Raw genomic sequence first — 66079 nt, 5'->3', positions numbered from 1 at the left:
TATAGATATAAAGTATTTAGAGCAAGTATATAAGCTATAGAAGGTATTCTACTATAGGACCAACAAACGGAATAACTATAAAGAGTAGATGCTATAATATAACACTATATATCTTAATACTATGCTTTAAAACAAACTTAAGCTATAGGCGTCAACTAATATAATTGATATAGTAGACCTAATAAGCGTAATACAGATAATATAACTAGGCCCTATAGTTAATGTATATGTACATCGCTTATATATATAGAACTTTAATAACTATATAACTTAGATACTTTAAGGCTAGAGAATTAATATATCTATTTAGCGTATAGTTAAGGAGGTATAGTGCCGGATAGAGATTACTGACCTTATATCTAAACTAGCCCCCTTTATAAGGGAATACCGTAAGTAGATTAATGAAATCTGGTAAATAAACTAGGACGTTAACTAACTAGAGGCCGATAATAATTGGGTATTAAAGATGCCCTTAAGTATCTATTATAGCGTTATATGCTATATTTACTTTAGGAAGAATGCTACTAATACTAATAAGCTTAATAAGGTATTAATTTAATATACCCCGTTATAGGCTAATATTAGAGCCCCCCGCTATAATGCTGTAATAGTATAAGAATATAAGCGGGTAAATAATAGCCTCTATAGCAATAAAGTAGGGAGGTTTTGTTTACTACTTACAATCTAAGATACTAGGCGATTAGATAGTAAGGGCAAATACCTAAAATACGCTAGTGTATTAGTAGAGACCCTTTAAGTTTATAATAGTAGTAAGATTAACGCAAGAACTAAAATACTTAGAGTATAAAGTATAAAGCTATCTAACAGTAGGATGAAACGTACGCTAGATGCCCTCTAAATATATAATATTAACCATATCACGAGGCCTATCTTACTTATACTAACGGATATTAACGTTATAGACTATTTCTTTATAAATAACTATAGCAATTAGGATATATATAATACTATATATAATAAAGATTTTAAGCGAATAAATAGGGTATAGGTTAATATATATATAAGGAAATAGGCTTATACTAGGCGGTAAAGAAATATAACTTAGCTAAAATAGTGGTAAGTTATAACTAGCGGCGCTAGATTGTAATAAAGGGGTAGATTGCCGCGACTATAATAAACTAGAATATAATACTACTATATATCGCCCTCTACGCGCTAGCTACCCTTTATATCCTATATACCGTACTATCTACCTTAAAAGTAGGCAAATATCGCGAGGAACTAGGCTTTTATATGGTATAGAAAAAATATTATATAAAGTAGGACCCTATGCTATAGTAAGGCAATCTAATCGCCCTGTTATAAAGCCTAATAAACAGTTAGGCCGCCCTCCTAACTTATTATTATAAGTTTATTAAAGCTCCTTTTTATATACTTAGTAAAAAATGCCTAATTTATATTATAAAAGTTAACCGAGTTATTATTTAAAGTATATTAGGTATAAGACTTTAGACTATTTAGTATCTTTTAGGGAAGTAAAGTGTATATAAAAGCTAAATAGTTCTACTAAACTAATATACTTATTCTTTACCTATTTTGTAAAAAAGTAAATAAAGATGTTATAAGTTAAGTAGTAGCTCCTAAGATAATCTAAATCTTAAAGGGGATAATATCGGGCTCTATACCATAACTGTCTCTATTAAAAGGCAAGGCTATTATTAATGTGCTATAGTACAACCTATTATTATTAATTTTAATAACGTTATCCTAACGGATAGTTTTATTCTTATTAGATAAAAGCCTATAAACCCTAAGCGACCGTAAGATATCTAAAACCTACACTTAAAAGAAATATATATATTACTTAAATAAACAACCGCTATAGGATAACTTTAGATAATATATAAAGCAGCTACTTAGCCTAGTTAATATAATAATATACAGTATTACTTAGATATGTCTTATTATATAAGTAATAATAGGCTCTATACCTAAAGAGCTCTATCTCTTTTTTTAGCTAGAAATAAATATAAGCGGTTTAAACACACTAATAAAGCAGACGTAAAAAGAGGCGATTACTATTATAGACCGTTATAAAAACCCAATAAATAGAGTATTAAGTATATTACTGGGGCCAGCGGCACGCAAGGTTCGCGGTCCTTAGATTTAGTAGCACTATACTAACCAATTTTCCAGCTATACGGCTAGCTTAGCGTATTTTGGTATTATATAATAAATATAGTACGCGATACTATTACCGGGAGCTATAACTGCCTTAAGCTAAATATTAAGGCCGTAGTAGAGGAAGTAGCGGAACTACTTAAGGATAACTACTTTACGCTCGGTGGCCCGGTTAGTACTCTACCTTTTACTATACCTAACTAACTAAGGCTAGGATAGAGAGATAAGATTTAGGGCGCTAATTATCGCACGTTATATTAAGCGTGTATTCTTTAATACTAGGCTAAGGTCACTCGCCCTTAATAAGAATAATACTAACCTCTTCTTACCTATTACAGCTAATACGATATAGCTTATATACGTAGTAATTTAATATACTCTTAAGGACTATAGAAGCGGAATATAAGTTTAAAGCTAACGCTATAATTATAGGTAAATCTATAGGAAGCCTCTTATTATACTTACTAAAGCGTATTATAAATAGTTGGGAGCGACTATAGAATACTTAGAAGAGCTACTAACCTAAACGTAATAAAAGGCTATATAGGCTACTTCTATAATAAGTTAATAAGATATAGAATATAATTAGAGATAAGATACTATAGACTTAGCAGGCAATTAGTAATCTATTTAAAAATACTATAGAAGATCTAGAGGAACTAGATCCTAAGTATAATAACAGGTTTACTTAATAACCGTATACTGTAAGTGTAAATATATAATATTATATTAATCGCATTATAACATTATATTATAATACTCGCTGTATACTATAGTACTTTACCGCCGTTTCCTATATTATAATATTACGCTATTTTAATTGTTATATATAGGCTAATAAAGATAATATAATAGGATAATAGTAGCTTAGCGCATTTATTATAAAGAATAAACCCTAAAATTATATATAAGGTCTCCTTCTCGCAGTATACTAATAAGACGATTTTAATGCTATATAACTATAACATTAACGCTATTTAAGCGCGCCTTAAATAAATTTAAGGTAATAATAAATAGGAAATAGGAATTAATTACCGTATCTTATAGTGTACTTTCGCCGGCAAGTCTAAGGTTATAGATATTATAGATAGTGCTATACTAGAGGATATAAAGGCCCGCCTATAAAGTGGAGATAGATTAGTAATACTGGAATTTGCTAATAAAGAGGATAAGAGTAAAGAAGGCAGCGGAATAGATAGGGAAAATAACGGCAATAAAGAGGATAAGAGTAGAGAAGGCAGTAGGATAGACGGGGAAAATAATAGTAAGAATAACGGTAAGAATAAAGACGATTAGGGGTTTAATAGTACGGTACTACTATTACGGCGGGACTTATATAAATATTAAACTTAAAATAGTAGGTTAACTAAAGGGCGTTATTAGGCGTATTAAGGTTATATTATATTACTATTAGGTTAAAATATATTCTTTATATAGTATATACTAGGTATATAGAATAAGTAGAGAATACTAACTACGTAAAATAAGTAAAGGGTACTAACTGCGTAGAATAAGTAAAGGGTACTAACTGTATAAACTAAGTAAAGTATACTAATTATATAGAACGGGTAAATACTATTAACCGCGTAGACTAAGTAAATACTATTAAGTGCGTGGGAAGAGCAACGCTTATTTATTACTTAAAGTAAGTAAGATATATAGAATATATAAGGGGGGTATTATATATTAATTACGCATTAAGTATAGAGAGAGCTTAATAGAATAAAGGCACTACTTACTTAGGTGGCTGTAAATGCGCAATTAGCTATATCGCGTTATTAGATATGGCAGTATACTATACCGCGTTATTAGATACGGCAGTATGCTTATACCGCGTTACTAGATATGGCAGTATACTATACCACGTTATTAGATGCGGCAGAATGCTGCACTATATTATTAGATGCGGCAGAATACTACACCGCGTTATTAGATACGGCAGAATACTACACCACGTTATTAGATGCGGTAGTATACTTGCACCGCGTTACTGGATACGGCAGTATACTGCACTGCGTTATTAGATGCGGCAGTATGCCGCACCTGAGTCGATACCATACGCTACACGTTGCAGTGCGCGGATTGCGCATTTGGCCGCTAAATGCCGCCAAATGCTGCGAAAATGCTGGTAAATTTTTTCCTGACGTACGTGGGTTGCGTAGGCTCTGCGTAGGCTATACGTAGGCTGCGCGTTAAAAACACCAAATGCGTTAACGACGTCAGCGGCGTCGACTGTAGCTATTTGGCGCCTAATTGACCTATTTGGTAGTATTTGATTTCACTTAACGAGTAGTTTAAATCTTAGCCTGCGGATATTTTCCTAATAAAGGTATGGCCGTTAACCAAGATAGTTATAATATAATTAGAGCAAAATATATTAATCTACTGTGCTAGTAGTATACCTCTTACTATAAGCCTCTGTAGTAGCCTCTCTTTATATACTTTATTATATATATCTTTTATATTAAAGCTAATAAAGCTAAGCACCTTTTTAGACCTCTATATATTATAAATATATTTTTGCAGTAGTAGTGGCACCTATTTAGTAGAGCGCTTCTTCCTTACCATAAAGTAATTTATAGGCAGTAGTCTAAAGGTCTTTACTGTATATAATATTCTCTTAGTAACTACAAACTCTAGCACCTTGCCTAATATAGAAAGTAGAGAGATAGGCCTCTATATTCTTACCTTTATATAGTCTCCTTTATTTAGCTTTTTAAGTAGTATAATCTTAGCACCTCTTTATTAGTTAGGAAGGTTGCCCTTATTTAATAAGGTCTAAAAGAGGAGTAGGACCCTATCTTTTATTACCAGCTACATCTACCTCTATACTATTACTAGTAGGCTATTATCCCCTAGTGCTTTCTATAGCTTTACTGTAAATATCTTCTATTCTACCTCTTCTATTATAAGATGCGGTATTAGTGTTAATATTTATTAAGGCCATAGGCCCTTGTCCTTTATTCCTGCTAGTAATAGGGAAAAGAATATAGTTAACAGCTCTACTACTTACTTATCTTTTCCTTCTATAGTAAATCTATTTATCCTTACTAATAGTGGTATTTTATTAAATACTAAGTTGCTGCTTAGGTTAAGGTATTTTACTACTTACTAAATATTTGCATTATTAGCTAGGAAGTTATTCCAGCATATTCTTTTCTATTTCTATATTATATTGTGGTGTTTCTTTAAGGCCTCCTTTACTTATTACTCTAGTTCTAGTAATATCTGGCCTACTTAGCGTTAGTTCTTTACCCAGTTCCTTTAGTAAATATATACTTAGCAGAGCTTTATAAGGTTTGTTATCTACTACCTTTTTATATATAGTAAAGGTCTAGCCTTTAGAGCTAATATATAGACTGCCTCTAGCACTATATCTATAAGCTAGTCTGTTTACTACTACACTTTACCACTTACTAGAATAATATAAAGGGTAGTAGTAATCTTATTCCTAATTCTATTCTATAGTATATTCTTAAAGAGCATTCTCTATTCTATAGCATATTTAGGGACCATAATATTAAATATTATCTTAATTGCCCCAAAATTATATCCATATGCTATATACTTTATCATTATAGATACTAACTTGTCTAATACTAGGATTAGATTAATTATTATCTTATAGTTGCTATTTTGCTATATTTTTGTACCCCTAAGCAGTAGGCTATAGGGGAAGGAATCTCCTATAAAGTTAATAATTAGGTTAGCTTCTCTCTATCTTACCGGCAAGATGTTATTTTCTCCCTATAACTAGTTATACTGGTTAAAGTCTTCTATAAGTATTATATTAGTTTATATACCTATTTTATTCCATATTTTCTAGATTAGTTAATATAGTTTACTAGTTATATCCTATAGTGGCTTTATATTCTTTTCCTTAATATATACTAATACTACTAGTACTAATTAGTTAGGAAGACGCAGCACTACCATAGTAAGGTCTACTAATTATACTAGCACCTATTTAGCCTTAATATCTTTTTTATTCTATAGTATGCTCTATATCGCCCACCTCTCTTTATACTAGACCATAGGTATTACCTTAGTCCAATTTAAGTGTCCTATGGGGACTATTACAACTATATTATCTATTTTCTATATATCTGGCTCTAATATTGCTAGCACTCTAAAGTCTTTTAGTTGTTTATTATTTATTAAGCTTTGTTGTACTATACTTTATTTTTAAATATTTAGTTAAAGTATCTAAAGTGTTTTATATATAATAGGTAGAATAAAGTACTTAATACTTTTTACTAAATAATTTATATAGTCCTTTATATAGTATATATTTTAGGATCTATCCTTAGCAGTTATTATAATAATATCCTTCTTAAGTATATTTAGTATATTCTTATAGTCTTATATATATAAATACTTTATATCCTAATGTTTAATACTAGTAGCATTACATTAGGCCCCTTTTAGGTTTATAGGTTCTAATATAGGTTAATTCCCCTATAATATAAAAGTATTAGTCCTGTAGTAATTATGCTACCTTACTACTTTTAGTAATATATACTACTATTAATCTATATATTTTTCCTATGTCTTTTTTACTAAGCCATCCTATTTAGGCTATATATATATATATATAATTCTCTTTTCCTAGTATCTTTACTACTTTATCTTAAATATTTCCTTCTTAGTTAAGAACTGCTATTTAGTTAGTATTATTAATTTTTACTAGGTAGAGCTAGTTTTATAGTACCTAAATATTAAATACTAAGGTTTTTTAAGCCGCTTCTTTTATATATTAAAGCTTAGCTTTATTTCTATAAGTTATTTTAATATATATATAGTTTCTAGGATCTTTAATTACTGCTATACAGCGCTAGCTCTTGTGGCCTTCTATTATATATATACTATTTTTAACTGCTTACCTAATTACCCCCAGTTATACTTAATTTTTATTTTTCTCTTTAACTCTAGATATATTAACTATATAGTATAATATATTAGTAATAGTTAATAGTATAATATTCCTTAAAGGGAAGGACATTAGGTTACTTAGTTAACTGCTTAGCAGTATATAGGCAATATCTATATATAATAGAGCTGCGCTTAGTAATGCTTAAATATTAAATAAATAGGTCTAGATTACCTCTATCTTTTCTATAACCTTTACTCTAAGCGCGTTAATCTACTCTATAAATATTTTAGTAATAACTTTTATTTAGTTTATTTATGCCTTTTTCTACTTCTCTAATTCCCCTAATAGTAATATAACTAGGTTAGTTAGCACTTTAATTTATATATTTATTATTATATTTATCTTCTTAGTTATTAATTAGTTTTCTATAGTGGCTATTATTACTAGCTACTCTGCTCTCTTTTTAGCTATTATATAGTTTCTTATTAACACTATTTAATCCTTAGGGCATAGTTTTTTCCCTATACGCTTTAATCGTGGTATACTAGGGGTTACTGCTACCACATGAACCGTATCTTCTGTATTGCTCTCATAACTATCGTTTTCAAGGGCCTTGGTTGTCTTGGCGCGTCCCCAACGCGATTAACGCGTCGAGCCTCCTTCCGCCTCTGCCGTCTCCATTCTTTTCTCAACTTGGGTACTGCGTGTTAGGGGGTATTATTTAAAGATAAGGTTGAAAATCCCGAGCCCCTGAAAGTGTAATGGCTGGTTGCCTCACAGGTCGGAACGTTTCGATAAGAAGCTGAGAGCTACTCTACTACAGTCGTTTAAGAAATATCGGTACACCCATTTCAAAAAGATCGGTAAAAATCGCCAAGCCGCACGACGCGCATCGCCCCCTCCATCAAAACAATACACCCCCTTATAGCCCCACCAATATAGCTCTATATTTATATAATTTAGGGCTGTTTTGGTAGAGTTATAGGGGGTGCTTATTTCTAGGAATGGAGGGGTCGCGCAGAGCCTCAATTTAAGTTTTACAGCCACCCCCTATAACCCCACTAATACAGCTCTATATTTAATAAATAAAGACCCATTTTATAGCCCTCTATTTATAAAATATAGAGCTATATTGGTGGGGCTATAGGGGGTGTACTGCTGTTTTGGAGATACTAGTAAAAATTGCCAAGCCGCAGTAGCGTATTACCCTCTTATTAAAACAATCCACCCCATATAATTCCACCAATATTGATCCGATTTGTATATATATAGGTCCATTTTATAGGCCTATTCTAGGGCTATAAAATGGGTCTTTATTTATTAAATATAGAGCTATATTAGTAGGGTTATAGGGGGTGGCTGTAAAACTTGAATTAAGGCTCTACGCGACCCCTCCATTCCTAGAAATAAGCACCCCCTATAACTCTACCAAAACAGCCCTAAATTATATAAATATAGAGCTATATTGGTGGGGCTATAAGGGGGTATATTGTTTTGATGGAGGGGGCGATGCGCGTCGTGCGGCTTGGCGATTTTTACCGATCTTTTTGAAATGGGTGTACTATCGTTTACAAAAGATCGGGAACTCGCTTAAGGACAAAAGAGCCGCATCGCCCCCCACTAAAATTTGTATAAGGGGTAATTCTTTTAATTTTAACTACTAATAATACGTTAACCACCTATTATAAGCGCCTAAATAGTGAAGCTGGCGCGTTACCTAGTTAAGTCAATTATATAGAAATCTTAGTGTTGCATCTTATATCGCCCTAATAGTAGCAGCTACCTACTTAATTATTAGGCTGTACTTTAAAGCCTTCTAAATAAAAGTGGGCTTAATCTATACCTACTTTTGCTATCTTACAGCCGCCTAAAAAGAAGGTAAAGAGGAAGGTAAAGAAGAGGTAGAAGATAATACTAGTACTATCGCTATCACCATTACCATCGCCGTCGCCGTCGCTGTCGCTATTACTATCGCCGCCACTAGCAACGCCCGTAGAGCCTATGTCTATAGATAAGGTTAATAAGGACGAGGATAAGAATACTAAGGAGCTTATAAAGGTAGAAGATAAGGATATAAGCTTGTCGCCGCCGCCGTTATTACCGCCGCCGCCGCCTATACGCTTTATAAGTGTTTAAAAGGCAATTACAGGTAATAGAAAGGAGTCTCTTCTTAGTATAAAGTTAGTAGTATTTAATACTAAAAATATATACTACTTTAAGCTGGAGTAATAGTAGAATAAGACTGTATTAAATCTACTACTATAAAAGTTTAAGATTACTTACCTTTAAGCTATTACCTCCTATAAGAAGGCGCGGTAAGCTAACTACTGCCCTTAAGATATTTAGTTGCCTATAAATCTATATTAAGCTCTTATAATAAATAAGGAGTAGTATAAGCACTAGCCGTTAAAGTCTCTCTTCTTAAACTTTACCTTATATTTAGTTAAGGAGAAGGAGCTAGAGTCTTAGGCTCCTTCTACTATAACTCTAAGTTAGTAAGTTATTAAAAGGCCTATAGGTAGAAGAATAGCTATATAAGTTTAAATTACTAACTTACCTAATATAATTACTGCTAAGGAGGCTTCTAGTAATATAATGCCAGTAATTATAGATTAGTGGCCTTATATAAATATCTATTACTATAATAAAGGTAAGACGTAGTAGTAGAATAAGCTATTACCTAACTCGCCCAGTATTATAATTAACCATTATCCTGTAAATATAGTAGACTTTTAGTAGTAGAATAAAGAGCTTCTCTCTAGCGCCTCTACCGTTAAGCAGCCATCGTAAAATATTATAATGGTCTTAGCTAGTAGTAAAGAGAGGAGTAAGAAGATCTAAAAGGAGCTAGTAGTAAAGAAGGAAGATTCTATACTAAAATATATTAAGCAGCTAGTAGCAATATTAGTTGTAGATTAGGTCAATTCTATAGCCTAAAATCCTTACCTCTGTTAATATTTTACGTTATCTTTAAATATTAAAGCACCCTAAAACGTAAGCCCTATTTAGTTAGAAATATATCTAGTTAAGCTACTTAGCTAGTTCTTTAACTAGCTAGCTAATAAGTTAAAGTTTAGTAGTAAGAGGCAGAGGGCTACTTTAAAGCCTATTAAGGATAAGCTAGTAGAGGAAGAATGGAATATTAACTTACTAAAGTTAGAAAAGCTAGGTAAAGGTATAATATTAAATTAATAGGAGAGATATAGCTTTAAGATTAGTACGCTAGTTAAAATTAGGCCTTTAATCTTAAAGTTTAAGCAATTAAGATAGTATTTATCTATTACTCTATAATATATCCTGCCTCTTAGAAGTAAGCTCCTATATATATACTATATACTTAACTAACAGCAAAATATAAGAAGTTCTTAAAGCTCTTAAAGTCCTTAATTAGCTACTAGTTTCTTCTAATCTAAGCCTTAATAGGATTATAATCTAGTAAGTATAGTGGTAGGAATTTTAGTAAGATATTATGTTACTTATAAAGCTCTTAAAGCCGTATTAATTTATAAATTGCTATATTATTAAGAATAAGGACTAATTATAGCCCTAGATATAGCGTATAATAAGGTAGTACCTACTCCTCTATAAAGGCTTTAAATATTACAGATATAATAGAGCCTTAAAAGATAAGGTAGCTAAGGTATCCGTTAACTACTAATACTAGTAGAATACTCTACCTCTCTAACCTCTTAAGTACGCGTACTATACTATATATAGTCCCTTTTAGTAACTAGCCGTACTTCCTATTACTAGCCCTTTTATTTACTACTAACTTATTAAGAAATATAAGCTATTCTACTACCTAGCTCTTCTATATACTAATCTAAGCATTATAAAGAAGAGCGCTCCTTTAAGCCGCCTAAGCCGTAACCACCTTTTATAACTAAGAAGCTCTCTTAAGAGTACGGCAGACAGTTATAATAGAGACTTAGATATTAAATTCGTTAAATAGGAAAGTCTATATCTTATCTAGATACGCTATTAGCTAATCTTTAAAGAAGTCAAGAAGGCGCTATATAAGTAGTTAGTAAAAAGCTTAATACTACGGCTGTATACATTACAATTTCTTAGTAAGGTAGTAGGGCTTTCGGTCGACCTTAAACTATAATAAAAGGCGTATACAGTTTACCCTAAATATTAAGGTTTAATTATATCTTATAAATCGTCTTCTTGCCCACTTTTACAGCCTCCGCAATAGAAGTCTCCGCTAGGCCGTGTACGCTGCCAAGGCATATGTGGTCCAACCCCACCAAATCGGGTTTAAAATTAAGGTTATTTACAACCATACAAATGGTTAAATTGATTAAAATTTTGGTGTATAGGGCTTTAAAGATTGCTAAATCAGCTTATATCTATGGAGGTGCCTATTAAAAGTCTTTGCCGCCCCGGCTTACCGCCAAGGCAGAAAAACAATATTCTGCCGGCAGAATTCTGCTACGTCATCAAGCGTTTTACCAAGGTTGTTTTTAGCAGCTTAATTCCGTAGCTTTTAAGTTCTTTTTAATATTCTAAATAGCTACCAAAAGATCTACCGCTAAACGTTCCGTAGGTGGCTACGATTTAGCTATAAGGGCTTAAATTGTGGCTCTTAGAGCTTACGGAATTTTAGCTGCCGAAATTATAAAGATAACCTAAATTTCTAAACGAACTATACGAGATATATATCGCCGCGTAATCGATTGAGGCTTTAACCCAAAATCTTCTCCTCCTCTCATCCTTAATACCTACGTAGACGACGCTTTTCGCCCTAGCCGTCCATCTAAACAGACTAAAGATACTAAGAACGCAATACTAAAGAAGGTCCGCCGTGATAAATATAGTAGAGAGAAGACATGCAATTATATTACTGTAAAGGTTAGAGGAGTTAGTGCTAAAACCGTATAGCGAATACTTAGAGCCTCTAGATTAAGAAAGACTAAACCTATATAAAAGCCTGGATTAACGGAGCAGATAAAGCTTAAGAGGCTTAAGTTCTATAGAGATTACGCTTATTAGAAGTTAGAAGATTAGAAAAATGTTATCTAGTTAGACAAGACATCTGTTATCTTAGGTTATTGCTATAGTAAATATTAAATTTGGCGTACTGTAGATAAGCGTTTTATTAAGAGCTGTATACGCAACCACTGGAAAGGCTACTTAGAGTTTATATTCTAGGGCTGTTTTTTATATAATAAGAAAGGACCTTGCTATATCTGGTAGCTAGAAATAGCTATAGAATAGAAGAAAGCTTAGGCTGTAATTAATAAGCTAAATAAGGAGCTTAAGCCTTATATATAGTAGGAGTGGGAGCTTAATACGGGTATTAGAAGGATAGGGCTGCGCAATTTTCCTAAACTAAAGCTAAGATGGAAGTTTACTAAAGCAACTAGCAAGCTTATACGGAATTAGGGCTATGGAGGTATTAATTAGTGGCAATATTAAACATTAATTCTTATACTAAAGCTACTACCTTTTACTTAAGAGTGCCTTAAGGAAAGGCTTAGTACTATTGTCTAGGAGGATAAGGCTCTAGCTTACACCTACTAATATTAATTAACTATATATAACGCATAGAACATTTAACGCCTTCTTTAGTGTAGCAACTCTCCTAATTTAAATATAATTAAGCCTTGCTAGCCGTATAAAAGAGGGTTACTGCGCGTAAGGGAGCGCCGTAGTAGAGAGAGGTTATAAGAACGTATAGCAGGCGATATAGAGAGATCTTAAATAGTGGAGGATTCAGGCTTAGATTAAGCGGATTATTAGGCATATCCAGAAGGTTATTAATCTTAAAGGAGGTAATGAGTATAGGGAGGGTGCTATAGAGGCACTAAGACGCTTAAAAGCACCTAAAGCGGGAGAGGACAAATGGCAGGATATCTAGATTTGGAAGGCGGTAAGCTAAGGCGGTAAGCTAAGGCGGTCAATTTTCTTGGCGGCAAAGACTTTTGACAGGCACCTCCGTACTTCGTAGTTGTTAAGTTTGCTTGGCAGCCGTCGAAGGCGTTAAGGGCGCTTCCTGGCTATTTCCACCTCTTCAACTTCCTCACTATAAACAGTAACAATTTCAACCTCTTCTGTAGCCAATATTGAGTTATTTTAAACCCTCTTTAACTTCCTTACCTGTTTAAGTTTATTTTGTAATTGTAGCCTAACTTGTCTAGCTTCCTTAGCTTCGTTAGGAAAAAATTTACCAGCATCTGATTTTACTTTTCTGCCATTTTAGCATTTTCTAGCATTTCTAGCATTTTCTAGCATTTAGCAGCTAAATGCGGCATTTATTACTAAGTACTAGCATTTAGCGCCAAATGCCGCATTTATAATTAAGTATTAGCATTTAGCTGCATTTATTACTAAGTACTAGCATTAGCCGCCAAATGCTGCATTTATAATTAAGTATTAGCATTTAGCTGCTAAATGCTAGAAAATGCTAAAATGGCAGAAAGTAAAATTAAATGCTGCACGAAGCTCTGCATGAAGTTCTGCACGAAGCTCTACACGAAGCTCTGCACGAAGTTCTACACGAAGCTCTGCACGAAGTTCTACACGAAGTTCTGCACGAAGCTCTGCACGAAGTTCTACACGAAGTTCTGCACGAAGCTCTGCACGAAGCTCTACACGAAGCTCTGCACGAAGCTCTACACGAAGCTCTGCACGAAGCTCTGCACGAAGCTCTACGCGAAGCTCTGCACGAAGCTCTACACAAGGGTCTACATAAAGCTCTGCGTACAGAGGCTCTGCACAAGGCTCTGCGCGAAGCTCTGCGTACGGAGGCTCTACACGAAGCTCTGCGTACGGAGGCTCTACACGAAGCTCCGCATCGGGTCCCCGCTATATTCCCGATAGCCTCTACACGTGCCTCTGCCAAGTATACCCCCTATATACACCTAGGTAGCCACCTCATTTTTTACCCTTCCTTACATCCTCCCTACCTAGGAAGACACCAGAACGACAGCCAGCAGACGACCGTCGCCGGAGCTAGACGACCGTCAGAGCCAGACGACCGTCGTCAGAGCTAGACGACCGTCGCCGGAGCCAGGATGACCGTCGCCAGAGCTGGACGATCGTCGTCAGAGCTAGACGACCGTCGTCAGAGCCAGATGACCGTCGTCAGAGCCAGACGACCGTCGCCGGAGCCAGATGACCGTCGCCAGAGCTAGACGACCGTCAGAGCCAGACGACCGTCGTCAGAGCTAGACGACCGTCGCCAGAGCTGGACGACCGTCAGAGCCAGATGACCGTCGCCAGAGCTAGACGACCGTCGTCATCGCCACACGACCGTCGCCAGAGCCACACGACAACCGTTCGAACGACCAGCCAGCGAACACGATAAACGATTCGATCGATCGCTCGAATCAAGGTAACATAGACGGGTAGGCATAGATAGGTAGGCATAGATGGGTGGGTATAGACAGACAGACAGACAGATAGACAGATAGACAGACAGACGGGCGGACGGGTAGGCAAGCAGGCAGGCAGGCAGGCGGGTAGGCAGGTAGGCAGGTAGGTAGACAGGCAGGCAGGCAGGCAGGCAGGTAGGCAGGTAGGTAGGTCGGTAGGTAGGCAGGTAGAAGAGAACCGTCGCTATATATTAAATTATCTAAAATAATATAATTTTGCACCAACTATATAAACCAAGCAAATACTATTAAGTGTGTAAGAAGAGCAAGATATATAGAATGCGCGAGGAGGGCATTATGTACAGAATGCACGAGGAGGGCATTATATATTAATTGCGCATTAAGTGCAAAATGCGCAATTAGCTGCACTGCATTGTTAAATATAGCAGTATGCAGCGGTATGCCGCACTGCATTGTTAAATGCAGCAGTATGCCGCACCTTAGTCGATACCATACGCTACACGTTGTAGTGCGCGGAATGCGCATTTGGCCGCCAAATGCTGCCAAATGCTGCAAAAATGCTGGTAAATTTTTTCCTGACGTTCCTATAAAGCGACCTTTTTAGCCGCAGCTTCCCTCTCTCGCTGCACCTTATCCTACACACGCTGTTCCTTCCTTTATTCCACTAAACGCCTCTTCTTATCCTTATGTAGTTGCCGTTAAATCTTTTTATTAACTTTAAGAGCTGCCTTATACTTCTTGGCTTCCTCTTATTCCGTTAAAAGGTTGCGAGCTTATTATACCTTTATAGGACTATAGAATATAGCCCTACCGTCGTTCTATATAGCAAGCTGGTAAAAAAGAGGTTTCTGGCGTTGGCGCTTCTTCTACTTATTCTTAAGAGCTCGCTAGTAGCCTTGAATTCGCGATTTAAGAAGGATATTCATTGCTGTAAGGTTCTTAATCATATTAGTGAGCTCTTTAACTCTTAAGTTAAAAACGTTAGTAATAACGTTCTTAAGCTTCCTCTTAATCCCCTTCTAATTGGCTACCGTTAATACTAACTTAGAAGACTTACTAGATAAAGGCCTTTCTTTTATAGTAGCTTCTTTTAATAAGAACTTATCTAAAATAACCTCTAGCTTAAAAGGGTAAAGACTAGTCTTTTCCCATCTACTTTATACGTTCTTTGCTATAAAAGCTTTACTATAGGCCGCCTAAAATAGTCGGAAGAAGTCTCTCTTAGTAAGACGCGAGAAACCTTCACTATTAAGAGTAAACTGGTTTAATTCCTGGCTGTAGAATGTAGCGAGCGGTAAGAAGAGAGAGACGTTAAGAGGTTGTAATCTATGCGTTAAATGAGGTGGGTAAATAGCCAGTAATATTCTATAAAGGTAATAGTAGTTAATAAACCTCATATTAATATAAGAGCCGTGGCCGTTGACGATAAGGAGCCTCCAATCCCTTCCTTGGCGCGCCTTTGCCTTTATTTCACGATTAAATAGTATAGAAAGCTATAAGAAGCCTAAGTCATCATTCGTCCAGCCTATTAGCAATAAGGAGAAGAAGCAGCTCTATTTATTTAGGTCGAAATCCTATAGCCAGGAGTCTTAAATATTGCTAGAAATAGCTTAATAGATAAGACTAGGCAAGAGGCTAGTTCCATTAGCGCAGATAGTTATTAATATAGTAATCCACTCTCTATTTCCATCCTAGCTAATATTTCTAACCCTGCCGCTATTAAAAGCCTTCTTAGAAAAGATCCTCCTTGTTTTCTTAAGGAAGCCGATAAGGAAGTGTAAGGGTTATTTTGGCCCTTACTCGGCTGCTGCATCGCCTAGGGGCTCTCAGGGGTCGCCAAGGCTAGCCTTCGGCTAGCCCTTGGCACCTCCTTATAAGCACCTCGGGCTTGCAGCCCTTCCCTCCTCATCGGTTCGTCTCAGTACGAGGCTATTGCCTACCCTCATTACCATATCGTCCTCTTCCATCGACTCCCTATGTGACTCATGCTCGGCTTGCCTGCTCCCTACCGTACACCCTGGCAATACTGCCTCACAGGAAGCCCTTTTTATCCATATTGTACGTATTCTCTAATTATATACTATATTTAATAATCTTCCTGCTAAGTAGCTTAAAATATAAGCTATAATATAGCGCTAAATCTGCCTTCTTGCGTGTAGTGTTAATTAGTAAAAGGTATCCGGATTTAACTTCGTCTTTATAAGCAGCCAGCCAGCGCGCCGCCCAATAATCTCCTGGCTGCCTTCCTGCAATTCTAGCTGCTAGATTTCAAACCATTGCAGTTATAGGAGGAAGCCCGCGTTCGGTAAGGTCGTTGATATATTTTATAAGCGCTTTTGACTGTACGCTATCGAGTAATCGCATTAAATCGTTCGCAGACTCCTTGGACTTAGTAACGTTGCAAAAGCGCTTAGAGAGGGTCGTGCGGTCGCATCCATGCTTTTTTGCTGTCGCAGAAATATTCGGCTTATCTTGAAGCCTTAAATCAGCAAGCGCGGCGTCGATATTCGCCATTTTGGTGGTGCTGTTGTTTAATTTTGACGATTTTGATGATTTTGAAAATGGACGATTTTGGTGGGGTTGGACCGTGCATGACCTGGCAGCGTGCACGGCCTGGCGGAGACTTCTAGCTGGTACTGCCTCACCAGCTTCAATACGAATCCTAATTCTATAAACAACTTCATCTGGAAGGCGGCGGCCCATAATAACTTTAATTGTGGTGGTTAAAATTAAAAGAATTGCCCCTCATACAAATTTTGGTGGGGGGCGATGCGGCTCTTTCGTCCTTAAGCGAGTTCCCGATCTTTTGCAAACGACAGTAAGCGAGAGATTGTGGCTTATGGAACAAGCCGTACAAGGCAAAACGACCTCAGCTGAAAAGACCTCAGCTGATGGCAAAACAGGGAAGCCTCTGCTGAAACTAAAATGAAATAAAATAGAAGTATCACCAATCAGTGTCTGATACCGGATAGACCTGCACTCGGTGACAGCGTAGTCTGCTGACAGGCAGTGATGAACTGGTATAGCAGTACCAATCAGTGATCTATTTGGACTGGAGCGGCGTGGATCCGGCGTGGAGCGCCGTTGGAGCGCCAGTTTACGTTTATCAATTATAGGAAAGTGCTAAACCTATAATTGATAAACGTAAACTGGCGCTCCAACGGCGCTCCACGCCGGATCCACGCCGCTCCAGTCCAAATAGATCACTGTCAGTACCAATCGGTGCTGCTCGTTCACACCGGGTCTTCGGCATTTGGACATTGTGAAAAATGGTGCTAGAGACGGGGCCTGCGCCTATATAAACACCAAGGGCTCCTCGCCCGACACGCAGAATTAGTTCCAGAACAGATCAATTTATCAATCCACTTCTAACATGAAGCTTATTAGTGCTACCCTTGCATTCCTGTCCATCGCAGCTCCAGCCCTAGCGGCCGTTGGTGGCCGTTGTTCAAACAACTGGGGGGATGACTGCATTTGCCTCGACGACAACGTGTGCCGCAACAGATGGGGCGGTGACCCTTACACCGGAACTCCTAGTAATTGGCCTTGCCCTTCGGACCCTGACAACATCATGGCGTGCGTCGTCCGCGACTGCCCGGGCCACGGCTCCAGCACTCAGTGCTTGTGGAGAGAAGGTTGCCAGTCCGTGAACTCCGGTAAGTCGTTTGAATTTGGCAACTCTAGATATGATGCGGTGGCTGATTGTGCGTGGAGATCCCGTTTGTCCAGGAGGAAGAGACTTTGTCTGCTGCAACCACAACTACCTTGGAGGCTAAGTGGAGTGGCATCAACGTTTAGGTCGGGACCACATGAGGTGCCCAGATGAATCAAATCTGTTGGGAAAGCTGAAGGGACCGCTACTGTGGTGAAAATTGATAGCACACACGTGTAACTAATGTCATCCTGCCGCGTTAAATACAACACATAATGTACTGCTTTTAAGGGACGCCGAAGCGTCATCACTATTATGGGTGTGTTTGTTGTTTCGTCAAGTATCGATCGGAGCTGGCGTATTTTCGTAAGCTCTTTGTCGTCTTTAGTAGCTTGAGCAAGGAGTACGACCCTAGAGAGATCCCATGACCACTGTCAGTCATTCCCTGAAACACTCGGGAAATGAGAACGCCGTCTTGAGTATACGCAGGTAATATCTGATATCTACGGTCCCGGTGAAACTGAGCGACCTGGACCGGCGCCACACCAAGAGGAGATCATCCAGTATCCCTGAAGCCAATTCGCTTGTCGCACCCGGACTCATCCAAGTAGACGAGGTGGTACGACCGGAAAGATTGTACAGGTAAAAGTCCCGGAGATCTGCGTTCCGTTCTTTGGCTACTTGACACTTCACCAAATTATATGCTCTTTGTGTATTTTCTGTTGACCAAGGAACAGGACCCATGCGCCAACTAATGAGACGACTTTTCGCTAGGGCTGGGGTCTCTAAAATTACATGTTGTATTGTCATAAGCTCTGCTTACTAAAATACGTGTATTAATCCAAAATTACTACCACCATATAAAATATATAGGATTTTAGATATAGACTTAGTGTTAGTAATTAATCAAATTAATATATAGGGGTTAAATATATATAAAATTAATTCGCTACCTTACTAACGCGCCTACTAACCTCTATATACTTATGCTTAATAATTAAGTTCTCCTATTTAAGACGCTCCTACTTATCTAGCTGGTTCTAATCAAACGGTTTATAATACTTGCCCTTATATTAATTAAACACCCGCTAGTTAATATAGACGGCCGTCTATATATCTACCCGTTTAGGATTAGTAAAGGCCTTTATTCAGGAGTATATAAGCTTTACTATACTAAATAAGCGCTTAGAGGGCACCAAATTAGCCTATATAAAATATAAACGGCGCGCTAAATTAGCTAAATTAGGTATAGTAACTCTTATAGAGGACCAAAATAAGTTTAGCTTGTTTGTATACTGCTAATAGTAATTAGTAGAAGCAAATTCATCCTCCTTATAATAGTAGCTAAAGTATAACTATAAGGCGGCAGCCTCCTAATTAGCCGGCATATACTTACGAATAAAATTAAGGACTAGCTTTTAACATTTAACACTTATTTCTAAACCTGCGTAAGTAGGGTTGAGGTAATAAGCAGCCTAATATATAGGAACTACCTGTTTAGCTATACGCGGATAGAACACCTAATTAAGCACCTCCTTCGCCTAAGAATATGCGACGCTAGCGTTACAGAAACACTAGTAGATAGATTGCTAGCGTCTAGAGATATATCTAAGGCGTACGCGGTCTAATTTTAACATCTTTTAAGCCTTATAGAGAGGCTTAAAGAGGTATAGGAAGTAGCTAAGCTGTTGAAAAAAGGGTCCCGCGATAGTTTAACTTCGGAATACTACATTAATATCTACATCTCGATCAAGGCAGTACGTCTTAATAGCCTCCTAATTATCCTTTACTAATTACGCAACAGCTAGCTAAGTACCCTAACATATAATAACTGTAGTAGAAAAGGCTTTCTTTATTTTCTAGTGGCGCCGCAGTATAGAGAGCTATTTTGGTAATGTGCGGAATTTCGTTAATATACTCTAGGCGTTAGCAAACACTGTTTTAAACTAAGAGATCTGTTTAAGTATATCCTTTATAAGCAGCTGTAGGCTATAGCGGTTGCAAGAAATGATAAATACGTACTAAAGATCCTTATCTTTATATATAAGTTCCTATAGGGATTATATGGTTAAGTAAGTATCAGTATCAAGGGAGTTAACACGCTTAAAGTCCAAATGTACATTATTTAGCACTTTTAGTAAGCTTTAATATACCTTACAAACTAAGTAAATTCTTAATCTCCTTTCTAACCCATCTAAATATCTATTCTGTATTATATTTTGCCCCTAGATCTACTACTTCTAATTTAATATAAAGTATACCGTTTAGCGTATTATAACAGAGGTTGATCACACGCTTATGGAGTATATTGCTTAACTTATCGATAATAAAATTAAGGTATTTTTGGGTGCTAATATACTGCTTAATATCCTCCATAGTTGTAGCGTATATTTCCTTAAGTAGTATTCTAGTAAACGTTGTTTTATTAGGTATCTTAAATAAATTATTAAGACTTAATATAAAGTCCTGCAAGGCTATATCCTAAAATAGTTAAAACGGGCGAACGTTGTATATAATTATATATATAGCCTTCTTTTCTAAGAGGCGTTAGCGCGTATAGGTGGTGGAATTTATCTTTAGCTTTTTCTAAGTAAGTTTATCGGTAAAGTCATTATAGACTTTAGAAGCCTTTTAAGTAGCAGGAGTTACTTTACCTTTAGCCTTATAGGCGTTTATATAGCTTTAGCAGCGTATAAGGTGGTTAAATTAGCGGGAGGTATTTTTTATAGCTTTATTATCGCAGTATAAGCAACGCATATAATTACACTAGTAGAAAAGTTAGCTCTAGGCCTATAGGGGTTATAAGAAACTTACCAATCGATTAGGACGTATAAAAGACTTAAACGCTAGCAATACTTTATTATTTAAAAGCCTTATTGCGGACTAATATAGTAATAGAGGTAGTAGTTAATAATTTAATAATGTGCGTTAAGCGCGTTAAATATTATAGAAGGTCCGTGCGGTTATATATTTTAGCGTATTTTATATTACACTAGGCATATATTATAAACTACCACTAGCCCTTAAAAAATACCCAATGTCACTATAAGGGATAACTAAGACGATTAGGAAAATTAAAATCCTGCTAGGAGCCTACTAGGAGCCTATTAGGACCTCTAGGACCTCTAGGACAATTAAAATCCTATTAGGAGGCCTCTAGGATCTTAGCACCCCAATAAAATGCTAATATAGCAAGATTAAAAACTAATTGCTAAACTGGATTGCACTTAATTAGCTTAATAAAGAGCAAATTACTATATAGCTATAGCTATAAACCTTCTTAAAGAAATAGACTTAAGATCTATATATTATATAATATAATAATATAGAGCTATTCTAGAATAGGACATAGCTTAACCGCTATAACTTCCACCAGTTTATAAACTTTATAAAAACTTATACTTAATAGATAGATCTAAAACCCATTAAAAATAAGGACGGTAGCATCTATAAAAAGGAGAAGATTAGGTTTATTTAGGCTAGAATTAAGCTAGTAATTTATAATAAAATAAAGCGCGTAGGAGCCCTATTACGGATTACTATATATATACGGATTTCAAATAAGTAGTTCTAAACGCTAAAGATATAATAAAAAACTAAACCTCTTCTAGTAGGAAGTTAGGGGGTCACTAGAAGTGTGGGCACTCTAGTAGTAATATAGGGCAGGCCTAACCTTTAAAGAAGCCGTTCTTAAAAAGAACTTTAAAAGGGTTAAAGTTAAAAACCTTAAATAATGGAAAAGACTTCTAGGGCTAACCTAATACCTATCTAGCACCTTTATAGAAATACTTTAAGAAGTTAAAAGAAAACTCTAAAGGTAGATCTTATTAAAAAAAGGGTAATAACCGCACTAATAATCTTTGAAAAAAAGCCCTAATTGTGGACTTTTTTTTATAGCTATAACTAGGGTAAGATATAGAAGAAGAGACTCTCCGTATCGCTATTAAGCTAGAAATAACACTCTCTATAGGTAAGATGCGTTAGTTTTAAGTACTATATAATAACGGCGCTAAAATTAATCTTATATAATATAATTTAGTAAAAGAGTATAAAATTATCCTATTATAAAGGTAGCGGAAACCTATTATAGGCTTCCTAGATAAGTATTAGATTAAACTATATAGTGCCTATAAGCTTATAGTATTAGTAGCTAATATATATAACTATACTAAAGTAGTTAGCTCGCAACCCTTTTAGGCGGCTAACTTTATAGGTTATAACCTTATCCTTAGATACCCTTAGCTTATAGAAGTAGATTTTAAGATACGCTTTAAAACAGGAGCCTTTAAATAGTAGAATAATAAAGATTTAGAAGGGTGTATATTACTAATAAGCCTAAAGGACATCCTAGAGAATATAGCCCTAGGTAAAATAGTATACGCTTTACACCTAAAGGAGTATTAGATCTAACCCCTATTTAATAGCAAGATAGGTATAAAGCCTAGTATAGGTAATAACCCCTCCGTAATAATAACCTTATAAGGAACTACTAGATAGGTTATAGAGACACTATAGAAAGGCAGCGATCTTAAAGATTTTATAAGATACTTTAACTGCCACAGGTTACTCTGGCTTAAGTAATATATAGAGAGTATACTTTAATACCTTAAACGTTGCGTTAAAGAATTCCCTACCCTCTACTAGCTACTATATATAACTGTTTAACGTATAGTAGCAACTATATATAAGCAACTACTACAGTATATAACGCTGCCCGTAAGTATCCTAAAGGAGCTTTAGGACCTACGTAATAATAATATAAAGGACAAACGCGACCTTAATTTGTTAAATATTCTAGTAGGCCTAAGAGACTTATTAAGGGTATTTTTAGGCAAAAGAGCTAAAGTCCTACCGTAGAACTTAGAGTACAATTATATAATTAATTTAAAAGAAAGTAAATAACCGCCAAACCTTCCTATCTATAACCTCTCTTATAAAGAGCTTAAGATCCTATAGGAATACCTTAATAAGTTACTAGAAAAGGGGTAAATCCAGCCTAGTAAGTTACTAGTAGGCGCGCTAATCCTCTTTATCCTAAAACTAGATAGAACTATAAGGCTATACGTAAACTATTACAGTCTTAATAAGATTATAATTAAGAACCGTTACCTACTACTACTAGTTAGTAAAATGCTAGATTAACTATTTGGGGTAAAGATCTTTATAAAGCTAGATCTATAAGATGCCTATTATAGGCTCTATATAACAAAGCCTTATAGGAAATACTACGGTGGACTTGTTAATAGGCCGGGTATATAGGTAAATAGGAAGTTAACAACGTAATAATAACTAGTGAAGTAGTTACCTAATAAATTAACTCTAATTATATTCTAAGATTTACTATAAATAAGAGAAACTATTTATAAAGACCGTACGTCCTTAAATATATAACTCCTCCCTATAGTAAAGGGTTTAGTATATTAGTATATTAGTACGTCGGTATATCGCGTTCTTATATTCCTACGTTTCTACGTTCCAAACTTATAACATAACTAGCTATATAACTTAGCTACCTTTTATCCTATAGCTTAATCGGTTCTAGGGCCTCCTATATTATCTTAACTAACCCATTTATGTTTATTCTTAGTAGTCGCACTACTACTAATATAAGGTCCGTAATACCATCCCCCTCCTCTTTATCTTTATCCTTAAAGATATCTCCTATCTTTAAGTTATCTATTAGAGGTATAATATTCCCATTTTTAATTTAATAACCTTTATTATTTCTAATACCTTCTATTAAATCTTCTACGTTTAATCGTTGTAACTAGTTAGTAATATTTATTTTTTCCCTTAGTAAAGTTATACCGTCTTATTCTTATTATACGGAGAAGAAGTTAGTATATATTATAATCGTAGCTCTATCTAGTTACTAACCTTCTTTTTATACTAAATATATATAAGCAAACATATAATTATCCTATAATATTTAATCTATCTTTAATACTAAATATACGCGTCTTATTATTCTTTATAATCGTCTAGTTTCTTATTTAATCTATTTTAGGGTTGCGCGTATTAGTAGCGGCTAAAAAACTAAAAAGTAAGCTAGCCGAGACCCTTATTAAAGTTTAGTGTCGTTTAATAAGGCGTCTTAGGCTCTAAAAGCTTAACTAGATACTTATACTTGCCTAAACCGTCTAATAAAGGTCTTAAAAAAGGTGCGTTTAAAAGAGCTTTACTTAGTAAAGTAAGGTCTATTTAAACTTAAGGCTAAGGAGGCTAAAAGGGATTCTAGTTAAGTAGAGGCGGAAATAACTAATATACTAGTAGTAGATCCCTTAGATAATCCGGCTTATCTATTACCTTTAACTAATCCTTTTATCTTTAGCTCCTTTTTAATATTACCTAACCTATTTTCTTTTAATACTCCTATACTTTTCCTATGGCATTCTTTAGATTTTATAGTGGTTCCTAGGTAGTCTTATTATAGCCTATCTACTTAACCTTATACTATATTTTATTATTAATATCCTTTTAGCTAATAATCTTTAAAACTTACTACTTATCTTCTTCTTATCCTCTATACGTATCTACTATATAAATTAGTAGTTTAATATTCCTATATACTAGTTCTAGCATTAGAATATGCTATATAGGGTAGATCTTAATTTTAGCTAGTAGGTTTAACTTAAATATAACTGGTAAAATCCTCTATATAATTTTAAAAGGTCCTAGTTTAATATAGTCTAACTTTTTACTTAGTTATTAACTCTTAAAATTTTTGTATAGTAGCTATACTTTATCCCCCTCCTTAAGATCTAGTCCCTTAGATTTCTTAGCGTTATAGTATCGTTTTATTCTTTCTTATACCTTTTTTACTAATTCTATAAGGTTTATATAAAGATTTATTAATATCTTTATCCTTTTTTTTAGCTATATAACTTATTTTCTTTACTTATTATAGTAACAGTAATATACCTATTTCTTCTTATAGTGTTACGTTATATATAAACTATATACTTAGTAATAATAATACCTAATTATTCTATACGTAATTAATATAATATCTTAGATACTATTTTAGCGTCTAATTTAATCTTTTTATTTAGCCATCTGTCTATAGATAATATATAATAAAAGTTGCTACTTTAACTCCTTATTCCGCTAAAAAAATACTTCCTAGAATACTATTATAAATCTTAGATCTCTATTTAATATAATTTTACTTAATACTTTATATCTTATAAATACTTCCTTAATATAGATTTTAGTAATATCCTTTACTAAGATTTCTTCTATATATGCTATAAAGTAGCCCTATTTAGTTAACTTATCTACTATTACTAAGATTATATTATACTTTTATTCAGTAATAAGATCTTTTAACTTTAGTAACTTAATAATAAAGTCCTATAATATAACTTTCTATAGTCTCTCTAGTATTTTAATAGGTTATAGCCCTCTGTATAGCTTATGCCTTATTAATTTATTTCTTTAGCAATTTAAATACTCTTTTATTACTTTTCTGGCTATACCCTAGATTCCATTAATAATATATTCTTCTTATAATCTTAATACTAAGCCTATTACTCTATTATATTCTTAAGTTATTCCCTTATAAAAATCTTCTATAAAATACTCTACTATACTTTTTAAAATATACTTTACTTAGTTTTTATATATATCTATCTATAGATCTTCTAACTATACTTCTAAAAAATTTTACCCCTAAAAGCTCTCTAATATCTTATTGTTGGTCATATAGGGTAACTCACCAATAACGACTACTCGAGTAGGTTACAGTGATGTTAGTTAAAAGCTTGTTTTATTAGAATGAGAGAGGGCAAGGAACTTAAGGCTCCTCGCCACACTAGTGCCGCGGCGACACGTGATAGCAACTTGCCATCACGTAACGGCAGTTTGCCGTATGTGACGGCAACTTGCCTCATTCCTGACACTAGCAACTCTTCTTTTATAGTTACTATCTATATATAAATACTGCTTAACTATTATAACAAATATAAATCCTTCTTACTTATTATTGCTATTGTAATATAAGTCTCACTATCCTAAAATTTGCCTCTTAGCACGCGGTGCTTTCTTACTAAGGAGTTATAGGTAGACATCGTGTTAGGGCCGTTAGAGCCGCTAAGGCGCTAGCTATAAGCAAGCTAATAGCAATTTTCTATCCTAGGGATGGAAAATCCTAATTAGCTGGTTGGAATTAGGGTCCGTAGATTATTATACTCCTACTCCCTTTTTACCCAACCTTTAACTTATATACGTAAAGTATTTGTATTAATAAACGTTTCTAGAGCCTTATTTAGGTTTACCTTTATTATTACATCTACTAGGTTATCTTAACTATTAATCTATTAAATCTTAAAGAGTTCTCGCCGTTTATAGGATTAATAAAGTGCTATAATATTAATTATAAGGCGCTTCTCCTTTATAGTATTAAGCTTGACTAAACACTTATAGAGGGAGTATAAGTTGGTATATATAATTATAGGGATAACGGAAAGTTCGAGTCGATTTATAATTATCTTTAGGGTAGTTCTAATTGTAATTACTATATTAACTCCGCTAACTATTCTATATATCTTTAACGCTAAAACGCTTTAAGTAATGCGCTTACTTTTAGTTAAGCTCTAATAGATAAGATTGCTATGGATTATAAAGTTATTCTCTTTAGTAGATTTATTTATAATAATAATCTTATATCCTAGCTAGGAGCTAAAATCTTTATTATTTATAAATAATCTATTAACAAATATAAAGAGCTTAGTGGTAGGAAGATTAATAGGCACATAGAGTAGTCCCCAATTAAGATAGTTTATTTACTAGGAAAGACGCTTATTTAGGGCAAGAACGTTATCCTTAGTTAGTTTCTAGTATTAAGCGGTAACGGAGAGATTGAATAAAGCCTTAGGTTAATAGATAGAAGCAATATATACTCTATAAGCGCGTTACTCCACATATCCTTGCTTTAGAGAATTAACGTTAATAATATTAATCTTCTTACCTTAACCCTTCTGGCGTAAAGCAATAGAATCCTTATTTAGGGAGAGGATGCATTTATTAAAAAGTAATAGTATTATTAAATTAAGCTTTTCTTTTAGCTTTGCTATAAGATTTACCTTTACTAGCTTATCTTCTTTAAGAGCTAAAAATTGGTCGTTTCCTAAGATAATTATATTATTAGTTTATATACCAATAATTCTAAATAGGGTTTCCGTAGTTATAATAAGGAAGTATAGATTAAATATAGAAGTAGTTATTAAAAGCTTCTCCTTATAGTGCTTGCTATAGGTAGCCCACTAGTAAGTTCCTGCCTCTGCAATTTTATATAATGGCTTAAGTATAACTATAACTATATCCTTAGGATACTAGTGGCGAATTTACTCTGGAAGGTATACTAATATTAAGCGCTAAAGGTACGTCTCTGATTGGGTATAGGCTTAAGTAATATCTTATAAATAAACTGCTATTCTATTCTTTATTAAGGAGAAAGCTAGTGTAATAATAACTTGCTAACTAGCTTATTAAATTATAGAAGATTATATAAGAATTACCTCCTTACTATTATTGTTATAGCCTTAGATAATAAGCCTTAATTTCTTAAATAGGGCGTCTATAGCTTTGCCTTTAATCTTATTAACCATTCTTAACTTAAAGATGCGAACTTTATCGAACTTAGTAGGGTTATACTTCTTAAATTTAAAGACTTCTCTTATAATAAGACTATTAATCTCTTACTTGTCGGATACTTGGAAAGGAGCTCTAGGGGTTATAATACGACCTTCCTTTTAGAGCTGTTTTGCGAGCTTAAAGTTAGCCTTCTCCTTAGCTGTTATAAAGGCCATTAATAACTTAACTCTATTCTTAATGGCGGCAATAAATTACTCTTTAAAATTAATAAGATATTAGCGATTTTGTAATCCCTTTAGGCGACCTCTACCGCGTCGTAGTTATAGCGTATCTACTATAATTATATTAGAATTGTGGTCGCCTTCTAAAGCACGTTAATTATAGCTCTCCTCTAAGGTATTTTCTATGGCATTCTATAAAGGCTTAGAATTATTATCTTTATAATAAGGCTTAATAATAGTTAAATGGAATTAAGTAGGTCTATAAGGTATCTAAATAGTATAAGTCTAACTATTAATTATAATAAGTTAATGTGGGCCTAACTACCCTCCCTTTTTACGCTATATGTATACCTCTAACTAGAGTAGCAGATTAAGTGTAGTTAAGGTATTTAGGCCATTTCTTATTCCTAGTACGTTATTAACCTAGCGTATAGCGTAGAGACGTTATACCTCCTTTATTACCTTATAAATAGCCTCCACTCATTATATAATGGAGGGAAATAGTAGAGAATTATTAGTTATTTAAGGGTAGGCGCTAAAGACTAGTAATATGGGTATAAGTCTATCTAGGCCAGCGGAATTATTAACGGCTTTAACAGCCATTTGTAAGGTAAGTTCTTTGCTAGTATCCTCTAGTTCTAAAGAAATAATCTTATATACGCGGCATAATAGCGCGTAATATTGCTCTACTTTTCTAACACTATTATATACCTTAATAGGGACTTCCTTAACCTTAATTGCTATTACCTTTATCTATTATTAAAACTCTGCTAATAAGAAGTTCTTTCCTATATTATGGACGATTTAATTAGGGGGTCCTAGGTAGATATTGATCTAGTATAATTAAAGGGTATCCTATACGTTCCTAGCTAATATATCCTTTAAAAAACGTACGGCTTAGAAGGAGGTTAAGAAGTTAATAACTTAGAGTACTAGCTTACCGCTAAGATATATAACGTTAACGATAATATAGAAGTTAAAGTTATAGTTATTTTTAAGGGTAAACTTAAATCGGCTAGGGGACTTCTAGTTTATTTAGTAGTAATAGCAGTACTTTATAAGATACTTAATTGCCTTAACCTTAACTTTATGGCCTACTTACTAAAGAACCCTAAGTAATTAATAAACGGATAGGTAGCTAAAACGATGGTGTAGTTAATATAACTCTAACTTAGTTAAATGGCTCCAAGCAATACTCTTTTTTAGTTAATAAAAGAGCAACTAGGGGTAACCCTACTTGCGTATAACGGGCACCCGATTATTTCCCTAAACGAGTATATTCTTAAGGTTATTAAGCTTAACGCCTAATTTATTTATATCTCTAATGTAAAATAGAAATGGGGTATTTATAGAAATAACATAGAAAGTGATATGCCTTAAGGGGGTTTGGACCCTAATTATGCTAAGAGAGATTGTAGTACCCTTACTAAAACGAATTGTATATTAGCCTGCCGTTAAATAGTTAATTTAAATAGAGCTATTAAGCTGCTAAAGGGCTTAAACTTAAGATTCTTCTGCTATAGATACTCCTATAGCTCTAGTATCTAGTATAATACTATAGAAGACGTTCGCTGAGTATTTATTATTAAAGGAGAACGCAGAACTCTCCCTTAGCTTATTAAAGATATCTAACTTTATAATAGAATAGAGCGTAGATTAGTTATTAAGAACAGTGACGGTTTATATACCATTTACCTTACTATACTTAGTAAAGTATTGGTTAGGAGAGTAGTTCTTAATTTCTATATCTATAAGGAGCTGTTTAGCCTTATTAACCTTACCCTTAAGATCTTTTACGCCTTTATATTAAACTAAAAAGCTTTAAAAGTAGGCTGTAATAACCTTATAATTTCTAACATTTCTTATACTTTAGCGAAACTTATTATATACCTCTTTTTACTTATTAAGAGAATACCTAGTTAACTAGCAATTTGGTTTCTTATAAACGTAGCACTTCTTTTAGTAATTACTTTAAAACAAACCTCTACAAGGGCCTCTACCTTTACCTTATAGTCGTTAATTATACCCTCTACTATATTATCTACCCCGGCCACTATATATTTAATTAGTCCAGTTATAATTATATTAGTTAGGTAGGTTAATTAAAGTAGGTTAAAGTTAGGTATTAAATTGCTATACTTTTTAAGAGTGTAGAGCAGTGCTAATAGAAGATCTTAATTAAGTATATACTCCTTTATAAGTATTTACAGGATTAAAGAAAGCAAGGTTGTATTCTTTAACGCCTTAGTATACGCTAATAACTTAATTATATAGGCTGAAATTCTCTTAATATAATTTAGATAAACCACGCTAAATCGTCTAAAGTTAATTAAAGAGCTTTTAAAGATAATTAAGCTAAGGGATACCTAGGTTTATAGTAATAATTTTTAAAAAGGTAGTCTCTCTCTATTCTAATATATACTGCTACTTATTCTCTTCTATTTTAAAGTGGTATCTTAATATATATATTATACGGTTGAAATCATATCCTTTTCCTACCAAATAATTATAATAGAAGGTACTAGCTTGGCCCTTAAGCATAACGGAATAGGCGTTGTGGTATTAATTAGACTCTATTTCTACCTTCTAGCAATAGTTATAGAAGATACGTAGTTTCGAATTAAGAATATTATATAATTCCCTACTAAACTTCTTTTCTTAGTCCGAATAGAGCTTTGCAAGCTCTATAAGCAATTTTAAACTACCTCCAATTTAAGATTAAGATAGAGGTAGGGGTTGCATTATAGGCTATAGTAGGGACGTAGGTCTAGTCGCTAGAGTCTAAAGGTTGTTAAATCGCAAAGTAATAGGATCCTATACCTGCTCTCGTTAGGGTATAGTATCCGACATTAAGGTTATGGGTTAAATTAGATACAGAGAAGTTAAAGGCGGAGGTAGGTTTGTCTCTAGAGGTATATTACTTAGGTTCTATTATAAGTTAAGCTTTCTTATAGTGCGTAGTTAGTGCTTAATCTCTTATAAAGTCCATTCGTGCTCTTCTTTTACATTAATAACCTGCTCCTAAATATTGTCTTTAATAGTACCCCCGTCTATAGGTATAAATACTCTATACTCCCGCAAGAAGTTACGGAAGTTTTATACAATATCCTTCTTTACAGAAGCCTATGTTTCCTTTATCTATCTAATAAAGTTCTCCCTTACACAGTACTATAGTATAGTATTGTTATATTTACTATCTTTATAGTATACTATATAGTATAATAAGAATCTATTTAGGTCCTGTTGCTTAGCGTTTATAAAGTTAATTATATTAGTATTCTAGGCCGTCGAAAACGGACTCTGCACCTATACGTGGTGACGGCTACGAACCTAAGTCTTTAAAGTTCAGACTCAGAGCCAACGCAGAGACGTCACACAGCGTGCGATACGACCTAGTGGTGGTAGTAGGTATTATAGGCGGTGGTAAAAAGTTTTTACATGGGATAGTGAGATCTTAAAAACCACCACTGAGTGCCCCTTACGAACAACAGCAACACTATTCTCCTATTAAGGCACCTATACGATCCAACATGGATACACAGCATTTAATAACATCCCCCGACCCCTAGTAGAGAGCATCGACGACCTCTTACGTCAATGAACGAGCGATTGCAAACAAATAAGCAACGAGCAAATATACGGCCCCTTTTAACCCCCAGGGCGATCGCCCGCGGAGCATACAGTCACTCGCCATCAGCTATTAAATACTACCTAGCAGCCTAGACAATACCGTACGGTTTTCCTGTCTCCTCTTAAGGAGTGGTAACCCTTGGCGAGGGCCTAGTAACTAGGGCCTAGGCATAAAAAATACTTAGGCACACACGTCCCGCTCGCCTTTTAGTATAGTAGTAGTTTATAAATAAATCCCCCTTACGCCTTTAATAGGCCTTAGGGGGGGGGGAGGCATGGCGTATATAGTAATAGTTAATAAGAGATAGTATATAGGGGGTAGTTAAAATACGGAACATAACTATAAGTATACAGCAATCGAACGGCAAGGCCTAGCTAGGACGTAGTAAACCCTAGCTAGGATAAGCTAGAGAAGGAAGTAGTAGTTCCTAAGGAGTTTAAACATCTAAGGAGGACAGGACGTAGCCGTAGGCCTATAGGGCCGCCGCTACGGACGAACATGGCAAACCGGGGTTTTTTATCCTACTAAGGTGGCTTATAGGGTTTTTCCTCCCCTAAACTACAGGGTTTTCTTCCTATAAATTATAAGTTTTCCCCCTGTAATGGAGTAGTCTGCGTAGGCCTAGATAGGATCCATATCAGACGTTAATTAAGAATTACTACTATATTAGTATTCTATATTTCCGGGTTAATATCCTTCTTATACTTCTTTAGATAGGTTAACGCTATAATAACAAACGTATATAGGTAGATTTGGGTATTAATTGTGATCCTAAGATCTGCAAAGGTACATAGAGGGTGTTAAGGTAGTTGTTTAACGCGTTTCAGACGTTAACTTAGGACCCTAGGTTTAGTAATACTTTTAACCTAAAGTACTTAACCAAATCTTCGTAACCGCGGTTATTCTATATAATAGACGCAACTTAGTATCTCTTAGTATTTAGTAACACTTTTATTACTAGTTTTCTATAAGTTTAAGGTAGTATAGTATTGCCGGGATCTATTCCATATAAGCGTATATAGTACCCCTATATAAGACTATTTCTTTTATTTAAAAACCTAGCTGCTCTATAGTTAACTGTGTATTTAACTACTAATTAGTGTTAGTTATATAGGGTAACTCACTAATAACGACTACTTAAGTAGGTTATAGTAATGTTAGTTAAAAGCTTATTTTATTAGAATAAGAGAGGGCAAGGAACTTAAGGCTCCTTACTACGCTAGTGCCGCGGCGACACGTAATAGCAACTTGCCATTACGTGACGGCAGTTTGCCGTATATAATAGCAACTTGCCTTATTCCCAACACTTATAGACTTTTTTTAGTTTATTATCCTCTTAAGTTACTACTAGCTTAGGGCAATTATATCTAATTAATCCATCCTTATCTCTATATAGTACTACTTCTAATAGTTCCTTATTATTCTATAATTTAGCCTTTTTACTTAGCGCATCTACCCTTATATTCTTAGTGCCCTTAATATACTAAATTTTAAAATAGTATTTTATAAGCATTTCTACCTATTTAACCTATCTTTAATTAAGTTTTTTTATTATTAGGAACCCCATTAGGTTTTTATAATCCGTTTTAACTATAAATAGTTTTTCTATACCTTATAAGAATGCTCTTTATTTCTTAAGTACTATAATTATACCTAATAACTCTTTATTATAGACGTTATAGTTTAACTCTAGTAGTGTTATCTTTTAACTATAGTATGCTATTAGGTGCTATATATTTCTATACTCCTAGTATAAAGTTTAATATATTTGTTTCTATAACTATATCTAGTCCTAGTTAATAGATTTTAAAGATTAGTTCCTAGGTAAACAGTTCTTTAAGTTCTTTAAATAGCTCCTTTTATTTATCTCCTTATACCTATAATTCCTCTTTTTTTATAAGCCTAGTAAATAGTTTAATATTCTTTAGTTCCTACTAACTTACTATAGCTTTAATTTTTCTTAGGTCTATATTAATATAACCTAGTTTAATAATAAATCTAATAAAATTAGTCTTCCTTATAAAGAACTTATATTTCTTAATTATTACTAGCATTTATTTTTCTTATAGTCTCTTTAAAACCTATTTAATGTATTTTCCGTACTCTTCCTTAGTTATTAAATAGATAATATTATTATTAAGGTATTCTCCTAATATACTATTAATTCTCTTCTAGAATATTACTAATATATTTATTAATCTGAATTATATAATTAATAGCTTATATAGTCCTTCTCTTAACCTAAAGGCTGCCTTTTATTTATTGCCCTCCTTAATCTTAATCTAATAGTACGCCTACTTTAGATCTATCTTTATAAAAATTTACGCATTACCTATTTAATCCTAGATTTCGCTAATTAAGGGTAAAGAATACCTATCCTTTTAAGTAATACTATTTAACCATTTAGAGTTAATATATAGCCTAAGTTTTCCATTCTTCTTTAGTATAAATAATACTAGATATTCTACTAATAACTATAATAGTCTAATATATCCCTTTTATAAGTTTTTTTTATAAAATAAACTCTTTAAGTACCCCTAATTCTTTTTAAGTAAGCTTATAGGTTAAAAAGAACCTTAGACTTATTCCTAGTTCTAACTTTATTTTATAGTCCTATACTATATAATTTACTAACTTTTTACTTTCTAGGCTCTATAGTTTTTTACTATACTTATAGTATCTCTTTAGTATATAACTTAAGTCTTACTTAGTCTCTTTATATATTACTTTAACTTAGTACAATACTAACTTAGTTTACTATTATATTTTATATTATTAAGTATCTCTAATATTAACCTAGCCTATAATCTAATTAATTTTTAGATTATATTCTTATAATTAAGGTATTTCTAATACTACCTTATCCCGTCCTAATAGTAGGATATTAAAAATATCTTAATTTGTTTTCCTTTAATAGTTATTTAAATAGGTCCTATTTTAAGGTTAATAATCCCTCCTCTATAAGCTATTAGATCTCCTAAAATTATAACTAATAGGTAAGGTTACTCCTTTTATCTATAAAATAATTCTATTTTTTTTTAACTACTATTAGTAAGATATAGTTCCGTATTACTTTACTATTTATTAATACTTTAAACTACTAATCCTACTAATTAACTTATAAATTTAGGTGTTATCCTTAAATTCCGTTAAGGGTTTAAGGCTTTACTACTAGCTCCTTTTAGTTTTATAGGCCTTTACTTTTTCTAACTATTAGCTATTTAATCCTATTATACTTAGCTATAAGGGCGCTAAGAGACTTTAGGGAAGATTTAAAGGAACAATATAAATTCTATCTAAATCTAAGGGTATATAGCTCTTGCTAAGAACAAGACGTTGCGTAAAGAAGAGAAAGGAATAATAAGAGAATTATATAATTAAATAGTTAGGGGCTTGGTAGTCAATGCATGCGTATATATACACGCGGTCTTTAACGGACTTTAGTAGAATTTAATTAATCTATTAGAATTTGGTTAAAGCGTTAGAATTTATCTATTAAGTGTTTTATTAAGACATTCCTACTATAACTAGGCTAGTCCCGTTATAGTATCCCCCCTTTTAGCTAAAGGTCCAAATAATTTAATTTTAGTTAAGACTTATAACTTATCGCGTGTTATATTTTCGCGTTAGGTAGCGGTATAAGGTTTTACCAATTCTATCATTAAATAGGCTAATTAGGATTTTCTATCCCTAGGATAAAAAATCGCGATTAGCTTAGTTAAGGCGGTAAGTAGAACTAATATCTTTATAGTAGGTCTTAGTAAGGCAGATCTAACTAATTAAATAACTTTAACTAGCGGTTAAAGTTCCTTAATATCTTGCGTATTATATAATTATATTACAAACATTATAACGTATTTTAAGTTCTTTTTAATTTTAAGCTTTCTGCTATTATATTTTATATATTCGTATTAGGTAGCAATTATTTACTTTTATATTATATCCATCTCAAGACAGACAGTTTCCTTAATACAGTTAAATAACAACTCTAAGACCTAGAAGAAATCCACCCAATTCCAAATAAGCGAGGCTTATTAGCCACCCCTAAGGAAATCGACCAAAGACTAGAAAGGATCTAGGCAGCGATTAAAAACGGGCTAGAAGAGCACTGCCCGGTCTCAAAACCGGGCCCCTACGCGCGACACGTATGGTCCGCATAATGCGCGGTTCTTATTGCTAGCTAATAATAAGCAAGAAGGAAATACACAAGCAGCCATAACCCTAAAGACGAAAGACGATATAAAGACACGAGAAACCAGTTAAAGAATACCCTAAAGAAAGAAGTAAGAAATAACTAGAGATGGGTTATAAATAAGCATACTTTTAACTTAAGCCTCCCCTATAATAAGGGCCTTTAGGCTATAGCAAAATAGGTAAAGAAAAAGGTAGGGCGCCTAGCAGAAGACCTATACTTACCACCCCTATAAAGAGTAGGGGAATTATAGGCTACTAATAACAATAATAAGAAGGCAAAGATCCTTATAGAAAGGTTCTTCCCTTAACCGGCTCCGGCAGACCTTAGCGATATTATAGGTAAAATACTAGTAACTCACCTAAGGGTCAACAGCGATATAATAATAGAGGAAATGGCTAGAACTATTAGCCGCCTTTTAAATAATATAGTACTAGGACCAGATAGGATTCTAAATAAGGCCTTAAAAACCTATGGACTACTTATAGCACCCTAGCTTACAGATATAGCCAGGGTATACTTTACTATAGGCTACTACCTATAACTCGGAAGATCTATAACAACAGTTATTCTATAGAAAAAAGGTAAAGCAGATTACTTAATCCCAGGAAGCTACCGCCATATTGCCTTAGAAAACACCCTTAGCAAGATCTTAGAAAAGGTAATAGCGGACCGTATAGCAGACACGGTTAAGGAATATAACCTACTACTACAAAGCTAAATGGGGGCAAGAAAGAACCGCTTAACACTATTAGCACTTACGCTACTCGCTACCACCATTAAATCCGTATAGGCGATGCGAAGAGACTTTGTAGTATTAATACTTAGCCTAGATATTAGCGGCGCCTACGATAATATACCCCACGAGCGTCTTCTATATATCCTTAGGGTAAAAGGCTTCCTAGAATGGATTATATAATTTATTTAAGGGTTTATAGGTTAAAAAGAAACATTACTAATCTTTAGTAGATACTAGAGCCCCTCTATCGCAGTTATAACAGGAATACTATAAGGATTACCCCTCTCGCCTATACTCTTCCTTTTCTTTATAAGTAACCTACTTAACTTCTTTAAGGAAGGGGCAACCTAGGGGATAGGCTTTATTAATAATACAAACCTAATTATATAAGGGCTAATAGCCGCAGAGAATTATAGAACACTAAAGAAAGCTTATAACACCTATATAGAATAGGTAAGACAATATAAAGTTTAATTCTCACTAGAGAAATACCAGCTAATCCACTTTATAAGAAAACGTAACTAATCTATAGATCTCTAGTATATAATTTATATCTAAGGCTTTAGGGGTTAACTAGTTTAGGGCCTAAGGGTATTAGAAGTATAGGTAGATAGCAAGCTCCGGTAGAGCGTATATATAGCGTAAGCGGCCCATAAGGGCTAAGTATAGTACATTATATTATCTAGGATCGTTAATTTTATATAGGGTCTATACTTCTAGAGGTTACGCCTACTATATACAGCAGTTGTCCGGCCAACTATAACATATAGGTCTAGTATTTAGGCCATTAGAGAATCTAAGAAAGGCCCCCCTAAATTACTCCTTAAACCACTCTAAAAGGTCTAAATAGCCTACCTTTAGAGTATAACAGGCGGATATAAGCGAACGGCTACAGCACTGCTTAAAAAGGAAGCCAATATTCCCCCCCTATAACTATATATTAAAGCCGCTGCAATATAAAGGGCGTAAAATAAACGTAACTCTAATGTTATAAAGTATATTAAGACACGCCTAAATAAACTATAGAGGGACCCTAGGGCGCCCTATAGGAGAATAAACTAATAACCCTAAAGTAGGGAAGACATATTAGAGAAATAGGTAAAGAAAGTAAAAGAAGAATAGTACTGCTTTAGGGCCTAGGCCTATATAGAGGAGGAAGGGAAACGCGTAAGAGGCCAGTAAAGATAATAGTAAGAGAGAGAAAGGAGCTAAAGTAAAGCATAAAAGAACGCTAGGAAACTATCTACCGTAATATAACACTAGCTAGACTAACACTAAAGAGGTGTATAAGAGTTAAAGGTATAAAGGCTAACTAAGGCAAGAGGAACCTAAGCCGTAGCATAGTTAACGCTATAGGAGGTAAACACTCTAGGGCTCTAAGAAGGCCTAATAAAGGTAGAAAATATAATAGCAACACTCTTAAGAACAGGAATAATAGGACTAAAAAACTAGCTCTACTAGGTGGGTGTTCTAGTAGGTAGCCTAAGATACAAATATAGCTAGCTAAGACAGACACTAAAATACGTAATACTGTTATACCCCTTACGTACTAACTAAGAAGTAATACTCTTAGTAGCTAGTATAGAGAATTATAACATACTACTCTTGATATAAAAAGGCCTTAAGGTAGTTACCTAGTAGCTTATTAGCCAAAATATACTAAACCAGTTCTAGGTTGTAAGGGAAATAGTAATAAAGGGTGGGGGGGGGGGGGGGTGAGCAATGGGCGCCCCCTAATAACTCTACAGTAGTAGAGTAAAGTTTACAATACTAGCGCGTCCGTAGGCTTGTTACGGCAGCAGTGGTTCCTAAAAAGGTTAAAAAGTAAGGTAGTAGAGCACCACAGGTAACTCGTAGGCGCCTCGTAGGCGCCTTATAGGCGAGTCCTAAAAGGCAGGGAGATAGATTACGGGGTTTTCTTAAATAAAGTTTTCTCCCCACATGTATATAAGGAGTAGTCCGCGTGGGCCTAATAGGGATCCGAATCGGACGTTAAGCAATGAATAATAATAATATATTATGTCCATTTAGCTAAAGTAGGCCGCGAAGGATAGTCTTTATAGAATTCTTTTACTAGGGAAGGCGCGTTGGTCTTAATCTAGTTATAGGTTTCCTAAGTTTATATTTTATATCTTTCCTATTTAATAAGAAATTTAAATTATTTAGATTATATCTTCTATTATATATCATTAATTAAGTTAATAAAGTAAGAACTGTTACCGTTATTAATAATTACGGAAGGTAGTAGTAGTACTTTATAAGTTATAGGTTTACCCTTTAAGGGTTATAATAAGTTTACATAAAACGTTAAATATATTTTTATCTTAGTTAGTAGTTTAAGTTTATAAGTATATAGGCTTAGTTTCTTCTTAACTTAGTATAGGCCCGTAAACTTCCAGTCTAATTTCTTTAAGGGTTATTAAGTCTTTAGGTTTTGTATATTTAGGTAAACTATATTACCTTCCTTAAAGTCCCACGCGAAAGCTCGTTCTTTGTTCATATACTATTCCTATACTATTTAAGCATACGCTAATTTACTTTATAATAGTTCCATTAACTACTTTATTTAATTAGCGAAGTTATATATGTTAATTAGTTAAATCCTCTTAATTATAGGTCCTATTATATTAATTTTAGGTTATAGTTTAAATCTAAGTTAAGGGTCTTATTTATAGGTTACGTAGAACAGCGTTACGCCTATTAATTTGTTTCTTATATTATTTGCAGTAAACTTAGCTAATGGTAGCTATTTTTCCTAGTCGTCTTATAGGTAGGAGTAGTATATTTATAGGTATTATTCCATAATTACGTTCGCAATTTTAGTTTAACTATCTATCTCTAAATAAAATATAGTTAAGAGTTATATTTATATACTTAATCGTTTATATAGGGTTTACTAGAAGTCTAAAATAAACTAGTATAACGGAATTCCCTCGAAGGTATATATCAGATAAGACAGAAGGAGGTCTTATCTATATTCCATCTATGTCCTAGAAGATACGGTTAGACAGATAAGGGGTAAAGGGTTTAGCTAGCGTCTTAGAAGGATTATATAGGGAGCTGGTTCTCCTCTAGAGAAGGACTAGCAATTAGTCTCTAAATAGAAGAGGTTAGAAAGCATTTATCCTTTATATATAAAGATTGTTTTACCTTAACTTATCTTCTACTTACCTATAACTCGTATTCTACACTATTAATTAGATAATTATACGTTCCGGTTAAACTGGCCTCTTATAATTCTAATCGCTCTTAATCCTTTACGGAAGGAACGTACGGCTATTAATTAACGATAACGGGCCATACCTCCTTACCCCCCGAAACGACGCCCCTACCGTAAGAGGCTTAAAGAGTCTCCCTAGAGGAGCGCATTCCCTCTTCCTACGAAGAAGCCACGGCTGGTCTGTCTAACCTTGCGAGACCTTTAGGAACGATTACCGCTAGGGAGTTATTAGAGCGGTCGCTATATAAGACCCTATAAAAAACAAAGGAGTTAGAGATATAATTAAGATAAGTATATTAAGACTACTAAGAACAATTATAAGGATAATTAGGGGAAGTATAGATACCCTAGACATAAAGCGGACTTAAAGGGGTAACGCTATACTACGCTATAACGTTAGAAAAACCTAAATTACGTATAAAGGAACCTAATAAGTACTATAGTAATAGTCTTCGGAACTGCAATCGTTTTATCCGTTAATGCAAAACTAAGTTTTAGCTAAATCCGAAACGTTACTCTAACAAGTATAATTAGACACTAATTGCTTCTACCTTCCTACGTAGCACTGTCGAGAGTTTATAGATACGCTATAAGAAGAAACTTACTACACCCCTTAAATTTAACGAACTTAAGTCCTAGTTAGTTAATTAGGTCTAAGACCCTACTAATTAAGGGATGGATTATAACCAGCGATACTATAACACTAAATAGTAAGAAGGCCAGAGTATAGTCCAGTTTATAAACTACTTAGAAGAATTAGAAGATAATATACCCTACTTAGACCTATGGGATAATACTATATAACTTTACCAGTTACTTGCCAAGTTACGACCTAAGATTTAACAGGCTATATAGGAGAAGGGCGAAATTCCTACCTTTTGAGAAAAGCTTATCTCTAAAGCTACTCGGATTAAGAATACTAAAAGAGACTATCCGGGCAAGCGAAAGGAACGAGATACCAATAATAAAGAGCGTAGGACTAGACCTAGCTTTAATAATAGGGGTAGATCCCGACCTAACTACTCTACGGAAGAACAACGCGAGTAGGCTTTAAAGCCCTAGAGCAATACTAGTTAGCCCTAGAATAACAATAGGCAAAAACCTAATCTATATAAGTGGAACTAAGAGTTACGCGTTTATTATAACTACAGTAAGAAGGGCTATATAAGGCGCTTCTGCTAGTAGAAGAAATAAGAGTCGGATTAATTGGAAAAAGAGAGAGCTTAGTAGATCTTTACTCCCTTATACTGGGCCAGTAAGAGAAGGAGGAAGTAAGCTACCGCATGGTTATTCCTATCTCTATTTAAGTTAATAACAAATAGGTAACGTAAGACTACCTTATAGAGAGCGGCGCGACTATAGGGTTCATTTCTTAATTACCAGTAAAAGAATTGGATTTGGACCTTAGTGGCTCGCAGGTGCGCACTGTTTAAAGTATTAGAGGCCACCGGATTCCATACTACAGGGAACAGGCTTTTTCCGTGGCTAGCTAGGACCGCGATAGTCTATAAAATACGCAGGAGATACGCTTCTGTATAACCTATTAGAAAATAAGCTGGCGGTACTACGTTAATATATAGTAGACAACCTTTAGAGAGGATAGATTTAGCCCTCTATAAGCCTGGCAGGGGCACCAATTATATTTATACCCAAGAAGGACAAAACCTTTTACCTCTATGTCGACTATTGGGCGCTAAACAAGATTACTATAAAGAATTGCTACCTATTACCCTTAATAGGGGAGCTTATTAACAGGCTGTTGGGCGTAAAGATATTTATGAAATTAGATCTAAAAGATATATACCATTAAATCTGGATTAAAGCCAGCGATAAGTGGAAAACGGCGTTTTAAATATAGTACGGCCACTTTAAGTACCTAGTAATGCCATTTAGGCTTACCAACGCACTAGTGATATTTTAGGCCTATATTAATAAGGTATTATTAGGCCTATTAGACACAATATATATGGTCTACTTTAATAACATTATAGTCTACTCTAATAACTACGAAGCATATACGCACCACGTATAAATAGTACTAGAAAGACTATAGGAATATAAGCTCTATATAAACCTAAAAAAGTGCACGTTCTATACTACTAGCATTAATTTTCTAGGCTTTATTGTTAGCGTTAACGGAGTATTAATAGAGAAAAGTCGGGTGGACGCTATTAGGGAATGGCCCTACCCTACGATATTTAGAGAGGTGTAGGTTTTCTTAGGCACGGCAAACTTCTACTAAACGTTTATTATTTACTATTTATAAGTAATACTCCCAATTACCGATCTACTAAAAGGATCTAAGAATAGTAAGAAGTTAGAACCCTTTATATTTAGGGAAGCTGCTAAGCAGGCTATAGACCGGTTAAAGGATTTATTTACGTTAGCGCCTATCCTAATACACTTCTGCTAGGAGCTATATATATACCTTAAAACAAATATATCCGGCTTTACCCTAGGGGTAATTATATCTTAATTAAAAGACGGAGAATAGTATCCTGTGGCGTTTTAATTAAGGAAAATAACCCTTATAAAATAGCGTTATATAACGTATAACTAGGAGTTACTTGTAATAGTTATAGTAATAAAGTACTGGCGACATTATTATATAGGAAGCAATTACCCTATTAAAGTCCTTACAGACTATAACAACCTAGAATACTTTATAACTATAAAGGTGTTAAGTGGTTAACAAGCCAGATAGGCAGAGGCACTATTATAGTATAACTTTAAAATTATGTACCACCTAGGAAAGATAAATCCCGCTAATAGGTTATTAAGACGTCCGGATTACAAGATAGGAAGAATCTAGAACAGTATAGGGGAAATAATCCCTACATTGCAAAATTTGCTTAGGAAGAAAAAAGACTCTTTCCCTAAAACTATAGAATTTTATAGTAGGGCAGAGGTCCTGGCGATATAGCTATAAAGCGCTATAATTATAGAGCCGTAGGATATAGTTATGGACTAGGTTATAGGCCAGGCAGATATTATAAAGTTAGCGTACCCTAGAATTAGTAAGAATTCTATAGAAAGTATTAGGGGTGTTACAGCACCTTTAACTTAACGGTATATTAGCTGCAAGTATCCGGATCTAAAGGGGATAGGCAAGATACCTATCCGCAGCGTGGTATACTGTATAACGGTAGGAGAATCTACTAGCACTAATGGTTTAAAACGTCTTATACCACGCCTTATATCCATAATAGTGGTAGGTGAAATAGAAGTAAGTAATTTATACAAAACCTTTTTAGATCTTCTTCTTTAAGTATAATAGAGGGACGCCTTTATTTCTGGGGAGAGGTGGAAGAATATAGTAGAGACCGACTTGGCCGGAGTTACTAAGAAGCTATAGTAACAAGACTAAAAGGGTCTATTACGCTTTAAGGGTGCTATATATATCCCAAAGGACTAAGCAGTTTAAGACGAAATTTTAAAGGTCTTCTATAACGACCCTTTTAGGGGTTACTACGGTGCTAATAGAACCCTTAAGGCCGTTTAAAGGAAATACTTTTAGGATGGAATATCTAAGGAGGTTAAGGACTATATATTAAGATGTAATACGTGCCAAAGGGTACAGATATTTAGACATCGCCTATATAGTGAGTTATTAGTGCTTCCTATTCTATAGGGACCTATATTAGAATTAACAATAGATTTTATAATAGGCTTACCCCCTACTAAAATAAGAACGGGAGAGGTTACTAATGCTATCCTAGTAATCGTTGATAGATATACAAAGTTCTTAGGGTACTTTACTATTATAATAACGATTACAGCAGCAGAACTAGTAGACCTATTTTTAAAACGGTAGCTCTTATTTAGCACGCTAAGGGGAATTATATCTAACAGAGGTACCGTATTTAACAGCGTATTTTAGTCTTTATTCTATCTCTTATTAAAAATACAGTAAAGGATAAGCACCACCTTTTACCTATAAACAGATAGGTTAACGGAGCGTCTAAATATGTTATTAGAACACTACCTCCACTACTATATTAATTATTAACAGGATAATTAGACATTGTGGTTAGCTTTGGCGTAATATATATATAATATAAGTATTTATAGTAGTATAAAAATGACCCCTTATAAAGCATTATTTGGGGTAAAAGTAAATAACCCCTAGAACGTTAAGGACATTATTCCTAAAAGGGAGGCACTAGTAGTGTCTAAGAGAATTAAGCAAATAAGAATTCGTAGAAAAGAACTTAAAAAGCACTTATTAGACGCCTAGGCTGTGCAAAAAAGATACTATAACGAAAAATATATACTAAAAGAATTTAAGATAGGAGACGAAGTCTTACTATTTATAAAAAATATCCAAATAAAACGTATTAAGAAGAAGCTAGATTACTAGTAGCTCGGACCCTTTAAGATAGTTAGGAAAACTAAAGGAAATTAAGCCTATAAATTAGAATTACTGAAATTATATTTAATACATCCTATATTTTATGTTTTCTTACTAAAGCTATACCGGAGAAGAGACGGTGCGGAATTACTACCCCCTAGCAAATTAATGGGGAACTAGAATGGAATATAGAAGACATTTTAGACTAAAGATAGTGCTAGAAGAAGCGCGAATTTTTAATCCGTTAGGAAGAATACTCTTAGGCGCATAATAGTTAGGAACCTAAGAAATACCTTTAGCCGGGATATAATACGGCAATTAAAACATTTCTAAGGACTAAAGGTAAAGATTTAGTAATGGTTCCGGATATACTATAGATAAGATAATGGGGAAAACCCCATAAATCGAAACCATAAGGTTAAATATAGGTATTAAGTGTTACGGGACACCCCTGTGACACCTTACACACGTCCACCTGTTTCCACCNACTTAGCAATTAGAGACTAACCGCGAAATAGCAATCTAATAGCAATCTGATGGCAATCTAACGGCAATCTACGGCATTCTGCTATATTCTGCCAAGTTCTACCAAATTCTACTAAGTTCTGCCAGGACCACGACCTAAACCCTATTCTGCCTATATATATATTAACTAAGTAACTAAGTCAACAATATATACCCTTTCTTCCTATTCTCCTACCTTCTTTCCTTATATAACGTCTTAACCTCCTTACACAGTTTATATATATAGCTTAATAATATCTACCTTACTATATATTATCGTCGCTTATACTCACTCCGTAATACTACGTTGCGTTAACTACCTATACTACCGTCGACATGCAGAATAAACCTAAAGCCCCTATAACGGCCGCCGGCATCATATTTACACTCTAAAAATAATTAGTAGGGATATAGAAGTCTTTTATAGACGCCCTTAAACAGAACTAAGCTACTTTAAATTAATAATAAGCCGAATAAGAAGCATAATACTAGCAATTAATTAAGAACCTCTAAGAAGAAGTCCGCGCCCTTAAAATACCTACACTAGGACCTTAAGACTAAACGCCATCTCTAAAGATAAACACGCGGAATACGAGCCCTAAACCCACAGTAGCTACTTACCTTAAGCCGACTACTATACCAAAACGATCTAAATAACTACTAGACCCCCTAGTATTTACTAGTAAATAATAAAAGCTCCAATTATTTCTAAGCTAGCTTAAAAATAAGTTAACTAGTAATATTAACCGTTACCTAACTAAAGCTAACCAACTCTATTATGCCCTAAGTCGACTAAGAGGAGATATAGCTAACTTTATTAAACCGCTTTAGCCAAACTTAGTATAAAGCCTAGTTGTACTTCTTAAAGCTATATATAGTAACCCAAACCGCTAAGCTACTGCTTAAAGAAAGATAAACTATATAACTTAAGGAACGAAAAGTTTCCTAGTATACTTTTCCGAATTTAACTGTTACGTAAAAGAAATAGGCTAGAATAACTCCGCACTAATTAATAGCCTTATTAAATTACTAAGCCCTAAACTAAAAACCTCCCTAATAGGCGTAGACCTACTGGGAGCCCTTAATGCCTATGTAAACGTCATTAATAAACAATATAATAATATACTACGCCTAACACCGAAGCCCGCTCTATAATATAATATGGTAACCCCGCGAATATTTACTAAGTTATTATCTTAGCCTAAGCACCCTAACGCTATAGATATTAACACTAGGACCCTAGGGTACGCCCTACTAGGGTTCTTTAAATAAGAACGACGCATTAAGCTAGGCCTCTGCTTTAAATATAGAAGTAGCTCCCACCTTTCCAACTACTACTCTGTCCCTATGCCTAAATATAAATTACAAACAGCTAATACTAGCAGCCGTTTACCGCATTAATCTTTTAGTTACCGTCCCTAATCTCTACCTAGTTCTAGCCCTGCATCTAATAAGTACTATTTATAAGGACGAAGCTACAGCCAACGTCCTATAAGAACCCCACCTTAATTGCCTCTAAAAGGAAGGTTTTAGAGCTAAGTCGCTCTCTAGGACGGCTCTGCTATAAGATCTTATTAAACGTATTTAACGTCACGAACTCCGACTCTTGGGACCGTAGTATAACTATTAACTGCTATCTTTGGCAGAATAGTTAATAGGCTAACGCTTAAATCCTAATTAACATAGGAGCTAGCGGCATAGGATTTATTAATAAGATCTTTATATAAGATAATAGTTTTACCCTAACCCCCCTTAACCGGCATATTAACGTATTTAAATTTAATAGTAAACGCACTGTCTTAGGCCGTATTACCTACGTAGTATTCCTAAGACTCTAATACCTAAACCACAAAGAATTAATTAAACTTTTTATTACCACCTTAAGTCACTTGGTAATCCTTAAATAACCCTAAATAAAGCTATATAAGGTAACTATTAATTAGGACAACCTTAAGCTTCTATTTACCGCCTTTTGTTATAAGTAGAAGTGCCTTATAACTCGCTGCTTAGACCTAGAACTAAAATCTAAAATTTCCACAACTGTCCACCCTATACCCGAGGAATCCACCAGATTCCACCAACCTAGGAATTTTATTAAATTCCACCAACAATCCAAAAACTCCACTGAATTTTATAAGTTATTACTAAGCACTGTACCGCCCCGAGCTAAGCAAAAGCTTAAGCTCTATATACGAAAATACTAGAAGAACTAGTATTCCACTATAAAAAGGATTCTTAAAGAACCCGAACCCGAATTTAATACTAATTCTATACCTAATACCGAACCTAAACCTAAATAAGAAACTATAGACAATCTAAGCGAGCTTAGCACCCTAGATATCCGCATAATTGGAGCTACCCCGCTAGCGCAACTTGCTAAGAAACCCGAGTATACGATCTTCGCTATTATAATAGCCGATATTAAGAAGGCCTTAGCACTAAAGAAGCATACTAACCCTACCACAAAGGTACTAATAGAGTATTATTATTGCCTAGATGTATTTTTATAAAGGGAAGCCGATAAGCTACTAGAACACCAATTATACGACTATAAGATTATACTTAAAGAAGGAAAGCAGCCTAGATTTGGACCCTTATACGGGATATCCTAAAATAAACTTTAAGTGCTATAAAAGTATTTAGACGAGAACCTAAGCAAAGGATTTATTAGAGCAAGCTCGTTGCCTATAGCCGTACTAGTAATCTTTATTAAGAAACCTAGCGGCGGCCTACGCTTCTATATAGACTACCGAGCTCTTAATACCGTTACCGTTAAGAACTAATATCCGATCCCGTTAATATAAGAAACGCTAAACCAACTAAGTAAGGCTTATTACTACACAAAGCTCAATATCATCTCTATATTTAACCGTCTCCGCATTATAAAAGGGGACAAATAGTTTACCACATTTCGTACCTAATATAGACTATTTAAGTACTTAGTAACACCCTTCGGCCTTATAAACGCTCTAAGCTCGTTTTAATATTATATAAATAACACCCTACGCCCCTACCTAGACATCTTCTATACTGCTTATATTAACGACATCCTAATATATAGTAATAACCTAACCGAATATTGGAAATACGTTAACCTTGTCCTCTAAGCCCTATACGGAGCTAGTCTATAATTAGATATAGATAAATATAAGTTTTATAAAACGGAAGTCCTATACCTTAAACTTCTTATTTTTATAAACGGTATATAAATAAACCTAAAGAAAATCGAAGTAATTGTAAACTGGTAAGAACCTGAGAACGTTAAGGACGTAAAAGCCTTTATAGGATTCGCTAATTTCTACTAACGGTTTATTAATAACTTCTCCGCCCTGGCTTTACCCCTTATAGCTTTAACCCAAAAGGATAAAGTCTTTATCTTTAATAAGGAATATAAGAAGGCCTTTACCTATCTAAAGGTCATGTTTACTACTGCGCCTATACTCTAACACTTTAACCTAAACTGAATAAGTGTTATAGAAGCCAACTTATCTAACTACGTTACTAAAGGCATCCTATCTTAATATAATAAGGATAGAGTATTGTACCCTATAGTATACTTCTTAAAATAACTAAGCCTAGCCGAATATAACTATAAGATCTACGATAAGGAATTATTAGCTATTATTAGATGTTTTAAATAATGGCGACCTAAACTAGAAGGCACTAGATTTCCGATTAAGGTTCTTAGCAACTATAAGAACCTATAATACTTTATAACCATAAAACAGCTAAGTTATTATTAGGCCCACTAGTTAGAATATCTATCTTGTTTCTAATTCTTAATTATATACCGCCTAGGCGTCTAAGGTTAGAAGCCTAATACCCTAACCTAATGCTCGCAAAACGCGCTAGCCCTAGAAGAAGCGCGCTCTTACCGAAATTAGACCCTACTTTACCCTAAACTATTTAACCCTCCTACTAAAGATCTTACGGTATACGTCCTTAAAATAACTAATCGATTGATTAAACAGATTATAGTTAACGAATACCCAAATAACGAGTTTATCTAAGAGACGCTTAAGCTAATATAAGATAGCATTAAACGCTCTAAAAAGATTTCTCTAAGTAAATACGAAGCTTATAAAAACCACTTATATTACCGGAACCGTCTAGTTATCCCTAATAATAATAAGCTTAAGCTTAAACTCCTTAAATATATATACGATCTACCTATCGCCGGCCACCTAGGCCGAGGAAAAACCCTAGAACTACTCTAATGGGAGTATTATTAGCCGAATATGCATAATATAATACAAAGGTATATCTTTAGCTGCTACACCTGCTGATAAGCTAAGGCCTCGCATAAGATATATAACGGCCTTTTAAAGCCGCTGCTTGTTCCGGACTAAAGATAGAAGGATATCTTAATTAACTTTATTGTTAACCTTCCTAAGAGTAGAGGCTGCACGAATATTATAGTAGTTATAGACCAACTATCTAAAATAAGATACTTGATCGCCTGCCCTAATATATTAACGCCTACCGTTGCCTAACTATTCCTAGATTATATATAGAAACTCCACGGACTCCCTAAAACGATTATCTCCAATAGAGGTAGCTAGTTTATTTTAGTATTCTAGAAAGAACTAACTACTTAACTCCGCATTAAAGCACTATTATCTACTACGTATTACCTAAAAACGGATGGCTAAATGGAACGCGTAAATACTATAATAGAATAGTATATTTGGATATACACGTCGTATTTATAGGATAACTGGATTAACTGGCTTGTATTTGCTGAGTTTACTATAAATAATTCCGTCTCGGAAACTATAAAAGTCTCCCCATTCCTAGCCAATTACGGCTAGTACCTATAAATGGGTTTTAAACCCTTTAGTAATGTTCCTTACCCTATTTATTACGCCTTATAAGTTATAAAAGCAAATAAATTCGTAAAAAAGATAGAGGAACTATAATAGTTCCTTACTAATGAGATAATATAGGCTTAATCTGTCTATAAAGCCGTAGCGAATAAAAAATAAACCCTAGCACCGGCCTACTAAATTGGTAATTTTGTCTGGCTAGATATAAGAAATCTAAACACAAAACGACCTACTAAGAAACTTAATTAGAAGAACGCTGGCCCTTATAAGGTTGAAAAGGTTATCTCTCCTTATGCCTACCGACTAAAGCTCCCTAATACGGTTAAAATCCACCCCGTATTCCATACGTCAGTCCTCTGCTCTACTGCCCCCGTATTAGACGCCCTACCTAGATAGATATAAAAACCTCCCCTACTAGTTAAAGTGGATAGTAAGAACGAGTACTTTGTTAAAAGAATTAATAATATTAAGTATAATAAACGGAAACGCTAATATATATATCTTATAAAATGGAGAGGCTTTACTAAGTCCTTATAGGAACCTATTAACTTTATAGGACTTATATAAGCCGCAGAAGACTTTTACGAACTCCACCTAGAACTACTACAGCCCTATCTCGCAGAAGCTCGAGTTTAAAGGGGGGGTACTGTTACGGGATACCCCTGTGATACCTTGCACACGTCTACCTGTTTCTATTGACTTAGCAATTAAAGACTAACCGCGAAATGGCAATCTAATGGCAATCTAATAGCAATCTAACGGCAATTTACGGCATTCTGCTATATTCTGCTAAGTTCTACCAAATTCTGCTAAGTTCTGCCAGAACTACGACCTAAACCCTATTCTGCCTATGCACGTATTAACTAAGCAACTAAGTTAACGATATATACCCTTTCTTCCCATTCTCCTACCTTCTTTCCTTACGCAATGTCTTAACCTCCTTATATAGTTTATGTATATAGCTTAATAATATCTACCTTGCTATATATTATCGTCGCTTATACTTACTCCGTGATATTAAGGACGGAAACATTTCGCCATTATAATAGAGATCCTAGAACCCTATAAGGGGAAGCCTATAAAATTTATAGGAGAATTATTAGGGATACTATCTAAGGAAGACGCTGTTTAAGAATAAGTAGTAGCAATATAAGAAGAGGTCTTAGGGATTTAGAAAGACCCTTAGGGATAAAAGGGGAGTATCCGGTCTAGCACCGGAGATAAGTAATAGAGTTAATGGTATAAAGAGGAGTAAAAAGACAGCCTATAAAGAATTAAAAATTTTAAGAAATTATAAAGCACCTATAGGAATATTACCCGTTTATTATATATAGGGATTATAGTAGTATACTACCTTTATATAAATTGCTACCAAAGCTTAGAATAAAGGCATCCCTAAAGTATAAAGTTAATTCCTAATAATAGGCATCCTAGAGGCACCTGAGAAGAACCATATAAAGCTATTTTATAAAAAAAAGGAAAGAACTAGATAATAACTTAAATACTAGCAACAGTAACAAGAGCCTCCCCTTCCATCTTAATGTTATTATTAATAGTATTATCGGCTCCTCTATCCCTAGAAGCATTAGCACTTCCACTAATATTTTTCTTAGAACGATAGGTACTGGAAGAATTAGCACGGGTAGAAGACTGGCAAGGAGAACATTTATCTAGACTTTTGTTACTATCCTTAGTATCCCTAAGCTCTAAATTAGCATCTAAGCAGGGATCCAAAAGCCGTTAACTAAGAGAATAAGTATAGTCCCTAAATGTGTTACTAGAGAAACTTACCTAGCTAGGGTAGCCCGCGTAAGAGTACGAATGTTATTATTAATAAGGGTAAGCTGTTCGCATATACGTTCCTAGATACTATATATCCAAGATTATTACGTCTCTATAATAGTAAAAACCCTTATAGAATTAAAGAGTCTGCAAGTAAGGGAAGACACCTTCTATCCCCGCCTGTTACTATTAAAATATTGGCGGAAATCTTAAATGGCGCGTTAGAGCCTATAAGTCTTATATATATAGATAGCGGGGATCTAGCATAATTAGCGAAATTTAGAATAAGATAGAATGGGAAATACTAGGACGCAGGTCTTTCTCCTACTGCAGCAATAGGAGCACTTAGATTTATTTTCGCTAGAGTAAGGTATCTTATAGACGTAGGAAGGATCCTACGTAAGAGTATAAATGTAGCGATAATAGTATTTTAGGGAAACTGCTGTAGGAGTAATAGACGCTGTCTAGGGCGTCACTAGGAGAGGAATAATACTACTGCCGGTCTAGGGACGCGCAAAAGGACTATAAGCTATTATAAGAGAATACTCTAAGAAGTTAGTATTATTATAAGAGATGAGGTAGAAATCCTATTGCTTATAAATATGTTATAAAAAGAGAATAAAGCAGCTATAAAAGGATAGCTAAAGATATGGAAGCTAAAAGCGGAGATATAGAGGAAACAGTCTGCTAAAAGATAAGACAAATAGTGTTGTTAATAAAAAGACGCGTAAGAGGCGATAGCTTATAAACTGGAAGAAAATTAAAATAAAGACGTTATTATCAGAACCCATTTTAGGTAAATAGGGATAGTAGCTTATAGGTGCGTTATATAGGACAACCTCTAGATTAACTTATAACAAACTCTTATAATAAGAAAGGTAAATCCTATCCAATTTTTATTATTATTATTTTAGTTCCATTACAAAGGCATTATAAGAAACTATAGTGGGAGAAGAGTAAAGGAACTAAGGATAAAGTAAGGTTTTACGCTAGTAAAGAACTAGCTATAAGCCGCATTATAGAGTACCTTTCTACTAAGAATTTTCCCTAGTGGTTTTAGCTAGAACTTTATAAAAGCTTAGTAAAGGCGAAGTCTTAGAGGACTAAGACCCTTAAAGGGGAGGCAATTATAACGGAATTCCCTAGAAGGTACATATTAGATAAGACAGAAGGAGGTCTTATCTATATTCTATTTACGTTTTAGAAGACACGGTTAGATAGATAAGGGGTAAAGGGTTTAGCTAGCGTCTTAAAAGGATTATATAGGGAGCTAGTTCTCCTCTAGAGAAGGATTAGCAATTAGTCTCTAAACAGAAGAGGTTAGAAAGCATTTATCCTTTATACGTGAAGATTATTCTACCTTAACTTATCTTTTACTTGCCTATAACTCGTATTCTACACTGTTAATTAGATAATCATACGTTCTAGTCAAACTGGCCTCTTATAACTAGCTTCCACGGTTAGATATTATTAAATTAGAAAGTCCGTGTAGCTTAAAGACGTACTTAATAAAACATTCGGCTACTAATATTATATTAATTAAGTCTATAGGAATTATATATCGCATTTTTATAAGATAGTTAATAACTACTATAACATTCGTAAACCTATTACTATTAGGTAGATTAACTATAAAGTTAATTAAGATATCTCACCATCTTTATATTAGAATTAGTAATGGTTAAAGTACTCCTTACTTCTTTATATAAGAGGTCTTCCCATATATATATATTCTGTATATTTAAACGTATTTTTGTATATAGTTATGCATTATAGGCCAGTAATATACTTATTAGATAATCTTATAGGTCTTTATATAGCTAGGATGCCCTACTATAGGGGAATTGTATACAAATTTAAGTATCTTAAATTATAAGGGTTTAGAATTTGGGATTACTATCTTCTATTAATAGTATAACCGATTATTATGGATTTTGTATTTAGCGAATGTAATATCTTTATATTACCGTTTCCCTGTTTAAATTACTTTTATTATATCTACTATCTTAAAGGTCGTTCTTAAATTTATGCTTTATTAATTTATTTCTATTAAGCTTTGCGTTTAAAAATATAGGGCGTAGTTTCTTAAAGCGTTTAGGGGGTAGTAGAATTTATAATTAATTTATAATCTATTCGTTAGAGGCGTTTATAGGTAAGTTTTATAATTATTATATTAATAAGTTAGGCTTCTAATTAAGTTTACTAAGTTAGTATGTAATCTTAAAGTTAAATTATAAGAGGTATTCGGCCTAACGAATTTAGCGCTATATTAATTGCTTTATAGTTATAAAGTACTATAGGTTTTTATAGTCCGTTAATACGCGTATTAGGAATAATAATCCTTTAAGTTTTAGGCGCTATTATTTAAAGCATTTAATAATTATAAGTAGTTCCTTATTATGTATCTTATAATTTAATTTAGCGGGGGTAAGTTTCTAGGAGGGGAAGGCTACTAGGCGTAGCTCGCCGTTCTTATTATATTGTAATAACACTCCTCTTAGTATATAATTAGACGAGTCTGTTTTAATAATATATTTAAGGTCCAGATTAAAGTAGGTAAGAATTAGAGTAGTTATAAAATGATATTTTAAGTTATTAAAAGCTTATTTATATTTAGTAGTCTATTTAAATCTTATATTCTTTCTTATTAAGTTTACTAATAGCTAAATAATTTTTAAGAAGTGATTAATAAATTAACGGTAGAAATCCTTAGATGTCTTATATACTACTAGAACTTTCTTAGTTTATAATTATAGCGATTTTTTTAGGGTCTATTTTAATTCCGTTACGGGATATAATTAGGCCTAAGTATATAACTTTAGATATATAGAACTTATATTTCTTAATATTATATTATAAGCCCGCGTCTTATAGGTATTTAAGGACTATTTAGATGTGCTTCTAATGCTTAGAAAGTAAAGATAAATAAATTAAGATATTATTAATATACGCGGTAATAAATATATTAAGGAATTCGCGAAGCATATTATTAACGTATTATTAAAATATACTAGGACCGTTCTTTATACTAAACGGCATTACTAGGTATTTAAAAAGTCCCTATTATATACGGAAAGCCATATACTTTTTATCTCCTTTATAAATACGGATTTAATTAAAGGCAGCGACTACGTTAAGCTTTATAAAGTATTATACTTTCGCTAAGTAATTAAGCGTTTCTTAAAGTAAAGAAATCGGATATTAGTTTTAAATTATAATTATATTTAGGGCTTAATAATTAATATAGAACCTTAAGCCTCCTCTAGGTTTCTTAATAAATAGTATAAGTAAGGTAAATAGTAATTAACTAGGGCGAATAAATCCTTTCTCTAGGTGCTCTTTAGGGTATTATTATATTATAAGTAGCTCTTCTTATAACATACCGTATAATGGGCCAAACTTTAGCGTTATACTAGGTTTAAGTTCTATCTTAAAGTTATACTCGTCTTAATATAGGGGTAGTTAGTCTATAAATTATTTCTTAAACGTATTAATTAGATTATAATATTCTTTAGGTATAAGAGGTTAGGGGTTAATATATTGCTTTAGTTATAACGCCTTCTTAATATCTTTTAGTGTTATAGTAAAGATCTTATAGTCTCGTTTTCTTACTAACAAATAAAAGGGTGCGGCTTATACTATATAAATTTTAAGGGGTTTTAATATATTATCTTCGCATTCTTTACCGCGATTAGCAGTTATAACTTAGTTTATGGTTTGTAGTAAGGGTAATTTATATTATATTAAATTTAAATAGTTATATATATATTTATAGGGTAAGTAGTATTTTAAGTAATAACTTTAGCAGTAGGTTATACGGAATTTTAGTATTTCTTTAACCTAGCTAATTAAAGGGTTATATTATTTTAGCTATTTGTGTCTAAGTATTACCTTATAATACTTTAAGGGTGTTATAAATAGGGAAATATATTTAAGGTATTCGCCNATCCNNATCTTTATAANNGCGTANTACGTTAGTTNNCNNTATATTAAAGGCTTNCTATTAAAGCCTTATAGGCCTTAGGGCTTATTAAGTTTCTTTAAATTTAAGTATTAAGTTTTTACGTAGTTTATATTAATAAAGCCTATACTAGTAGCTCCGCTATTTATAAAATTTTATACTTCCTTTTATTTTCTAAGTGTTTAAATTTCGCTAAGTATATTAAGGGAGTTATATTATATATTAGCGCTAGAAGAGCCTAGATACTTATACTCTTCCACTTTTTATCTTAAGGCGCGACTTAGCCTTAGGATAATTTGTTTTCTAAGTTAACTAAAGGTAAGATACTTTATAGCGACCTAGTATAATTTATAAAATAAGTATAACTTAAGGACTAAGAGGAGCTACGGCGGACCATTTTAAAAGGGTAAGTTTAGTAATCCCTTTAAATATATCCCTTTTTTCCATATCTAAAATATTCTCCATTTACGGCTTATATATTTTATTTATTAGTTCCTAAAGGTATATAGGATTAGGTAGTATTAAGGTCTATAGGGTTATATATAGGGCTTCTAGGTCTTAGAGATAGATTGCGCTTTAGGGTATATACTAGTTTTATAGAGTTTTAAACATAAGGTATAGTTAGCTTTAGGGAATAAGTCTATTTATTATATTAAAGGTCCTTATTAATTTGTTAATATATTATAGCAAATTTAGGTAAGTCCTTTAGTAGTTCTCTATTTACTAACTATGCTCTAATTTTATCTAAAATAGCTTAGCGAAAAGCAGTAACTCTAGCGGCTTTATTCTAATCTAGTTTACTAATAAGGCTTAAAAATTCTAAAAAGAAGCTAGTAAAGTCTTAGTTCTATTATTATAGGTTTTTAAGTTTAATAATAGCTATATATTTACGGCTAGCATTATTATATATTTATTCTAGTAAAGAGATAAAGATTTTAAAATTAATAAAGGTGCCGTTACGGAAGAATAGATCTATAGTTTAAATAGCGTTTTTACTTAAATAAGATATTCCATAGCTAATCTTGCTAGCTTTAGTAGGGTATTAATTATAGTTTATTAAAAGTTTAAGATAGAGCTTAGTTATAAAGGGATATAGGTTATTTTAATTTCTATTAAATATTAGAGGGTTAGGGAGCATTTTAGATTTTATAATAGGTACTAGGTTTATTATAGGTATAGGTTAAGCTACTATTACTAGTTTAGGGGTTATATTTAATGGGTTAGGTTTATATATAGTTATTTTAATTTTATTTATAGGTGTTACTATTAGGGTCTTTAACGCGAGTACTTTGGCGTTATAGAGTTCTTTATATATTACTTTAATTAATTACTAATACTAAGCTTTTAGTATAGTTCGTTACTAGGCTAAGGCATCTATAAAGGACTATTATATTATAGTTATTTATTCCCTAACTAGGGCTATAATAGTTAATATAGCGGATTTAAGTTTATTTACCATTTTAAGGGTATTAGTATTTATATAACATAATATAAGGGCGTGGAGAGACTTTAAGGAAGATTTAAAGGAATAATATAAATTCTATCTAAATCTAAGAGTATATAGCTTTTATTAAGAACAAGACGTTATATAAAGAAGAGAAAGGAATAATAAGAGAATTATATAATTAAATAGTTAGGGGCTTAGTGGTTAATACGTGCGTATATACGCATGCGGTCTTTAACGGACTTTAGTAAAATTTAATTAATTTATTAGAATTTGGTTAAAGCATCGGAATTTATCTATTAAGTGTTTTACTAAGACATTCCTACTATAACTAGGCTAGTCTCGTTATATTAGCTTAGTCTTTAGCTAATACCTAGTTCACTTTTTATCCTTAATATACTATAGATATATATTCTTTAGGTATTCTTACCACTATTATCCGTCTAAGCATTCTGTTCGTACTAACTTAATAGTACGAGTGAGTTAGATCTAGGGGCACGAAATACGTATAGTATTATATACTCGCTTAGATAATGGTGACTGTCGGTTGTATAAAGTAGACTACGTAGTCTATATACTGCTGCGCCTCCCCCCTAATTAGTTAGTGCTTTAGAAGTGCACTAGACGCGTAAGCGGGTGGTTAGTATACCAAACGCGTAAACGCGTACTTGGCGTACCGAACGCGTAAACACGCACTAGGTACGACAGGTGCTATAATTATACACTAGCGGTACTTGGAAAATAAAACCACTTATATATAGCCTCCGTAATTGTCTTAATAGAACTATAAAACACATAAGAAAATATATAGGAAATCCCTCCTAAGGTGCCTTCTGGGTTGCCTTCCAAATGGTGCTTCAAGCTAGCCGTAAGTCCTGCTTACGGTCCGTAAAATAAACTGTACAGCCTTTTAACGGGCCGAAAATGCTTTATTAGTCTCACTCTACCCATTCTATGACCTTTAGGTTAAGCTTGTTCGTGTTAATTAGGGTTTTAAGAGCTTAACACAGCTTTGCCTTAGTCATGGCGTCTACTAGGTTGTCTCCGCTGCTAATCTATTTAACCTCCATAATCTCACGTCGTTCGTAGGCCTAACGTAAGCACATTAGGTTGACTATGAGCCTCTTCTCTTATATCGTACCTAGTTTAACTAGGTAGTCGTAAAGGGACTTTAAATTGGTGCATAAAACTAGGGGTAACTACTCTAGTTATAGAATCTTCTGGACCGTTAATTTGATTACGGCTGCTATATTAAATCCATAAGCTAGTATATATAGTTTAGAAGCTAGTACACTACGGGTTACTTATTTGCACTTAATTAAAAACCAGTGCAGTATATTTACGTCCTAATTGCGGTCCGTAAGTACAATTATAAAGCCAATTTATAATAATAGGTCTTTATTATTAGTAAAAGATGCGTCCGTAAATACCAGTAGGCTAAGGGAATTTAGGTCTAGTGGTATAAAAGTAAGTCCCCTTGCTGCATTATTAATTTACTACTAAATGCGCTTATTATGCTACTTAATATTTTCTTTTTATAGGTCTACTGCCTGGGCTATAAAGGATAGATTATAGGTAGATTTAGGTTAACAGACTATAGCAATATAGGCGCCTCTTATACGCTATACAGCGTATTAGTCCTTTATATTTACGGTCTTACGGGTCTCTCCGCGGGAACTAGTAAGGTCCGTAGGTTTTGCTATAATAGGCTTTAGGTTTTAAGCTTAGTGTTCCTAAGTTAGCTTAATTAGGTTGCCCTTTTATATAATTAAGCCTCTATTAAACTTAATTAGAGTTTACTTAGTTAACTGCTCTCGCGGCTTTGCTAAAAACTTTACCTTTTATAGTTTAGTTTCTTTAGCGTCCGCAAAGGTTTAGTCTACTAGGAAGAGGGTATTATCGGTTTAAAGTTTAATAATGCTAAGGCCGTTTAATAGGGTGTATAAGAGGCAGGGGTTATAGGTCAACTATTCCATTTTAAGTTTACTAACGTAATACTAGTGGTACGTTTTAAACTAATGGTTTCCGGCTTCTAGTACTCCGTAAAGAGGTTTTATAACCTGTAAAATTATTCCTAGTTATAGGTTAAGCTTGCGGGGTGGTCGTATAAAGATGTCCCTACTTAGGTAGGTGTTGGACTGCATATAGGCTTGTGAGATATCCCGTAAGTAAAGGGCTATAGGTTTAGTTTACTATAATCTAGGCATAAGTATAAGTATAATCTGTTAACTAACTTATTAAATTATAGGCAATTGCGTAAAGACTAAACTCTTTCCCTAGTCGTTGTAAGCTTATATAACGAGCCTTAATTTTTTAAAGGCTTTGTTAGTACTAGGGTGCTTAATTTCGTTAATAAAGCGTAAGTTAAATATATGGACGCCTTACGGAACGTCTTTCTCTATTATAACCGCAAAGACGCCCTTTATAATTAGTCCGTTAATCTCTTTACATTATAAGTCTGTAAAAGGGGTTTCCTATATTAGAACTAATATATCTGTAGGCGGAGATTACCTTGCGGATATACCTACGGAGGTTAGGTAATTCTCCATTACGGGGTTCTTACGGGGGCGTCCTTAGCCACGCTTTACGGCAGGTTTAGTAGGTTTAGTAGGTTTCTAGGGGACCTCTAGGGTAGGTAAGGGTACTTCTAGTTTATATAATTTGGCGGGTGTTTCTAGTTTACCTAATTTAGTAGGTACTTCTAGTTCGTCTAGCTTAACGTTATAGGTGTTTTTGGACCGAAAATAGGGTTTTACGGACGTGCTTCTAAAGCTTATTAGTCCGCTAGGGAGCTATATATAGTAGGTCTTATCTTCTATAGCTAGTAGACGGTAAGGTCTAGTCTAATTACCGCTTTTACGCTATATAAGGACTTTAGAATTAAGCGGGAGATTGTATACTAAGGTTATATTAGGTCCGTTACGGTAGTGCAGAGCGTTATTAACAGTTTATTTGGCCCGTAATTTAACTATTTCAGCCATTACCTTCTATATTATAGCTGCTCGTTCTATAATAAACGGGGTAGGTGGGCCTAAGTTGCTTATCCTTAGGTAGGCTCCGTAAACTAAGAGGGTGGGTACTAGCCCGTTAGGGCTAGCGGTGTTATTAACGGCTTTTACGGCTATCTATAAAGCCAGTTTCTTTTAGATGTCCTTATATTCGTCCGTAATAATCTAGTAAGCTTTCTATAGAGCTAGGTAAGCTTACTTAATAAGCCTAACAGACCAGTGCGCCTTAACTAGAATGGCTTTTATTAAAATAGCTATGGCCATAGCGTACTATTAAAATTCCTTATTAATAAAGTTCCTACTAGTGTTATAGGTAATATACTTAGGGGGTCTAACGTATATGTTAATCCAGTAGGTCCGTAAAATATTCTAAGTATATTTTGCGGATATATTTTATAACTAACGGGCGGCTTAATAGCGGGTTGTCTCGTCAATTATATATAATACTGGGCTGCCGTTAATGTATATAATATCTACGTACACTAAGTGGTTAAAATTAAGGTCTTTATAAAGAGTAAACTTAAATCGGCCTAGGGAACGTCTGTATTTCTAGCAGAAGGAGCAGTATTTAGTTAGGTGGTTAATTGCCTTCCTATTAACATCGTTATGTTTAGAACGTTTAAGGACTCTATACAGCTTTTCGGCTAACAGGTAGCCGAAACAGCGGTATAGGCGGTGGATTTCCGTACTAGTGAGGTAGCACGGGTTATAGTTAAAAGATTCCTAAATATAGGTCCGTAAAGTCTCTCCCTATATAAGGAACGGGTGTCTAAATTATCGTGTAATTAGTAGGGTAATATTCTTACTTTTTAGGGCAGTTGCGGGGCCAATTAGGGTATCTGTAACATTGTTATAGTAAACCTATAGTCTGTCTATATCCGCAAGGTAGAGTAAGAAAGGGGTATCCGCTTTTACTATATGGAAGTTAACTGGGCTAATTAGAGTCTTAACTTTAACTAATCTAATTAATGCGGTTAAGCTAATGCCAAATTAGACGTTTACGGCCCCAGTTTATATAGTATTAATATCCGTATTATTATTTGTGGTGGTCTTATATGCAAGATATTGTCCGTAACCTACAGTAGACTTCTTAGAGGCACCTATATTAATCATAACGCCGTAGAATTCTTTAGGGGTATAGCGTTTAGTAGTGATATATGTAAATAGGTCCTGTTCGCGGTCTATAATGTCCATAATAGGTTTAACAGGTATACTTATGGGCTGGTTTTTAGGTGTAATTAAGTGTACGAAGGAGTGGTTGGCTAATACGGTCGTAATATTAAAGGCTTAGCCGTTTATAAAAGGTCTAAAAGTAGTTAGGAACGTCTCTAAGGTCTCCTATTTCTAAGTATTTAAGTTAAAGTTAATTATAAGGGCTTCTATTAACTTGTTAAGAGACTCCTCCATTTCCTCTCCTTTGGAGTCTAAGATAAACTGGTTAATCCGATTGTCAAATCTCTTCTTAGACTTGTTACGTTCTTTCTAGGTATGCCTTATAGACCAATATTCTTCCTTGCCGTATATAAAGTACTTCTGGCTAGTTTATTTATAGGGGTATACTTTTATACAGGGGTTGCTGCGGGGGTTATAGGTAGGACTTGGTCGGTACAGGTGCTACTAGCGGTAGCGGCGGTCCATAAAGTAGACGTCTAAGTCTATTTACGGATATTAAATATCTGTAATAAAGGCTTAAGTGCTGCCTGGCGGGTTTAAGGCTTTATACGTTGTAATAGAGGACCGTAAATCGTTAATAAGGCCAGCTACGGTATCTGTGGGCTTATAATAGGCATATTTATAGGGTTCTATTTCCTGGCAAGCCGTAATAAGTTTATTATGCAGGAAGTCGTCCGTTTAAAGCTTAATATTAAGACCGTGCTATAGGTAGCAGAGGTCTTTAATAAGGATTTGCAGGCACTCTATAGTCGATTTTTTAGTATTCTTGTCCATTATAGTCCGTAACTTAGTCGCATTCTATTGGGTAAGGATATTACGCTTATATTCTGGTCCTTTAAAGTAGTTATATGTGGCTTCGTATAGCTTATTAAATGGAACACTAAGGGGGTTGCTCTTAAGGTTGGTGTAGTAGTAGTTAAGGGCTAGGCCGCGTAGTATAGTAGAGTAGGCTTAGCCAAACTCCTGTTTAGAAATATCGGCCTTCTAACAAAGGTCCGTAAAGATAGTCAGTTTGAAGTTAAAATTGTCGTTTTTACTGCTGTACTTTGATTTATTGGTATAGAGCTTGGCTAGGTTAGCTAGCTCCTTACCATAGGTCTTTGCTTAGGTAGCTTACGGATTTATAACTTGCAGATCTGTGGCTTGCGGATATATAGCTTGTGGATATATAGTTTGTGGATATATAGTTTATAGATCTGTGACTTAAATAACGGGGGTAATTTGGTCCGTATTTTAGTTTATAGGGGTGTTATAGTCCGTGACTTGGGTTACGGGGGTATTGCGGTCCGTAGCTTAAGAATAGGGTATGCTTTAGCCTGTAAGATTAATTCCAAATACACTTAGGTTTATTGGACGAATTTAGTTAAGTATATTAGGTATAAGGCCAGCAATCCTATTAAGTTTAGAAGAAGTAAAGAGTTCGTTAGTGGCCTTAACCTAGTCTAGGATTTCCTCTTTAGTCTATTCCGTTTGGTCTTCCTTATATAGTATATTATACAGGGACTGTGCAATAGTAACTCGTTTATCTTTTTTAACCTATATACCTTAGTGACGCAAAAGGTTTTATAGGTTACGGATAGGTATAATACTGCAAGCCTTAAAAATAGCTTCCGTAAAGTCTGTAAAGTCTTCCTTATATTGCTCCCATAGGTCGTCATTTATAAGCTTATAATGTCCGTATTTAAGGACTTTAAACTTAATATAGTTATTAACGTTGTTTATAGACGTAAGGTCCAGTATATCTAACAGCCAGCGCTTAGCGAGCTTCTTAGCAGCGAGCGAGAGCTAGGGCCACCAATCAAATCGCTCGCTATTCGCTGCACCAAAATAGGCAGGCTCGCTATTCGCTATCAGCCTAATTTCTTAATTAGGCAAATTATAGGGATTAAATAGTGTTTTATATTAGATTTTTTAGCAGAACCTCTGTATGTACAATATTAACATTGCCCAATTAAAAATCCTCCTTAATTTATCTAGTATAGTATTTAAATATTATAGAAACCGCTTAGCGCGTATAGAGGCTCAAATAAGGTAGGTAATAAGGTAGGTAATAAGGAAGGTAGTAAGGGCTCTAGAGGCTCTATTTTTGTATTAGATCTTAATTTAATGCAAGGCTTAAGTAAAAAAAGCTTACTAAGCTAGTGTTTCTGCCTCCGCATTAAGCTTATAGCCAGTAAGATTAATATTAAAGCTCATTAACTAGGGCGTAGTTAAGGCTCTATTAGTGTTAATACAGTCAATTAAACTGCTTAATAAAAGGCCTTTAAGCAGCTACCATTTTTGATATTAATCTGCTTTAATTATATCGGCTAATAGTCTATTACGCTTATTAGTAACAATCTTTTTAGCTTAACTAAAGACTCATTCGTATATAGAGCTTATAGCTAGTATAAAGAAGATATTAAGAGCAATCTTGGCAAGTGTTAGATAGAGGATTTAACCAACTTTAAGCCACTAGGTAAGAGGGTTAGAAACAACATCGTTTACCTTATCGCTATCGTCAGTACGGATCTTAATGAGCTTAAGGCCTGCGTCATAGTAGCGATCAAGCTCACTAGCAAGCTTAATACGCTTTTAACTGCGCCTAAAGGATATAAGGCTCTCATCTACAACTAACAACTGCGCATATTTATTAGCTGAATCGTTATTAGATTTGCAAGGAACCTTCCTACATTATAGCTTAACTGGTTCCTCATCTTCCTTATCTTCTTAATTATTAATATAGTCAGCAAATATAGTTTCCATATACCACTCAGCGTGCTTCCACCATTAAGGCCACCGTTTCCATTTATTACGAAAGTAGGCTCGTTTAAGTAACGGATAAAGAATTACTACGGCAAAGTAGTAAGGGCTCTTATCTATTATTTTGTCAAAATATTTATTAATCTTTTAGATAGCCATATTAACGCCCAATTTAAGGAAGGAGTTGCTTTCATTCTTAAGGCTCTACTAAGTTCGCTAGAGAATTTAATAAAGGAGCTCTATATTAGTGATCGACTCCCATAGAGCGCTATATAAGCCTTTAACACTAAGGCTATTAGCGTCGCCTTCTATACGCTTAGTAGCTAATATAAAAGGCTTTAGGATCTTAATGAGCTGCTCTACCTACTTCCAATCGTCATTAGTGAGCGAGTCCTGTGTTAGATCGTAGCTATTATTAGCTGGTTTCCTCTAAGCAAGCAGATATTTATTAATTGCTTTATAAAAAAGCAATACATAGCGGAGTATAAAATAGGTAGAATTCCACCAAACGCCTCCGTCCTTAATAAGCATAAGCTCTATATAATTAAATAGCTCATCCTCTATGCAGGTATTAAGCTAATTCTTAGCGAAGTCCTTGCGGCGTCCTGTTGATCGCATAATATATTTAACAATATTGTAAACCTTACCCACAAAGCCTTTCTGCCGCATAAGGTCGAATTTAACTTAGTCACTCGCACTAATTAGAAGGCGTTTAAGCTTACCTACGCCTTTGCTATATATTAGGGCCTTAATAATAAGGTTAATAATATAACCAGCGCACTAAAGCCGTTCCTTTTTGGGCACTAAGAGGCTTTATAAAAGGTAAGTATAGAGGTCGTTATTATTACTAGCATTATCGGTTATTAAGCAACTAAGCTTATAATTAAATTAATACTTTTTAATTACCTCCGCCAAAGCCGTCGCGATATTCTTAGTAGTATGTGATCCTCGCAGCCGTAAAAGCCCTAAAAGTACTAATTAAAGCTTGCCGTCTTTATTAATAAAATAAGCCACTATACCAAGTAGTAATATTCCATTTGTAGACGTCCAGATATCGCAGCTAAGGTGGATTTTACTAAGCGCGGTAAGAAGGAGGTCTTTAATACTAATGTGTCGCTATTTAAATAAGGCTTTAATCCAATCGCTTAATAACGTGGGCGCCTTTATAAGACACTCCTATATCTAAGGACGATTAAATATAAGCAGAGCGCGCGTATAAGTACTAGTGGCTTAATAGAAGGCAATATCCTGTAGAATCGTCCAATTAATATATACTTAAATATAGCCAGCTGCCCAAAACGGCTAGCGTTTATGGCCACCTCCTAAAGTAGATAAAGCTTAAACGGCTGCTTTAAATGGGCTTAACGGAATTAGTAATTATATATTACTCTTATAGCCTCTAGGGCCTACATTAATGTTATACTTTAATCTTAAATGGCCAATAATATAATCGTTGCCGTTAATTATAAGTAAAGAACTTTATTTTTAAGCTAGGTAGCAGATTCTACATAGCTAGAGTCTCTTTGTGCCCATAGGACCATCCTAAAAAAGGTCTGCTCTATACTGCTAAATAGCTAATATTAAAGCTTTGCTAGATATTAACCGCTTATAAAGAACCCGGTATCCATATTTACTAATAAGCTTACTATACTTTTATAGGTAGAGATTATCCTAGTTAATAGAAAAGATACAGCCGTAGTTCTAATTAGCTAGAGGAGGCTTTCGTAATATACCGGCGGAGGAAAGATTGTTTTAATCGCCCGATTTAGTATCATCGTTAATTAGAAGGGGAGAAGCAGTTAATTAATAAAGCCTAGATATTAAAGAGCTTAATTAACGCGTAGATTGTAGAGATGATAAAAAAGAAGTAAAAGAGGAAGCTCTACTACCTAGTTAACGTGTAGAAAGTAAGGTTCTTTACATAGTAGTAGTTAACTTTTAGTAAGATATTAAGTAGAGGACCCTTACGCGTGCATGGAGAAATCGGGGAAAATGCTATATTTACTATAGATAAGCGAGAGTTTCCCAGGGGTTTCTCACTGCTTGGCGTATAGCTAATCCTCCGAATATCGGCCGAATATCCTTATAATCTACAAGAAGCTTTAAGACACCAAAAATTCTTCCTTACCTTACTACTAAGGCAGCGAGCTGATAGCGCGCTATAACTTTATTGCTCGCTAACTCTAAAAATAAAGACCGCTCGCTGGCTGCTTATATTATTAGCTTCTTGGCAGCGTCGCTGCCAGCGACGCTGGCTGTTGGACATACTGGTAAGGTCAACTCCTTAGCTCCATTTCTCTTAACCTTTATTAATTTACTTACTTATGTCTGCTATACTGTATAGTATAGTACGTAGTGGGGTAGAAAAGGTCTTATAGTGGTCCGTAAAGGCGGTTAATAGGTCCGTAACGGTTTATAGAAGGGTAGGGGGTTTCTATAAGGTCTTATAACGGTCTATAAAGGTAATTAGTAGGTCCGTAGTGGTTCGCGGGAGGGTAGAGGGTTTTATAAAGGTCTATATTCGCGTTTATAAACTTTTAGTAAACCGTATTAAGACTTAAATAAGTATACAGAGTTGGTAATAGGTCTGTAATTCTTCACCTTCCAACCTTCCGGCAGGTTGTATTGGGATTAAATGGGTGGTCGCTGTCGTATATCGCTCGGGGGAGGTATTAAGTAATTTT

At 34.2% G+C, this 66079-nt stretch overlaps 3 protein-coding genes across 3 annotated transcripts; 2 read left to right on the top strand and 1 right to left on the bottom strand.

Annotated features, from left to right (window-relative positions):
• Nucleotides 1-11698: 11698 nt before the first annotated feature.
• On the top strand, nucleotides 11699-11851 carry K441DRAFT_458954 (uncharacterized protein; the record flags this gene model as incomplete). Its single annotated transcript, XM_067641758.1, has 1 exon — nucleotides 11699-11851. A coding segment is annotated over one exon (153 nt), but the record flags the coding sequence as incomplete, so codon positions are not given.
• A 4489-nt stretch (nucleotides 11852-16340) lies between these two features.
• K441DRAFT_664508 (uncharacterized protein) lies at nucleotides 16341-16977 on the bottom strand. Its single transcript, XM_067649364.1, has one exon. It carries the CDS (start codon nucleotides 16867-16869, stop codon nucleotides 16624-16626), a length of 246 nt encoding a protein of 81 aa, XP_067501062.1. The 5' UTR covers nucleotides 16870-16977; the 3' UTR covers nucleotides 16341-16623.
• Nucleotides 16978-17691: 714 nt separating this feature from the next.
• K441DRAFT_707143 (uncharacterized protein) lies at nucleotides 17692-18358 on the top strand. Its single transcript, XM_067653708.1, has 2 exons — nucleotides 17692-18011; nucleotides 18070-18358. The coding sequence occupies exons 1-2, from the start codon at nucleotides 17729-17731 to the stop codon at nucleotides 18129-18131; spliced, it is 345 nt and encodes a 114-aa protein (XP_067501061.1). The 5' UTR covers nucleotides 17692-17728; the 3' UTR covers nucleotides 18132-18358.
• The last annotated feature ends 47721 nt before the right edge of the window (nucleotides 18359-66079 follow it).

The sequence above is a fragment of the Cenococcum geophilum genome (assembly GCF_001692895.1).
Source record: "Cenococcum geophilum 1.58 unplaced genomic scaffold K441scaffold_38, whole genome shotgun sequence".
NCBI classification, from domain to species: Eukaryota; Fungi; Ascomycota; class Dothideomycetes; order Gloniales; family Gloniaceae; genus Cenococcum; species Cenococcum geophilum.
Note: the sequence above shows the minus strand (reverse complement) of the source record. Positions and strands in the feature narration are given on the sequence as shown.

Coding starts and splice junctions, on each gene's coding strand:
- K441DRAFT_664508 (XM_067649364.1), bottom strand. CDS start 16,869: ATGGCGAATATCGACGCCGCGCTTGCTGATTTAAGGCTTCAAGATAAG.
- K441DRAFT_707143 (XM_067653708.1), top strand. CDS start 17,729: ATGAAGCTTATTAGTGCTACCCTTGCATTCCTGTCCATCGCAGCTCCA. Junction 18,012..18,069: donor TTGCCAGTCCGTGAACTCCG/GTAAGTCGTTTG, acceptor TTGTGCGTGGAG/ATCCCGTTTGTCCAGGAGGA.